The sequence below is a fragment of the Leucopleurus acutus genome, assembly GCF_964270905.1.
Source record: "Leucopleurus acutus genome assembly, chromosome: 16".
NCBI classification, from domain to species: Eukaryota; Metazoa; Chordata; class Mammalia; order Artiodactyla; family Delphinidae; genus Leucopleurus; species Leucopleurus acutus.
In genome coordinates, this window is record NC_139158.1 from 50,876,004 (window position 1) to 50,938,656 (window position 62,653).

Here is a 62,653-nt window from a genome sequence, read left to right on the forward strand (position 1 = left end):
TTTCTTACTATGTGTCACTGGTTGGATGGAGGTTGGATTATCTAGGATGGGTTCAGATGGGCTTGGTTCAGTGAGCTACTTTGGGTAGATAATAAGAGCAAAAGATGGTAAACTCAACTAAGCAAGTTCATTTTGAGTCTTTGTTGCATCACATTTGCTAACGTTTCATTGGGTGAAGCAAATCACATTGCCAAACCCATCATCAGTGAAGAAGGGAAATGGATTCTGTCTCCAGTGGGAGGAAGTGTAAAAGGTCATGGATACAGTGAGAGGTGAAGCACTAAGTATCAATAATGCATACATTAGAATCTAGTTTCTTTACACGGAATGTTCGCAGAATATGGGAATATTATTTTATTCCACCCCCTGATGTTCTAACTCATTAAAATCAGTTAATCCATGGATTAGGCTGTTCTAGCAGCAGTTGGAATTATTCCCCCGTGAAGGCCCTTTTGGCTGTTAATTCATCGGCAAGTGCCGAATCAGATGCAATGCTAGACATGGAATCAAAGAGTCTTGGGTTCAAGTCCCAGTGGTACCACTTATCATCTGTGCATCTCTGAGTGATCTATTTAACCTCTCTGAGCCTCCATTTCCTCATCTATAAAATGAGAGTAATAATTCGTTCTCTATCTCATAGGGTTGTTACAAAGATCAAAATCAAATGAGGGCTTCCCTGGTGGCGCAGTGGTTGAGAGTCCGCCTGCCGATGCAGGGGACACGGGTTTGTGCCCCGGTCCGGGAAGGTCCCACATGCCGCGGAGCAGCGGCTGGGCCCGTGAGCCATGGCCGCTGAGCCTGTGCGTCCGGAGCCTGTGCTCCGCAACGGGAGAGGCCACAACAGTGAGAGGCCCGCGTACCGGAAAAAAAAAAAAAAATCAAATGAGATCATGAGTATGAGAGTGTTCTGTAAACTGGAAATAACTTCATATGCAAGGTGGTACTAACAATGGGCAAAGCACTCGAAGCCTTCTGATGGGTCCTGTTTGTATTGGAGATTCTTACACGTCTATCTTCTTATCCAATTCCACTGATTCAGTGATTTGCATTGTTGTTATACTCCTTAGGCCTTGTTCCTGGTGCAGCCAAAATGAAGCATAAGTAGTTTGAGGTGGGGTGGGATAGTCAGTGTGGGATTATCAGGAAAGGAACATGGAACAGGTGGTGAAGACAGGGAAGAATTCAGCTTGCTTCTTGTTCTGCCAAATGACAATGTAGCCATCAGTATCATTTCTAGGGTCTCACAGCATGGAATTCTGAAGCCAAAGTCCTTTCTTGTTGTAACTTAATTTCTTCCTGGTTATTTTCCAGTGGTTTCTATGGAGGTTGGAGGATGCTATGGAAGGCAGTGCCAGCAAATACAGAATAGTGCACAGCTTTGAACGGTGTCTTGTGGTTTCCTTTGCTTGGCTTTCACTTTGGCTTTAAAATTCTTGATTTTCATGAATCCGTCTAAAAATATAAACTTATTTAACAACCTTAGCAGTCTACATTCTACATATTAATATCTGGGGTGCCATCTGTTCTATCTCTTGGAGTGAGTTGGTTCCTAGGTGTGCCGTCCAACTTCATCCGGGAGGTGGCCTGGGGAGGCCATATGGCTTCTGGCATTTTTCTGGCCACACCAGTACCTGGGCTCAGGCCCAGGAACTGGTTTGAGCTTAGGAATGAGCATCGTACCAAATGGACTAAGGTTGGATCAGTATAATCTGACTTTTCAGGCTGTATCTGAAGAGAGAAGGAAAGGCCATGGGGTATTTCTAGTGATTTCCCAGTGACAAAATTCATTACTGAGAGGGTTTCTCCCCAGTGCAATTATTTAGGCAAGACCCCTAAATGCAATGGTATAATCTCTTTTCTAAGAAGAAACATCCCACACCACATTCAAGATAAGTTATAGGGTTGAAGTGTGAGCTTAAGATAAAACAAACGTGCAAGTGAAACAAAAATTCAAAGTTAAACCAAAAATAATGAGCATGGTATGAGGAGGAGGGGCAGTGGATGGAATCAAGATTCCTCAGTTCCAGCCTCAACTTTGTCCCTAACCACCTGTGACGTCTTGAACAAAGTCTTTCACTGATCTGTACCTCAGTTTCCTCATCTGTGGCAGGGGTGAATTGGACCAGATGCCCTTCAAGTCCCATCCAGCTTTGTCATCTGAGACTTTCATGCCTTCCCTGTCCTTATTGGTAAAATGAGGAAGTTGAACTATTTTACCTTGAAGGTGCTAACTCTTTTATCCCATGATTGTACTTTCTCATAGGAGGGAAGTAGAATTGCACAGGGTTCAGTGCAAGCCCTGTTGGCCATATGTGTTCTTTGGCAAGGATCTAGGATTAGAAGACGGAAAGGAACACAGAAAGGGAAATGAACCTTTTCCCACTGGCATGAGATTGAATGTTTTCTTTTAGAGGCCCAAAATAAAAATAAAACAAAGGAGTCTGCATTTCAACATTTTTCATGTAAATAATAGACAACATCCCATTAGTGAGACTAGTCAGAGTGCATTATTTCAAAGTGCGGTTTTCATCTGACAGGTACCATTTGGAGTGCAAATGCATGTTTCTGGCAAAGCCCCCATGCCTGGTGATGTTTTCCTTAGCAAAGAGGGCTTAGAAACTGGGAGATATACTGTGCAGGGGAGGGAGTGTGTCCAGAGATTAAACATGTCTGTGTTGCTCATCTTTCAGGACCACCAAATTAGTAACCTCAGTGACTTGATTCTTCCCATGGGTGCATCTAGACAGCTCACTGCCATTGTAGGTGCCTGGGGATTAATGAGCATCCTCCACACCTTGGCTAGCTTTTGCTTTTACTTCTGTCTGTCTCCTAAAACCTTCCATCTAGTACATCACCCTCTGTTTGGCCAGCAATGACAAGAAAGAACACACTGGCTTACTGGGCTTTGAATTCATAGCTGCTTTCTAGGCTGAGTCAATGTCAAATGGTCTGCATATACACCAGTCTGTTTGGGGGTGGAAAGATGAAAATTGTGGTAAGTTAAACAATTTGTGGGGTGCATTTTAAAGTTCTAAGTAGATGTTACTTTTTATAAATTCCTGTGGGCCAGTGTAGCTCTAGTTTGCTGCTCTGTTAAGTGATGTCTCAGCTCACAGGGACCCAAGTCAAGTAGTTTAGTTAGAGGGTGATGCCAAGAAGCCCGTAAAGAAGTGAGGAGGTGGGATGGGGAAAGGAAGGCAGGCAATTAGGGGCGCATTATCAAATCAGGCTCACTCTCACTGGGGAACTCTGAGAGCCCATATAGAGAATATATCTCAGAGTTATCCTGAGGGAGCAAGGAGGCTGGGGTATTTATCCATGAACTTCTGCCAGTTATTGACTGAGGGCTGCCTCAAAGGGGTATTAATTACCCAGCACTTTGGTCTGTCTTGTTCTAAGGCAGAAACACTAGAGTATGCCCTTAGGAGTAGGAATTCAGGTAGGAGAGAATTATTATGGTAAGAGCTGAAGGGATATGGCAGGGCTCCACCTGCACTTGCTGCAAATAGGCACATCAGGGAGACCACATACAGCAAGTAGATATATGTGGATGAAAGTATTATAATTCCCCCACTCAAGCTTAAGTGCTAAAAGAGGCATAATGATGCAAAACTGAAATGTTCAAAAATTAGAATGACTTCAGGTAAAGCTTGATCCAGCTCTTCAATTCTTGACCAGGCATAGGGCTTTTCTCACCCTCTATTTCTTTGTGTCACTTTCTATGTGTTGGCTCCATTCTCAGTAGTTTCTACCCTCATGGTTACAAAACAGCTAACGGTAGCTATATTTTCTAGCTTCAATATCCAGCCAAGAAGAGAAAGTCTGTTTTCCAAATAGTTTAAATAAGTTCTGTAGTTCAGTCTTTCAGGCTATGATTGCCCTGATTAGGGTCATATTCCCACCTATAAAGCAATCATTGCAGCCAGGGGACTTAAGCCTATCAAAACTCACCCCCGAGTTTTTGGAGGGTGGGGAACTCTAACTCAAAACACATGGCTGAGAAATTTAGTCTGTTGGGTCAAGAATAGGAGGTAATTAATACTGAGGCCCTTAAATCTAATAGTACAGGTGTTTGATAACCTTAAACAAAGGAGCTAAATCAATGATATTATATTTCAGCCCCCTGATGTCAGAATCCAGCTGAATGTCCAGGGAGGAGTGAAAGAGATCAACGGTGGTGTGGTAAGAGAGGGAAGCCAGGAAGGAAAAGTGATGGTGTAAAGCTTGGGTACCAACAACCACTCCAGGGAGCTGAATTCAGACTGTATCTCTGACAACACTAATGCCGGGTAATATTTATTTAGCTGAGCCTAATAAGCAGTGTAAAGAGTCTCATCTCTCAAATTGGCACAGCAAGGGGCCACAGCAGCCAGGCTGCTGATAATTAACAGTGAAATGCCTGGCGTGCTCTCTCCTGCAACATCCAAAGGGATGCCTGGGACTGCTGAGCAAATTCATTTTCTTCTTGCTGGCTGGGATGAGGATGGAGCTTTCTGCAGAAAATTACTGAAGAGGCAGCCAGCCAAGGGCAGAACAAAATGGCTGCTGTGAAAAGGCAGGCTGGGCTGAGCAGGGCAACCCATCTCTTACCTGTGGAAGGTTACATACTCACATGCTTTGCATTTTCAGTACCCATAAGCATACCCATACAGGCAAAGGGGAGTTATATTATTTTTAGCTCACAAGTGCTGCAGCTGAAACAGTAGCTGCAGAATCAAAGAATGTTAGAATTCAAATGAACCTTGGAGACTGCAATAAATTTATACAGATGTGTGGCTTGTGAGTTCACGGTAGAGTTGACACAAGGACTCAACACCCCTGTCTGTGCCACTGCAGTGTTAATAATAACAATGTCTATGATCTAAATTCTTGAGATTTAACCTAGACACAGACCTTGTTCCCCTTTTACAGCTGAATCATTCAGCGAAATTCATACAGCAAATCAGTAGAAGATGGACGACTTCAATACATTTTTTAAAAAATTTATTTTATTGAAGTATTGTTGATTTCCAATGTTGTGTTAATTTCTACTATACAGTAAAGTGATTCAGTTATGCATATATATATATATACATTCTTTTTCGTATTCTTTTCTATTCGGGTTTATTACAGGATATTGAATATAGTTTCCTGTGCTATACAGTAGGACCTTGTTGTTTACCCATGCTATATATAATAGTTTGCATCTGCTAATTCCAAACTCCCAGTCCATCCCTCGGTCACGCCCTCCCCCTTGGCAACCACAAGTCTGTACTCTATGTCTGTGTGGACGATTCCAATACTAATTAGCACTGTCCATGAATAATTCTGGAAGCTCTCTCTAATTAACTAATAATAGTGATGATGGGGATGATAGATAATTATTTAGCTCTCAAAATATACCAGGCACTGTGCTAAATAATTTACATGCATTACTATTTTGAATTTTAATTCTCATAATAACTCTTTGATGTGGGTGCTATTCCCACTGTATGGTGAAGGAAATTGAGGTTTACAGAGTTTATGAACTTGCCCAAGAACCCATAATTGGTAAATGGTGGAGCCAGGATCTGATCTACCTGGTCTCATTTAAGAGCCTGTACCTGTAACCACTATTAACCTTAACTTTTCCTGCCAGTATTTCAGTGACTCCCACTGCATTATTATTATTATTTTTTTTTTTTTGCTTCTCCAGGAAGAAATTCTCTATCTGGAGAGAACTGGTATCTTTTCCTTTTACCCCTAACAAAAATGTATAACTTTATTGCACTTTGTAGAATTGCTGTTAATGATTTTGATGCATTTTTTAAAAAGATGATCACATATGAAACACTACATTTACATATTTAAAGACAGTTTTCCTAAATGTCAGTTCAAAATATAGATGTATCAGGATTTGGAAAGGAAATAATTGTTTATATTGCTGACTGTCCTAGTACTGTGGGTGCATCAGACCCCACCGAAGGCATCCCTGCCAAATAGTCTTTCTTTCTTCTTGAGTCCCCACCCCTGATCGGCATGACTTCCCATCCTCCTTCCTCCAGTTTCTCCAGATGGCAGACATCTTTCGGCCTCCTGGCTCCTGCAACTTCTTCCTACTGAATTGGAGCCAATTCCTGAAATCTAGCTTTCTCCTCTTCAAAAGGGTGTGCATAGCTTCTACAAGGACAAGGCCATCTGACTCCACTGCCTGTTGGCTTCTCTTGCCAATGTCCTTATCTGACCTCGGTTTTTCCCCGGTTGATCCCCGTGGAGAGATGACCATTGGTTTGACTTGCATCAAGTTTTCCCATTGGTCACCATCTCATTTTAATTCTTCTTTCCTCAACTTCACTGTTAAGATCACACTCTTCTCTACTTTGGAGCTGTTTCTACCCCCACTGTAATAGCATTATTATAACTTAGGGAAGACGGATTAACTCTGATACTTTAAACTTCAAGCAGTTTTGCCAATTACATCACCAGAGAGCTGGTTCACAGATGACCAAAGAATTGACCATTGATGTATAGGGTATGGGAGGAGCTGCTCTGCATGGAGGAGAAACTCACTTGCCACAAAAGAATGGATAACTGAGGCAGAGACAAGAATCACATAGGACATACATGAGTAAGGTTTGTACTTTTCTCTTTTTCTTTTTTTCGGTCTTAGTTTGTTAGACCTGCATTTGCCCCTATTTCTACCTTCAAGCAATTACTGTCTTATATGATGTAGTCTAAGCTTTTCCTACATTGTCGGTAAAAAAAATTGCCTTCCTCCTGTCTTCTAGAAATATGTAATCTGCCTGAATGTTTATGATATGTACAATTGAGCATTTCCCCAAAGTACGAAGACTCAGTTAATGGGGGGCTTATACTACTCATGGAGATAACCTTTAAAAAAAAGGGCAAATATTTCTTCTGCTGGATCTTTTCTTTATCTTCAATGTGAGTACTTCTTACTTTCCCTTTACATCAGTGTTTATATTTTAATTTATTATTTTTTTTTCTTTTATGTTGAGCCTGATGAAAGCTATGAGTTTTCTCTCTCCAGTAAAATGTCCAAATCTCTCTCTCACTCTCTCTCTCTCTCTCTCTCTCTCTCTCTCTCTCTCACACACACACACACACACACACACACACACACACACATTTTGGCCAGAATCTCAAAGTATTCATTGCTGCTCACACCCACAGAAATCCATTCTTCCCACTGCTGTCAGACTAAGATTTCCATAAGATGAGTGAGGTCATTTTACTTTCCTGACCCCTGTCACCAGCAGATAACAGAAAGAAGCCCAAAATCTTCCATGACAATGCTCAAATTACCCTTCCTTTCCATTTATCCTCTGTTCTAGCAACATTCTGTGCATTCTTATCTCTTCATGCCTTTCAGGCTGTTCACTTGACCTGGCATAATTTCCTCTTATTCTCTACCTTGAAGAATCATATGCATTTTTCCCAATCCCACTAATAGCACCTTCTGTGAATACCTCTGTCACACCAACCAACATAGAGGACACAAACAGAATCAGGATTCATCTTTCCTTTCTTTACCTTTCAACTCCATGAAGCTTTAAACTCTTCGATAGTATTTAAGAGCATATAAATCTTAAGATTAAACAGAACCTTAAAAACCATTTTGTAAAGCTTTTTTTTTGTTTGCCTCATATCATTTATCAATAATAATAAAATTTTAAAATATTTAATGTGCAACTTTTATGTATTGGGCACTGATCCAGCCACTGGGGCATAGCATGGAACTTTCTCTATATTGAGAGAAGGAAGGCTAGAAATAAGTTTTAAAAAACAAGTACTTACAAATGTTGAGTATTGAAAGTTCATTACTTTGAGAAATGAGGTAGAGAATGACTAGAACATTAATTTGTTCAATTTGGAGGTCTAGAGAAGCATCTCCGACATTTCAGTTGAAACCTGAATGGTAAGAAAGAGCTGGCGAGGTAAAGATGGGGGGAGTAGAATGTCTGGTAGAAGGTACAGCAAGTGCAAAGGCCCTGAGGAGGGAGTTTGATAAAACAAAGACAAAAGGCCAGTGGGGGGTGTTCTTAGTTGAGGTCAGAGAGGAATAAGAAGTTTGGAATTTATTCTAAGTGACATAGGGCCTTCTAAGTCTGCAGGCTCCTTGAGAGCAGACTTATGTGGCCCAGCACAATGCTTGGCAAAAGAAATAATGCTGTAATGAAAAACTTTTTATAACAAAGTCATTTTGAGAATGTTAAGATACTCCTTATTGTAAACTACTAGGAGAAAGTTGTTTCCTAGGCTATGCTATGTATATCCACAGTCACATTTGGCTAAGAGAAAATTTAGCTATTAAATAACAACCCTTGGACTCCAATTTTCTCCAAGGACCATTGTGGGAACTTTTATGAGCTCGCAACTGTCCAGCTTGCCCTGCAAGTTCCCATTCATTCCACTTTCTTAGATTCTATCTTATCACTGAAATGGTTTGAAGCCTCAGGAATTTTACAAGCTTCAATCTGCTCTTGGCTTTTTGCCTCTAGCATTCAATTTTCACACCTACTTTTATGCATTCAAGAATGGTACTAGACTGGCTTCCTTTCATAGGGTTTTTTTCCATTTCAACACATTTTCAAACATTACTTATTTAGAAGGTTGTATAAAACATATATGTTCAAAGAATAATTGTAAAGCAAATATTTGTGTAATCACCACCTAGGTTAAGAAATGGAATGTTACATTTTAGAAAGTGAGATTTTAGGATGGAAAGCAACCTTTAGAATTGAAATCACCTGGTTTGCACCCATGTTACAGATGAAAAGTCTAAGGCTTAGAATTGGTAAGTGGTTTTATGCAGGCCATACAGCAGTTACTGATGGTGCTAATGGAGAACCATCAACCCTAAACTAACAGGCACCACAGAGATCAGGGGCTCAGTTTCTCCGTCCAGGCTGTCTGGGCTCTAGAGGAACAGTTCAGTTAGAGCTGAGGGGGGAGGAGGTGACCGTATCATGAAGGAACAATTATTCCCCTTTCCGGAAGTTTTGATGAAGGTAACACTTATGGTCTATTCTCAGGGTGCTTTGCTAATTTCATATGTGGTTGGATTTTTAGCATGGAGTTCTTTCCCGTTTTTCTTTTTCATCACTAATTTGGTTCGTGTTTACAGTCAATATTTTCTAACTATCATAAGATTTTTAGTGAGTAGTGGAATCAGAATTGGATTGGAGTTTTACCTCAGTAGCTTTTTATTCCAAAGACAGTTTTGGTTGGAGGAGTGGGGTGTTGTAATCATATCTGATCATTTCTCTAGTAGGGTTGAGATCTGGGGCTGGGTGATTCTGTGTCATTAGCATTGTTTCTCTCTTTCATTCATGTCAAATAACCAATTAACACTAGTACCTTGGAAACACCAAAAGTTGGGAACAATAATCACAAAAACATCTGTATTCCTCTATGTAACTTTTTGCTCCCCACCAGAGACTTTCTTGTACATCATAGGCAAAAAGGGAGGAGCAACATTTTTGGATTCCTAAGAATTAATTCAAAGGTAGAAAAAAGACTTTATTCCAGGTAGAAAACATGACTGTAGTATGCAAAGAGTGGAGGTGGCCATGATTAATTGGAGATTGTTTGCCTATTTGTGATACTGTGATATCATAAGAAATATATATTTTGTCTTCATCCCAGGTTCCTGGCACAGAGCTCCTAAAACCCTTGACATTTCTGAGTAACAGGGTAAGAGGAGCCTTTGTTATTTGTAATAAGTCCCTTTAATCATACTTGAGTTTATGCTAATGAGCTGACACTTGGAGGATGGGGCTGGTTGCCAGAGGAACACACCATGTATTAGAGTGTTGGAACTTTCGGCCCCACCCCCCAAACTCCAGGGAGGGGAGAGGGGCTGGCCTTTAGGTTAATCACTAGTGGCCAGTGATTTAATCAATTGTGCCTACATAATGGAATTTCCATAAAAATTTTAACTGAAGGGGTTTGAAGAGATTGTTTGCTGAACATGTTGAGGTGTGGGGCGGGGGAGAGGAGGGGAGTAGCATGCCTAGAAAGGGCATGGATGCTTCAAGCCCCCTCATCAACCCCCATACCTTGCCCTATACATCTCTTCCATTATGCTGTTTCTTTGTTGTATTCTTTATAATAAATGGATAATAGTAAGTAAAGCACTTTCCTGAATTCTGTGAGACATTCTTGCAAATTGTCAAACCTGAAGAGGGGTCGTGGGAACCTCTGATTGGTGTCAGAAGTACACTGACAACCTGAGACTTTCAACTAGCCTCTGAAGTGGAGAGCAGTCTTGTGGGACTGAGCCCTTAACCTGTGGGGTCTATGCTAATTCCAGATAGTTAGTATCATAATTGAGTTAAATTGTAGGACACTTAGTTGATGTCCACTAAGAATTGGGAAATTGCTTGGTGTGGAAGAAAACACACACAACACATTTGGTGACAGAAGTGAAAAGTAGAAGAAACTGCCTTTTGTTTTTAATTTTTTTTCTTTATGAATCTAAAGACATTTACATTCAAACATTTAAAAAATACCCTGTGAAGACAAAAAGTTATCTGTAGGAGGAAAGAAGCCTATAACCACTTCCTTCCAAGTTTGTCATCTTTGAATCTTTTCACAATAGCTAAATTAAATTAAAATTTCCACAAAGTATAGTGTTAGTGAGGAAAAAAGTTACAGAGTGATAGCATATCAGTTCAGGGTTCTGGTTGTAATGATGGTGGAAAAGGAGGTGGTGGATAGAATGGGGCAATGTGGAAGACTTTGTTACAAAGCAGACTTTCTCTTGGTGAACTAGTATGATTTGCCATTTTATCTCTCCACTCTTCATTTGGGGTTTTTTCCCAAGCTGTCTTCCAGTTCACAAATTCTTCCTTCAGCTCTGTTTATTCTGCTGTTACGATCATCCTTTAATTTTTTTCTTTGGCTATTGTATCTTTAGGCTCTAGAATTTCATTTTGTTGTTTTAAAAATCTTCAAAGTTCTTTGTCAAATTTTTCAATCTTAATTTTTATCTGTTTCAATATAGCAAAAAGTTGTTGTAAACTCTGGTTCTTATATTCATATATTAGGAGACCCTGTGGTTTTCTTTATGTTATCTGAAGTTTTTGATGTTTCTTTTTAATGATCTTTTTTTTTACCTGATTTTATTTTATGTAAGACCTTATATTTGAAAAAAAAATATTTGTGCAGGTTTTTCAACCTATGATGATGTTATCTTCCTCTAGAAAGGAATTTCATTTCTTTCTGTCACATGCCTGGGACACTAGCAATTTGAGGCCACCTTAATCCAATTTAGGAACTTAGATTATCTGGGCAACCCAGATGACTCAAAGCTAAACTATATATGAGAGCTGGGTAACTTTGGTTCCAAGTTCTGTCTTCCTGATACAGTGAGACTGACAAAAAACCCTTTACACAGTCTCTCAGATGCATCTTCCATATTGACAAAAAGTGGCATCAAATAATGGTTCACTCTCTAGATTTGCACATTGCCCTGGATGTTCACTTGGTAATTCTTCACTATCTTATTTACTCTATCATACTTTCAAGCTGACTTTTATTATTAATTTCTAAAATATACATTTCCAGGTTTTTCTAGTTGTCCTCATGATAAGGCTAATCCAAATTACATAGTCTCCCATTACTAGAGGCAGAATTCTTGAGATAGTATGATTTATAAACTAGTCACCTACGTATAAACTTTAGGGGCTGGTTATACAATGGCTAGGAGAACAATATCTGAGTTGCCACCTTTCTCAGATATTGCCCTATTACCTCCTCTTTGGTGATGACCTCATTTCCCTCTGACAGCTACTTCCTGCACTCCTCCTCCCAACTCCCTACTGAGCCATACTCATTATACAGAAGTCCCTTAGCATTTTATAACCTGAGCTAGAAGATAAAAAGGATGTCTATCCATCATCATCCTTCCCCTTCAGTTACTGATTGATTGATTGATGAATGTACTTTGGTGAATGGCCAGGAGGGAATGAGTGAGCTTTTGGAAAATATATAACTTGGGATCCTGAAAACAAAGTCATTTTCTCTTGAAAAATTCAGGGATATGTGATATCTTCAGAATCAAATGTGTTCTTTTTTTTGGTGAAGTTCAGCTAAAGATTCAACGTCTTTTCAACACATGCTTCAGATGGTTTTAAAAGTTGGCATATCAATTTGTGAGTACTTGCAAAAGAGGCTTTCATAATTTTCTTGGCTTAAAAGTCCTTAAACACATGAAGAATGGTTTTTAAAGTAAACTTTTACTGAAATGTAAAATAAATACAGGAACATGCACATATAAGTGTACAGCTTAATGGATTTTGGTAAAGTTAGCACGTCCGTGCAACCAGGACCCAAAATCAGACCTAGGTCATTAGCAGCACGCCTGATGCCTCTTTCATGTCCCTTGCTGGTCACTAACTCCGCAAGGGTAACCACTATCTTGATCTCACATTATGGATTAGTTCTGCTTGTTTTTGAACTTTATGCATTTAGTACATACTGTTGTGACTGTTTGGTGTTTTTATTCTTTCAATATTATGTATGTAGGTTGCATTAATATTATTGCATGTGACTGTAAATCATTCATTCTTCTTTTTTGTTATAGTCATCCATTGCATTAATATACCATGATTTATTTTTCCATTCTGCTGTTGATGGACATGGGGATTCCGCCATTTTACAAACAGTGCTGTGACAAAAATTCTTGTACATTCTTATTATCTTTTAGTAAACACAGATATCAAGAAGATTCTTGATGTTTCATCTTCTAAGTTTTATCCTGTCCTTGACCTCCTAATTTTCACCAAATATAGATGAAGTTTCTGAGATGATTACCATGAACTGCTCTCTGGGTAAGTTGGGAGCACATTGTCCAGATGACTGTGATCATTTGGCTGAACCATATCACCATAATCCAGTGGTTAAATTGGATGAATTTGATAAAATGGTGGAAATACCTCATTGGTAGATCACCTCAGTTTGGTTTAAATCCTGGGTCTGTACCCTGACTTCTGAACATTGTTTCATGTTTCCATTTGGTGATCCAAATTATATCTACTACCCATTATAGATTGTCTTAGAAGTTAATTCTGCCATGTTCAATTGAATCTTTTAAGAATGTGAGAAAACCTGTCTTTTAAAAATAAAATACAGTCCCCTATGAGAATATTATTAAAATTCTATTAGCTGATGAGATTCTGTGAGAATTCATAAAAGAAATGATGTCTGCTCATGGAATCTCCAAATTGCTTAAAATCTGCTTGGATAGAAAAACTGTCCATACATTAGAGCAAAAGATGCTTTAAAGAGGATACTATAGCCAATGTGAGTTATTGTCATATATGCCTCGAAGCTAAACAGATGGCTAATATGGGAATTAGAGTAGAATTACTCATTCATTCTACAAAAACCAATTGAGCCTCTATTATTTGCTACTCTCTATGCTAATATAATTTACATTAAATTATATTAAATTAAATGTTAATTATATAACATAGTACTGTCATAACATGATCTACTATAATTCCAGAGAGTGATAAGAGCTTGAGAGAAAATAAATCAACATAAGTAGAAGAGTGGGGGCAGTATGTTATTTTAGATAGGGGAGGGAAGGGGGAGTCAGGAAATCACTTTGAATGAGTGACACATGCAAAGACCTGAGTGAAGTGAGGGAGTAAACATTTCCTTGATCTGGAGGAAAAATATTCTAGGAAGAGAGATTTGCAAGACCAAAGGCCATGATGGAACCAAGATTGGCATATTCAAGGAGGAGCCAAAAGGACACTGTGGTTGAAGTATAGTGAGTAAGGGAGAGAAGAAGAGGAGGTCAGGGGAGAGAGGAAAAGGAAGACAGGGGCCATGTAAGGAATCTGAGTTTTATTCCAAGGTGGATAGCATTCCACTGAATCATAAGTTGGGGTGGGGAGTATGTGGTTTGATCTGACATACTGTTTCGAAAGATTGATTTGGCTGTTGCATAGGGAATGGATTATAAGTATTAGGAATGGAAGCAAGGCAGTCTCCTCTGAGAAACTCATTTGATTCCATGGGTTTGGGAAGTGGGAGATATACATGCAGTGAAGGCTACTACAGGGCAGAGTAGGAAATTGTTCCCAAGGAAAAAGGGGGTCTATATAAGTGAGCTAATTGCCAGAATTTCAGTTTGAGAAGATATCAGATGAACCCCTTTTACCCCTTTATTTTATAGATGAGAAAAATTAAGGCTCAGAGAGCCTAAGTAACTTTCCTAAGGAGAAGATGTGATAGCCACATTGAAAACATGAAGAAATTTGGAGAAAGGTAATTTCTACCACTAAGTGAAATGATTCATGAAATAAAGTAAAATTTTTGGTAAAAGTCACAAATATTTTTAACTTGAGAGTTCAATCTCTCTCTCCTTCTCTCTCTCTCTCTCTCTCTCTCTCTCTCTCTTTATTTATTTATATTTTTTGTAAAACAAAATAACCAGCTTACCATCTTGAGATAACTTTAGCAAAGCAATATTGACTCTGAACTTTTTAACAGCAAAGTCCATATGCTGGCCATATGATGGGTTCTCAATAAATAATTGCTGAATGATTACTTGATGAACCTGGGAATCAGAAGAATTCTGAAATGTGGTAGAAAAAGAGAAAAAGAAACAGCACTGGCTCTGTACTTAGCACTGTGTTAACATTGATAAAGAACAATTAAAGTATTAGTCAGCATGTTTTAGATTATAAGTGACAGAAACTCAGTTCAAACTGATTTAAGCATTAAAGAACACTCATTAACCCATGTAATTAAATCTAGGGGTATAGACTGGGTTCAGGTATGGCTGGATCCAGGGCTCATATGGCATTGAAAGAATTCTGTCTTTGTTTCTCTCTCTTTCCATTTATTTGTTCATCTTTCCTTCATGTTGGCTTAATTTTCAGTCTGAGTTTCTTTACATAGAAGTCTTCCTACAGTTATAAGCTTATGTCTTCCAGTTTATTAACACCAACAGAAAGACTTTTCTTTTCCCAAATGGTTCTATCAAAAGTCTTCAGGTGCCAGGCCAGTCAGCCCAAAGGAAGAGTGAAGAATGACTAGCAGAAGTTGGTAGAATGGATAGTGGCAGGTAAAACAACAAAGGCCTACTACCAAAGCGAAAGAAGAAAAAGGGAATCTTGCAGCCAAAGAGGTAATTTCTGCTTATGAAATCCCTCTAAAGCCTGAGGCACCTTGGGAATTCCCTGGTGGTCCAGTGGTTAGGGCTCATGCTTTCACTGCCAAGGGCCCCAGTTCAATCCCTGGTTGGAGAACTAAGATCCCACAAGCCATGTGACATGACCAAAAAAATAAATAAATAAAAAATAATAAAACCTAAGGTACCTCAACTCTAGAGCAAGAGTTGCCAGCTCAGTATTCAAAAGTCTCCTCTGCTTACAGTACTAACAGTGCAGATATTTATAGATATTTTCAAAAGCTCTACATATTCTCTTTCAGGCTTCCTGAGGCAGCTAAATTTTCCCAAGGCCCCCTGAGAAATTGAACAGACTTCTTCTTGGGTGTATAAGTGTGTTCACAGGACCAACAGCCACTGTCATGTTTCTCTCCTCCTCACAGATGCCCCAGTCATTGGTATGAAGACCCAAATGCCCATGGTTTATCTGTATCTCTTTAAAGATATTCTTCATGTTTATAAAAGGGACAATGATCCCAATGTCTGCTTTCCTCAGAAGTTCAAGTGCTAAGGCAATGGAATAGCAGACCAAATGGGATGGTGACTTCAGGCAAGTGTGTAGCTTTTACTCTGTGATGAAGACAACCAAAGAAACAAACTGCTTTCCTATACTCCACTCAAAATGTCCACCAAACATCCTCCCAGCCAGCTGAAATATAAGTCAGCTAAGGGACTCTAAAACAATTAAATTAATTGAAAACACATTTTATAAAAGAAATTGAATAGATCGTTTGAGGTCCCAGGGCATCCACTAATGAATGTTTGCCTCAGCATTTGCAGCTTTATTTTTGCCTCCCCAATTACAACATTTCTGAAATCCACTTATTTTTCCTTTGTGTACAAATTCTGAGACTGTGTGTTTCTAGTCATGGCTCCATAAGAGCAGTATTAATCATCTTCACAACTTTTGTCATATGTGCCACATCATCAAAGTTCAGTGAAGGCAAGAAAAGACACTCTAGGTATGTCAAGCAGAAGGGGATTTAATTCAGGGAGATAAGTGCTTACAAAATGGTGGGAGGAGTGGAAGTCAGAGACACCAGTGGAATTTTGTTTTCACTCTCAAAGAAAAAAAACTGTGCTTATCACATTTCCATTCTTGATGCCTCCATAACCACCTGACTCCCAGGAGGCTGTTGACTAGAAAGTGGAACCCTGAATCTGACGCTTGCATGCACTCAAATCTCTCAAAGCTTACTAACCCACTGCCTCCACTGCAGCAAGACTACGTCTACTTTATTTCTGCCTTACAAAACTCAGGCAACTAATTGGCACAATGTAATTCATATACAGAACCCTGACAACAAGGGTGTCTTCAAAGTGTAATTTTAAGACTTCCAACCTCTTGGAAGGAAAAGACGAGGTTGAGAGAACTAATCCAAGAATATGCCACTTGCACTCACTTTACAAATTAAAGTTATTTTAAAAAGAGACCTTATATTTATACTGTAAATGAAAATCCTGGATCATTTGCCATTAAAAGAAGGTATTTGTCAAAGTAAATGCAAGAAATTATTTTGCCTTAAGTTTCCCAAAGATATTTTTTTTCTCTCTGAGGGAACAGAATAATTATAAAAAGCTCTTCTCCCAGGCTCTCCCCAAACTGCACTATTCACCCACGCTACCCCCATCTACCCATTTTGTGTGAGCCAAAAGCGAATATTTGCAATTAAATTACAGCTCATGTCTCAATAAAGCAGATGTCTGCATGAGTCATATTTAAGCTTTTTTTTTCCTGTGGGGGGTGGAGAGGACCACTCAGAACCTCTCAGCCCCAGCAGCACACAACAGTTCACTTTGGAAAATGCTTTATTGGGTTATAAGCACCTTGAAGTTGCTTTGATCTCCTTTGTCTTAAGTTCTAGGATAGACCCCCACATTAAAAAAAAAAAAATTCCAACCTGGAGTTACAAATCTAGGAAGGAAGAAAATCAGGAAAGAGAAATTCAGTGAATTTCAGGGAGTGAAACAAAGACCAACAGTGAATTTAAAGTAGTTGCCTTTGTCTGGTGGGGAGGAGGGAGGGAACCTGAGGTCACTCTTGCAAGTATAGCCACAAGCCCTGGACAAGAGTTGTCCATTTAACCCAACTCCTTTCCTGGTGCTTTGAGCCTGTCTTCCCTGTTAGCAGGTAACCAAACCCATCTCTGCTATGAGACCATCACTTTCTCCTTTCTTTCCCCCACTTCACCTTGATCAGCAACCCCTTAACCTCCCATCCCCAACTCTGCTTCATTTGTCTTCAGAGCAGTCACCACTACCAGCTTCATCTTACTGTCTGCCTTTCAAAGAGCTCCATGACTGTCTGTTTTGTTCACAGCAGAATCCACAGCATCTAAAACACTGTTACAAACACTCAATTCACATTAGTTGAACAAATAGCAAGCAGGTCAGTGAGTGGCCAGCCTGCGAGGCTCAAGCCAGCCCAGCCCAGAAAGAAGCCCCGACCCAGCTCAGCCTCACTTCGGACCTTCTATGTGTCATAGAATGTCATATTGATCAAAACATTTGACGATGAAACGCACTTCAAACTCCAGACCACCTGAATCACACATAGGTCTTCATGTTGTTGTAAATTCAATATTAAGATAATGTTGGTGGTTTCCTCTTTTGTCTTAGAGGACAACAAAGAACTGCCTCTTTTCATTCTCTGAGCCCCAGTTTCCTCACCTGGAAAACGGGGAGGATTTTTTTGGTGTGTGATTCATCACTTGTTGCAGAGGTCATACAAAATGATGCATTTATCTATGTATTTCATCATTTAAGAAGTAGTTTTATGAGTGCCTACCATGGGCAAGGCCTTTAAATGGCATCTTCTCAGCGTGGCCCTTTATAACCACCTTCTGTAATATTTCAGCCCTCCCCCCTCAGCATTCCTAATCCTCCTTCTCTGCTCTGTTTTTCTGGCAAGTGCTTTTTATTCTCTAACTTAATATATATATATTATTTATTTATATTATTTATTATAGGTATCTATTTAATTTTTATTTTATGTCTCCCCCTTCTAGGTTTCTAGGTTTTAAGCTCCATGAGAGGAATTTTTGTTTGTTTGTTTGTTTGTTTGTTTTGCTATTGTTTTTCCAGGCCTGCCCCATTGTGGGCATTTAATAAATAATGTCGACTGAATAAACAATGTTCCATGCTCAGAGTACAAGTGCTGATATAAACCAGGCTACCACATAAAACTCAAATTTATCCCTTATTAGAGAAAATTCACTGAAGAATGTGTGTTCCGTACAGATGGCTTGTACAGAAGGGCTGGAGTTGGGCTGAAGGAACAACTGGGGAGCCAGTACGTAACCCAGGCAAGAGATGACAAAGTGACTGAACTCAGGCAGCATCTGTGAATGAAGGGAAAGGGACAATTAGAAAATATTAAGGATAAAGAATTGCAAGGTTTGGTGGGTGCTTAGATGTGAGATGTGATGGGAAAAGTGAAATCAATGTTGAATCCCTCGTTTCTGGATTGGGCAACCTGGTGAGTGATGATGAGTTGCACTGAGATGGGGATATTGGAGAAGGAAGCGGTCGGGGTTTTTTTGTTTGTTTGTTTGTTTGTTTGTTTGTTTTGGCTACTCCACGTTGGAGAAAAAGTGGTTGGAGTTTTTCTGGCTTTTGTTTTGTTTTGGCCACTCTGTGTGGCATGCGAGATCTTAATTCCCCGATCAGGGATCAAACCTGTGACCCCTTCAGTGGAAGCACGGAGTCTTAACCACTGGACTGTCAGGGAAGTCCTAGAAAGTGGTTGTTTGAAGGAAAAGCATGGGGAGAGAATTTGTTGTCAGGTACCTATGGGCCAACAGATGTTCACCAGGAGGTGAACCAGGGCTCTGGGTTGAGAAGAGAAATTTAGGCTGGAGCTAAAGATTTGAGGGCTATAGTTCTAGGCCGTAAGGACAGCATGCAGAGTGAGGAGGAGGAAGGGCCAAGGGGAACACCATCATTTGGAATAAACAGAGAGAAAGAAGAGCTGCAAAGAGAACTGAGAGCAATCAGCAGAGTAGGAGGAAACAAGGGGAGATTTTTCAAAGAGGGAGAAGCCAACGGCATCAGATGTCAGAAAGTTATCAAGCAGCACAAAGAATGAAAAGTTTCCACTGGATTTGGCACACGGAGGGCTAGGTGACAAAATGGACATTCTGACAGGAAGCTGAAGATTCTTACTTCCCTTCTCATCCTATTTCTCCATAGACTGAGGAGCACCCCTTATGCTCAAAAATAAGCCTTTTGCCTGTTCCATTGGTGCTGACCCCAGAGTTCTGCACCATGGATGATGGAAAAGACTTCCATTTATTTAAAATCCAAAACTATTAAGATCTCCTTCAGGCTAAATAACCACAATTCCTTTACTTTACTAACAAACATGGTGTGCTGAAAAGTTCTGGAATTGGGAGCCAGGAAACCTGGGCTGATCTAGCTTAAGATCTGTTATGGCTAAAGGGTGACCTTGAACAACACATGGAGTTTTCTTTCAAGTCAGTTTTCCTCATCTGTAAAATTATGGGGCTGGCCTAAATCAGGTCCCTGGGAACATGTATCAGGAGTAGTTGAGTGATCTTTTAGCTTTAACATTTATGAATTAATGAAATCCACAGTAGATATTTATTAAAGATTCTATAAGTATCCAATTTCTATTGCATTCCAATAATAATTTTGTTTTTGGACTCATTTCAGTTCCTCTATGTATTAGGCACCTAGAAGCCTAAACATTACACAGAGGTTTCTAGCATGGTCATGACTCAAGCAGCAGAGTATATAAGAAGATGGAACAAAATACATACTCTATACCTCTGTCACAGGCTGCTGGCTGTTGTCAAGCCGCTAGTGATTCATTTAGTATTCTGGTTGCAAAGAAGCAGAGCTAAGTCATTCACATTATTCTTATGATTTCTTTTAAATGTAATTAATCCTAATTAAGACAATATTCACCAAGGGTCCTGAAAGCAAAACACAATGATAAAACCACCTGTCTATTAATTTAATAGATTTCTTAAAGGTAGCTGAGAAAATTTTGTTATTTATGTCGTGTGTTTTCCCAGTGTTTCGCCAACATGACTCAAATGCCAGTGAACTTCTCCCACTTTGTCTCTTAAAGAAATGGAGCCAGTGAGAACGGAAGAACCATGGTGGTGTTGAAAATGTGGTCTTTGAAGTTCATGTATGTAACTGTAGTAGATTATTGTTTAGCTTGTCTCCACTCCTTCCCCCCCATCTCCCCCAACCTCCAAGGAAAGTGTGGACTTTCTTGCATAACTGATATTGGCCTTGACCATGTGTCCTGCTTAGGCCAATGGCATATGGGTGGAAGTGACAGGGTCACTGCTGCTTGATGTCTTTCTGACATCAGGCGCTGTTGGCTTCTCCCTCTTTGAAATGACATCTTAGACAGAAGGAGACAGTGCATGTTTCCACTAGTGCTTCTGGAAACTTCTTCTCCATCACGAGAAGGGTTTCTCCCTGGTAGCTGCTCCATTTTCAGCCTAAGTCTCAAAATGAGATTCATGAAGCAAAATTGCCCCAGTGGACGTATAGATTCCGAGTGACCCCAGCTGACTTGTGGACCCTGACACACTATCTCCTTCAGATAATGCTTTTTTCTGTACCCAGCCACAGAAAGAGTAGAAGGCGGCTAGCAGCAAAATGATCTGACACTTAAGAAGAAAATCAGTGGCAGATGTCTGCCTTTATGCTTTCTCATCTAATCCTTACAAAAAACATGTGAGATGACTTAGTTCCTATTTTTCAGTTAGGAAAACTGAGGTTCGCAGAGGGTAACTAACTCAAATTCTAATTCCAGTTCATCTGACTTTCAAGATTGTATTATTTTTCAACTACAAAAACCAATGTCAACTCCCTTTTATGGCCTGTTAATATTTAAATAAAAATGATTTTATCATGGAAAAAACCTGGATGGAGGAAGCAGGGAACATATATTCAGCCCCTTTGATGGAAGAGTGACATAGCATATGGTTCCAAATCACTCGGAGAGGCAAGGAAACTTCCCTGAGTTTGCAAATTTGCCTTTGAGGACTCCAGGCATGGGAGGTGTGTCAGAGTCAATATATCTGCCCAGGGGTAGATTAGGACCAGGTGACTGCCGAGCTGTTCACTGTCTCCTTCTGAGCCACCTGCTGCACTCACCAAATCACTGTGCAGCCTGAAGATAGGTGAGGCAAAAGGTAACCTCGTGCCCTCTGACTTTTGCCTCTCTCTCTCGGGGCTTTTGAAACCATGTTGGTGGCAACCAGTGGCCACCAGCTTATAGGCACAAGTCATTTGAAGTAATAAAACAAGAGGTAACTCTGGCCAGAGCCAGCCATTGGATTTTCAAGGGTTTTAGTTTTCCTTCAAGGAAACATGGTTGTATAACTGAATCAATTTGCTGTACATCTGAAACTAACACAACATTTTTAATCATATATGCCCCAATATAAAATAAAAATTAAAAATGCTTAATAAGAATATAGATTCAAATTTATTTCTGATAATGATAATTGACCTAAAATTGAAAATAAAATCTTAAATTTTGCTCCCCTCACCACCAAAAAAGAAAACACGTTTTCTTCAAAGGGTCAAACGGTGTATGTCAGTTATGTGTGTGGACACTAGAGCCAAGTTGCTCGAATCCCAGCTCTTCTAATTACTCGTTGTGTAACAGTTGGGATGTTATTTCCTCTCTTCAATGCCTCAGTCTCTCATCTGTAAAACAGACTCATCTATTAATTGCACGCACATGTCCTGCCATGGGCCGCAACCTTGATTCCATGTGCTGCGGATGGAGCAGTGAGTAAAACCAACCAATGTCCTTCTGTTCTCCTAGAGGAGACAGATGATAAACAGGTCTATTTGTAACACAATTTTAGAGAGTGCTAAATGCTATAAAGACAACTAAATCAGGGTAAAGGATGGAGAGAGGAGGAAGAAATGGCCATATTACAAAGGGCAGAAGAGAGAAGGCTCTTGGAGGAGATAAAACACTGAGAAGGCCAGAATATTGTGAAGGGAGAGAGCCACACAGTATCTAAGGCAAGAGTATTCTAAGCAGAGGGAGCGGGAATAGTAAACAAAATACAGCAACTGTACCTACTTGACTGGAGTGCTGCAGGAGTGACAGGGGATAATACGTGTAAAATGAGGCCATAGAATCTACCCTGTGAAGGCAAGCCCTGCAGACATCACAGGATCTCAGAGATGAAAGAATCATAAAGTTCGGTTCCACCCTTTCCCTTATAATGCACGTGTCTCCTACAATAGTCACGAAGCTTCAGTTTAAGTGCCTGTCAAGATGGGGAGCTCCTACCTCAGCAGGCAGGGTCTGGCCTCCGTGGTTGGGGGCTTTTCTTTGTGAGGAAGCACCTTGTCCCCTGAGCTTACATCCTACATCTGATGCACAGGAATCACAGAAACCTACCTGCTGCCTCTTTCACATGCCGCCGCCTCCAACGTTTGAAATACTTTCATCTCAGCTCCATCAGTTCCTTCAACCATTCCTTATCTGTGTGGCTTCCGGATTCCTCACTGTTCCATTTGATCATTTCAAACGCACTGCACAGTACGCTCAGTCTCTGATAGATGGGGGAGGGGGTGTGTGTGTGCAGCAAATGGGGAGATCAGTGCTGGAGGCTGGAACCTTCCCACTCAAAAACTCCTTCCTATAAGCAGAGTCCCGAGATAAAGAGGAATATGTCTCCTCTTCTCCGTGGGTGCCTGCTCCTGCCTGGCATAACCCCAGCCTGCACCAATCTGAAATCACACCTAGGGTGATGCTTAAGAGAATTAGTTGACTGACTAGTGCTTCCAGTTTCCTGGGGAAGAGAGAAGAGAGGGCAGGAGGTGTTGGGGGACACGGTGAGTGGTGGTGGGTTCAGGACAGATGTGATTGCCATGTTATTAATTAAACATCAGATTAAGGGGATTAGAGTAGAGCTGATGAGTCAGAAATCCTAACTTCCATTTCCTGTGAGCCAGTCAGCTGGGTCCTTCTCCCCAGCCTCAGCTCAGCTCTCACCTCTGCCAGCTGCCTCCTAAAACAAGCCATGGCTGCAAGGGTGAGAGGGTGTAGATGACTCAGCACGAGCCCATCCCAGTTGCTAGAAGATAATTCCGAGGAGAGATCTGCCTGCTGATAGACGACTGGGGCCATGTTGTCTTTAGAGCTTACCTGCTTTGGAGCGGATTCTCCTTGGCATGACTTCTGAAAGGATGGGCAGGTTTCATCACTGTGGAGCACGGGCCTGAATTTTAAGCAAAGCATTCAATGGTGTTGTGAAGTTCTGTATCATCTTTTTCTGGTTAAATTATTGGACAAACATAGACATTTGGGACGGTAGGCAGAAACAGGAGATAACAGTAAACACAGTCATGTTTTGATCTGTTTTATTCCTTTGTTTCAGTTTTTACACTTAAAACAAAAATCTTAATTCTTAAATTGAATGTAGGAAGGGACAGTGCAAGTAAAATTGAGGCAGCCCCTCAGGCTGATCCAATATTAAGCGATAGTCACAGCACAAACAGCCTCTAATCGCGACTTCACAGTGATTTATCTGCTCTCCCGGGCCGGCTTGACAAAGCAGCCGCACCACGGACGTTCAGATGATGCCACTCCAGGACTCAGTCTGCTGGAAGCTGCCAATTGGCTGAGTAACTGCTGGAAAATAATGAACCAGTTTCTCATTGGTTGATCTGTTTGACTGCCAGGCAGGGTGGGCAGGGCCAGGAATTGGATGGGGGCCGGTCCATTCCAGGGCACCAGGCGATCGGAGCTTGAAGCTGTCCAAACTGGGCAATCTCCCACTTGGGGATCCTGACACCGTCAGCCACAAGAATTTGCAGACTCATCCTACCTGACTCAAAGCTTTTGCTGTTGTGGAAAATGTGATTGCAGAATTTTACTGCCTTCTGCTGTTTGCAGACATGTTTTCGGTTTTTGTTTTTTGTTTTTAACACCGTGGAAGTGGGAAATTACTGTCCCCCGAGCCCTCTGTATCCAGCCAAAGCCCAGTGATTCGTCAGAGGCAAACTCCTGCATGGATGTTTTCTTGACTATTATCATGAAGTGCGCGATAATCTGTCTCCCCTAAACTCCTAGAACTTCAACTGTCTAGATCAGTGGGTCTCAAAGATCGTTGTGCTTGGAATTTCCTGGGCATTCACTTAAAATGCAGGTTCTTATTAAGCAGGTCTGGGGTGGGGCCTTGCATCTCTCACAAGCTTTCGGAGGATCCACACTTCTGTAGCAAGGGTCCATTTTCTTGACAACAGAATTGGGCTGTGTGTGACCTTGCACATTTCTCCTGATATATCCAAAGCTTCCCCAGGGCTTGTATGCTCTCTGCCTTTTTACCCTCCCTAGCACCTCAACCAAAGCTGTGTGAACAGATAGTGCTAACAAATATTTGTGGAATAAAGAAACTCCTATATGGGAGAAACAACGTCTCTGCCTCATCAGCACAATGACTCATGCAGGAAAGGTGCTCAATAGTTATTCATTAAATGAATGAATGAATGAATGAATGAATGATCTGCCGGTATCTAGGAGGCTGGTGAGAGAATAACAAAAAAGAGAAGACTAAATCTAAGAGATTTTTAAGCTCTGCTTGCTTGAATCAAGCAGGTGGGAAAAGCATGGAAGCAAATTCAGGAAACGTGGCATCTGGAATTAACACCCTAGCCACGTGGCATCTAACACGTACGCTGCTAGACCATTTCTGTTGTGAAGATTTTTAAACGCATTTCCACTGTCACAGTAGGCTTTTGAGTGAATCTGCTGATCTGCCCTGTTTGGGGTATTGTGGAGAGGTACACAACAAGGTGTAGGAAACAGTACCATTTACTCTGGCAAAGCTCGGTAGGAAGTAAGTCTTGGGCTGCCTGAGAAACAGTGAACCCTCAAGCAGTGATTTTGAACTGATTCTTTTCAGTGACCTTCACCTCCTTCTTTCCTTACTTCTGACCACCCACCAACACTCACTCCAACACACAGACCACTTTTTGACCTTGGCCTGGAAACCTGACCCTCATCCTTGCCTAGTTTTATCAGCTGAGAGGTTGTATCAGTGTCCTGGCCATACACCTGGACCCTGACTGCGTAAAGAGGCCACAGCTGTTCATAGAGGGGGGTAGCCATCTCCCAACATTGGGGAAGGAGAACCATTGATGGCAGCAAGGTGAAAGCAAACTGGGCAGGAGAAACAGGGAGGCCACAGGTCAAGGCAGCAGCAGGAGTTCTACTCTTCAGACTTAGGGAGATGACTAAGTGTACACTGTGGTTTTATAGCCCACAAACTTTGTCACCTGCCCTAAGTAGCTCTCTGACCAGCCTGTGGTACCCCTTTCCCTTTGCCTGTTTCAGAACATCTGCCATTAGAGCCAACCTTTTGGGTTTGGAAATAAATCAGACAATAGCTTTGGAAGGCCACTGTTAACTGTACCTTTGACATCTGGCATCTGTAGGGGTGGTGAGGGGGGAGCTGCAGGCTTCCTTGGAGTCTTCCTATGTCAGCACCAGGCAGGCAGAGCCCTGGGTATTTTCCAGCCACCTCCAGCTGGATTTGGGGGGGCATAGAGACTAGATAAGTTTCACTGATTTGAACCCTGAGCTTTGCTGATCCGGAATCATCCTGGCTGTTGGACTGGCACAGGGCTCAGGGTCAAGGGAGAGTATCCAGATGTCTCCAAGCCACGTGAGCAGGTCTGCAGCCTGGAGCTGCTTTCTGGAGGGGCAGAAAGGGACGGTGAAGCCCTAGGATCCTCAGCCCCTGCAGGTGTAGCCAGGCATGCCCTGAGCTGTACCTGTCTCACATTACTGCACCCAGCTTTCCAGCCAGCTCTGCAGTCTGGCTGACTTTGTTTGCTGCAGTGCCGTGTCCCTTCTGGCACAGGTGGTGCGGATGCTCTGCAGGGCCCAGCAGAGGTGCACCAGGCAGCCTCCAGTGTCCCTGCATAGCTGAGAGCACCGCAGTGAGGGCTCCGGCCAGCTCTGGGCTGGCTGCCAACAGCCTCTTGCAGACTGCGTCACAGCACAGATCTCTTGCTTGCAGGCAAGGGAGGAGTACGGAAAGCTTGGGACTTGAAATGTCTCTGGCGCTGCTTCATCCCCCTTTCCACACCCCTCTGCTGTTTCACGTGGTTCCTCATTCCTTTTCCTTTCCTCCACCTTGCCCCCTCCCCCGCCCCCGCCCTTATCACGCTGACACATTTGTGTCCTTCTGACGGCTTTTCATGTCAACCTCCAAACAAAATGACTCACACCATAGTGCATCCCATCAGGACAGCGCTTTCTAGGGAGAAACAGGCTGGCTGACCTTATTACGCGTTAGGCATGTCAATGGGTTTCAGCGTGAAGTAATGAAAATTAGCAGTTTCCATCTAGAGGCCTTTCCTGCATGGAACCAGCAGGGTTCCCTTGCTACTCAAGTTCACCTTTCTGTATCTTGATTTCCCCATCTGTAAAATGAGAACAGTTACTCCTCCCTTCTCTGTTTTACCAGGCCTTTGAGTATCATGGGGAATATTAGAAGGTTTCATAAACTTTAGTGTACAGGAAGTTACCTGGGGAGCTTGTTAAAATGCAGATCCTGATTCCATAAGTCTAGGGTGAGGCCTGAGATTCTGCATTTCTAACAGACTCCTGGGCTAATGGATGCTGCCAATCTGTGTATCACTCTGGGTACTGAGGGGCTAGTAAATAAGAGGACAATTTGAACATCATGAAGCACCAGGAAACTGTAACATTTTAATTATTCTATGTGCTTGTCCTTCTAAAAAGCACATTTGCATCTTTAAAAGAGTCTTCCCATCTTTAATTCAGATGAATGTCATTATTTTTGGCATATTAGAGAGCTACTAGAGAGAAGATGTAAAGCTAAGAGGGACTGACTATCATTTCTGTTGTCACTGAAGCTGCCTCTTCCTTTTTTCTCCCCTTTTCTCCTCTCAGAGCTGGGATTGAATATGGATTCAAATGCAATTTCTTACCTAAGCAACCGATTGTCAGCAGGTGAGCAAGGGTGTTGGGTCATTCCCCAGGCCAGATGAGGGACAAAAGAGGGGTTGATTGAAAGCCATTGTTTTCTCAAGAGAAAGAGTATATATGGGCATCAAAAGGCATGCAGAGTTGGCCCTCCATATCCAAGGGTTCCACATGCTCAGACTCCACCAACTGTGGACTGGTAATACTCAGAAAAAAAAAAATACAGAAAGTTCCAAAAAGCAGAACTTGAATTTGCTGTGCATGGGAAATGTTATTTACATAGCATTTACATTGTATTAGATATTATAAGTAATCTAAGGATGATTTAAAGTATACGAGAGGGAGGATGTGTGTTGGTTATATGCAAACGCTGTGTGCCATTTTATATAAGGGACTTGAGCAACTGTGGATTTTGGTATCCAGAGTGGGTCCTGGAACCAATCCCCTGAAGATATTGAGGGAGGACTGTATAAGAATGTTTATAGCACCACTATTTATAAAGTCAAAGCCGGAAAGAACCCAAATGTCTAATAGTAATAGAATAGAATAACTAAATTGAGCTGTATTCATACAATGGAATACTACAGAACAATAAAAAATTAATCAACTACTATAACATGTACCCTCATATATAGATCCTATATGTGAAATTTGTTATCAAACTCAAATTTGGCTGTCCAAGAATCCAATACTGAGAGACGAGAGTTGGGCAAAGGGAAAGGTAGCTTTATTGAGGAAGCTGGCCATCCTGGGGAGAAGGTAGACTCATGTCCCAAAGAACCAACTCCCAACTCCCCAGGTTTTGCTTGGAGATTATATAGGGAAAGGGGGAAGGGGGCTACATGCTGGGGAGGGGGCAATATTCTATTTTCAGAGATAATTGTCTCAACCTTGCAATTCTTAATAGCCATCAGGTCTTGCTTGCAGTTGGAACATTAGCTGAGCCATAAGTTTCTGGTCAGCTGGGAGGGCCCCTGCACAGTCCTGCTCCGTTTCAAAATGATGAGCAGGGCTTCCCAGGTGGCTCAGTGGTTGAGAATCTGCCTGCCGATGCAGGGGACACGGGTTTGTGACCCGGTCTGGGAGGATCCCACATGCCGCGGAGCGGCTGGGCCCGTGAGCCATGGCTGCTGAGCCTGCGCGTCCAGAGCCTGTGCTCCACAACGGGAGAGGCCACAGCAGTGAGAGGCCCATGTAAGGCAAAAAAAAAAACAAACAAAAAAAAAACCGGTGAGCAGACATAAGATATGTTGTATGATTCCATTTATATGAAGTTCAAAAACAAGCAAAACTAACTAACAGGGTTACTTCTGTATGAGGTAGCAGTGTTGACAGGGAATGGACATAAGGGAGCTTCTAGGGGCTAGAAAATGCCTTCATATTGGTCTGAGTTGAACTCTTAAGATTTGTACAAATTACTGGATGCTTATTACATCATAAAAAAGAAAATTTAAAGCTACAAAAGAGAAAGGCTAGTTCTAATTTTACCCCCACATTTCACATTTTTGGGTCCTGCTCTCCTTCTCTCCTTTATGACACATATTTTATTAAATGGAAGCCCCTATAGGCCATACTAGTCAACTTCCCTGATTTGCTCTCTGCTGGCTTCCCAGGTACCTCTGCTGGACCATGGAACAGAAGTAGAACCTGCCTTCTCATCACTTCCCCTGTGACTGCACAGAAGGCTTTAGGCTGTGTTGTTTGCTGCTCACAGGTTCTCCTCTGAGCTTGAAGCCTGCCCCTGCCTGCGGTGCTGTGTCCTCTGGTCACCAGAGCCCTTGCTCTCTCTAGGGCTCTGAGCTGCAAACCTGCCTCCCCAAGTCCAAAATCAGGTATGCAGAGCTCTTTGTACTTGGAAGTTTAATGCTTCCCTCCCACATTTGGGTTTATCCAAGAAGGGTCTGAAAATTGTGGGGCATCTGTTGTGGAAGTATCTGTTGCCACAATAATGCTGCCTAACAAGCCACTCCAAAACCCAGCGTCTTCAAACAACAATCACTATTAGTTCTCAAGGTTATGGTTCAGGTGGGCGGTCCTTCTGCTTGGGGCTCTGCTGACCTCTGCTGTGCTTGCTTGTGAGTCGGTGGTCAGCTGGAGGATGACTGCTCAAGAATGGCCTCACCCACATGCTTGTTCGTCAGCTGGCTGCTGGCTGGGGGGATGGCACGGCTGTCCCTCATCCTCCAGCAGACTAGTCTGGATATTGTCACATGGTGATAGCTAAGGGTCTGAGAGAGAAGGGTGCTCAAGGGCACTGGAGGTGAGGCTTGGAGCTGGAAAAACATTCCTTCTGCTCTATTTTACCCATCAAAACAAATCACAGACCAGCCCAGGTTCCAGGGGTGGGAAACACAATCTGCATCTAGCTTAGAGAAACTGTAAAATCACATTGTAATCAGTGTGCAAGGGGTGGAAAATCAGGGCCATTTTTTGTTTTTTTTTTGTATTCAATCTACTACATGTGGCTAGGGTATGAAAACAGAGGCATTGGAAATCAGGTCTTTTCCCTTCTGCAAAGCATCTGTGGGGTAGCAGCTGCTCTCCAGGCCTCCTGCAGCCTTGACTCTGACCCCATAAAACCAGTCAAACCTGTTCTCCAGCCTTCTTTTATGCTTTATTCCTTTGGGGCTCAGCAGACTTTTAATCCTGCTGGTCAAATAAATGTGTGGAAACCTGAGTGAGCACATAAAAAGGAAATGTTTTAGGTCAAATTTCCCAGAAGAGCCCAGAATGGGGGTTTTCGTCAAGTGATTTGTTGTGGAAAGAATCTCAGGAAAGGGGAGGGGACTAAGGTGTGGGTGTGTTCTCCCACTCTGAGACAAGGAAGCTGGGCTTGTTTGCCCCATATCTGTCAGTCATTGGCTGTGGCTGCCCCTGGGTGAGGGGAGACCCACATCTCCATTGCTGTGGCTTCCATCAGCCTTGGGAAATTTTCTAGAAGATGTAGTCATGAGCTCTTAATAGCAACACTCAGAGCAGCTGGGGAATGGGAATGTGGTCCAGGAAAGGGGGTTCTGGGCTGGACCCCAAGAGCATTTGCTAACAAAGGCACTATTTAGAAACTGAATTCTGAACTCAAAGAAGATCTAGGGAAAATTTAGCAGAGACCTGATAACTGTGTCCCAATTTTGATGAGTTGTAATGACACATAGAGGAACCCATTCTGTACATTCTGTAGGCAGATCTAAGATCCATAATTGGACTCTCAATAGAGGCAGATTTGGGCTTAACAGAAGGGGAGAACATTGCATAATTTGAGAATTCTGAAAATGAAAAGGAAGGCCCTGGGAGTGGTGAATTTTTGAAAAAGAGATTGGGCAACATTCGGTGGGAAGATAGTATAGGATATTAGTTAGGTTCTCAAAGAAAGAAACCGAGGGATGATGACTAAAATCCCACATCCTTGAGTTCTTGATGTTCTGGCCAGAGATTCAAGAGGGAAGAGTATAAAGGGGACATTCATTCAGGGCAAATACACTTCTTCTATTAATACAGAGCTTTGGCCTCAATCCGTTGTTTATCACCCCCAGCTCTGCCTGGCTGGGCCACATGCCAGCTGAGAGGTAGATTGAAGGGAACTTCATGCAGTCAGAGTGAGCCCTGGTGAACATGCAACATCAGCTAAAAAGGAGAAGAGAAAGGTGGACGTTTAAAGAAATGTCAAAATAGACCCCAAGAAGAACGGTCACCCAAAACAACATTGCCCAGCCCTGCCTTTGAGTCTTATTGGAGGTAGACCCTCACATATTTGGGTGTTTGGCTTGGCACAGAGACCAGTGGAATTTTCTCATGCCTCTAGTCTGGCTGCACAATAAAATCACTTGGAGACCTTTTAAAAACCTTATTGTTCAGCTTCTCTCCAGAACAACAAAATCAGAACTTATGGGGGTGGGAGACATATCGGTAATATTTAGTTAGAGCAGTAATCCTCAGACTTTAGCATGCACCAGAGTTATCTAGTGGGCTTGTTGAAATATAGATTTCTGAGTTCCAACCTCAGAGATTCTGATTCAGTAAATCTGGGAAAGGCCTAAAAATTTGCCTTTTTAACAAGTACCCAGGTGATGCCAACGCTGCTGGTCTGGGAACCACATTTTAAGAACCCACCGATAGAGACAGACAGAAAGAAGGAGGAAATCCTGTCTGTGATGGCTTCAGTGTAAGGCTGCCTCAAGTGAGGGCTTGATGTGGGTGACTCTTCCATGTCCTTTCTTGAATTCCCTAGTTCTGTGGCTGTTCACACTGGCCCCAACACCTGGATATTATTCGTATTCAGCTGTGGGGTGCCATATAGTCAGACTCTCAAAATGGTTGGGTAAACATTTTCAAGATATCCTAGGTATTCAACAGTGGGTAGAAACAAACCCATGTTGGGCCAAATAGGTGTTTGAAATCTTATCTTCCCCTGAAGATACCAGGGTATTTCTTGGGAGTCAACTCACATTTGTATTGCGTTTCAGGCCCCAAGGACTTCCTTTGGCTGCATCTGCTTGCTAAGAGCTCCCCGCCCCATCCCCCTAAAGCTTACTTGAGGGAAAATCTTTTCTCCAATATCAATAAGTTTGGAAGATACTTAGGTGACGTTGTCACATATGCCTCTTTTGAAGACTCTCTCTCACTGTCTACTAATAATTGCTAACTTCCCAAAGAAGCCAGGAGAGATTAATTTTCTGTATAAGCTGATTTATGACTGGCCACCTCTGAGAAGATAGCCTGAGTCACTCTCCTTGACTCGTGCTCACTGCAGAATATTCAGGGATAAAAATCTTCCCTTTAAACACAGAAAATTTATGGGCAAACTTCAAGTTCCTCCATCTAAATTCGCAATTAATCTAGAGACTAGATAGGAAAAGCAAATAAAGACCATTTACAGGGCAGCAAAAAGGGATGCCCCAAATATGGGTTTTCTGGCCCTGTTCCCAGGTTGTGACCATGAAGCCTTTGCTTGTCACATTCCCTTGTTTCCCCAAATAGGGATGAGGCTGACTCTGCTCCAATTATAAGGCCTAAGTAGTGTAAAATTTAAGATGTTTTTGAGAATCCATACAACAGGAGGATAACTATAATATTACTACTACTACTATCATTTATTGAGCATAAGTCACTGTTTTAATGACTGAATCCTGAATTCTTAGAAGTCATTTAGTCCTCCTGATGCCCTTGGGTGATGAATTCAATTACTCCTCCACTTTTCAGGTGGGTGATCTGGGCAAAGAGAGGGAGCTGACTTGAACTCAGTCACAGCTGTTAAAGGGGTGAAGCCAGGATTAGAGGCTCAGCAGGCTGACTTTAGGGCTCTTGACCTCATGATGTACTGAACAAAACAAAACAAATCAAAAACAACCTGACACAGGGATGGACTAGTCTCAGGGAAAGTTTTTTTGTTTTGTTTTGTGTTTTGTTTGTTTGTTTGTTTTACTGTCAGGCCTGTGGAGAAAGTCGGGGTGGCATATTTATGAAAGGAGGAAGTTTTGTGGGGGTCAAAAGAATTTAGGTGTCTTCAGCTTTGAAACCAGAGCAGGGGAGGTAAAGGGCTCATTAACAATTACAAGTGACCCTTGAACAACGTGGATTTTAACTGTGTGGGTACACTTAAACTTGGATTTTTTTTTCACTGAATAATACTACAGTATTACAAGATCCAAAGTTGGGAATTCTCTGACGATCCAGTGGTTAGGACTCTGCACTTTCACTGCTGAGGGCTGGGATCAATCCCTGGTCACGGAATTAAGATCCTGCAAGCTGTGTGGCCAAAAAAAAAAAAAAAAAAGAGATCTGAGGTTGGTTGAATTCACAGATACAGAACTGCGAATACAGAAGAAATGTGCACATAGAGGGCTGACTATAAGTTATACTTGGATTTTCAACTGCACAGAGGGTCAGTGCCCCTAACCTTGCTTGTACAAGGGTCAACTTTATAACCTGCCCAATTATTTGTTATAATATTTTTTTTTACCATCTGAACAAAGGCAATGATTTATTGGTAATGACAATGAATGAAATGTTGAAAGTCTTATACACACTACTATATATAAAGTAAATAATGAATAAGGATCTACTGTATAGTACAGGGAACTCTACTCAATACTTTGTAACGGCCTATATGGGAAAATAATCTAAAAGAGTGTATATATATATATATATATATATATATATATATATGTATAACTGATTCACTGTGCTGTATACCTGAAATTAACACAACATTGTAAATCAATTACATATTTTTTAAATTAAATTAAAAAAAAAAAGAAGGTCTCTGGTGAGAATCAAGCAATTATCCAAGAGCTGTAGATTTGATTGCAATATGGTCTTCCAGTGTCTTTTGTACCTTAGTGGCTTTCTCCGTTTTTGCAAACTACTCATTTGAAGTCATTCATGTTTGCTGCCTGGACTGGAGTTCCAATAAAAGTAAAATATGAAATTCTAGTTGTTTCTTCTTCACTTGATTGGACTAAATAAATATAGTTATGCTGTTAACATTCTGAAACTTAACATATGAAGTGGGACAATACTATCTTCTTTAATATCATCCTCTGATAGTTCCAGAGCTGGAATTGGTTCACTTCTTTCTGCCTCTTCAAAATCCATAGATAGGGGTAAATTGATAGAAATTTTTACGTATTTCGGACCCTGACCATTATCTGGACCTTGAAATTTCATTGAATAAAGATTAACAGGCTGATTGAAGACTACAGTAATAAGCAGCTGTCCATCCCAATCAGATTCCAAGAAGGTCATGTCTTTTCATAAACAGTTGTCAAATCCATGCTCCTCACTTTCATTAAGACATTCACAGCCAGATTTGTTAATAAAAAAGCATAAAATCCATATAGCCTTTTGGAATATCTGTGTCCTCATTGCTTCCAGGGCTGTTTTCTAAGTGCTGCTTGGTTTTTTCTTCTAGTCCCACAGCATCTGCTCCTTGATACTGATCAACTCTCATTTTGTTTCAAAAAACAAAAATGTAGGTATTGCTGACATATTGTTGGTGGCAGCTGTTCCCTGACACTGATGTACACCTACTTCCAAGGAAACTGCTTGTGGATACTTATTACACATAGAGCTGAATGCTGGGGCAATCCTTAAACACGGTCCACCCCCTCGCATGGTGAATTTGACCATGGTGAGTCTGGAAATCCAGGTCACTCCTGACCCGTTTCACACCCACCACTCTCAGAGAGCCTGGCAGGGCGGCCACAACACCACTGGCTTCAAAACTGAAGGAGAAGAAGGCCCTGGAGAGGAAGGGGGGAGGCTCAGGAAGACCTAGGCCTGGACAAAGGAGGTGGCGACCCTGGTGTCTTCTCCAGGGTCCCCCAGTGCCGAGTCAGGCCAGAGAGCGGAGCAGCAGAGGGGGCGGGATGGGAGGGGGAGAGGAAAGATGAGGGAAGAGAAGGCCTATAATTTTATATGATGTAATCATAGATGCATTTATACAATATATAATGTAAGATACAACTAACAACACATTATACATATGAGATATATAATACACACTATATTGATTATAATGTGTTATACATTTAAAATTATATATAGTTTTTTATATATATTTATAACATTATTTATATATATACATATATAGTGTGTATATATAGGTATATATATAAATATACATATATATTAATTTTTGGAATAGGTTTTGGGATAGTTTTATTAAGCTATTATTCACCTACCACAAAATTCAGTAAAGTCCACAAATCCAAAAAGGGAGTAAATAAAATGGGGCTGATAGAAAACTCTCCTTCTTGGGGTGTCTGCAGATGGCCCATCTGATCAGGAATTTGATTACATGGGTTGATCAACATATGTAACAGAGGACAGGATATTGAAATGTTTTCTCTCCCAGTTTCTAGCCTATAGGCTAGGTGAGAACGATCATTTTTATTTTTCAAAAGATAAAATTTTAGGGCTTCCCTGGTGGCGCAGTGGTTGAGAGTCCACCTGCCGACGCAGGGGACACGGGTTCGTGTCCCGGTCTGGGAAGATCCCACATGCCGCGGAGCGGTTGGGCCCATGAGCCGTGGCCACTGAGCCTGCGCGTCCGGAGCCTGTGCTCCGCAACGGGAGAGGCCGCAGCAGTGAGAGGCCCGCGTACCGCAAAAAAAAAAAGAAAAGAAAAGAAAAAAAAAGATACTTCACTCTGTATGACAGACTCTAGGTCTATCCACCTCATTACAAATAGCTCAATTTCGTCTCTTTTTATGGCTGAGTAATATTCCATTGTATATATGTGCCACATCTTCTTTATCCATTCATCCGATGATGGACACTTAGGTTGTTTCCATCTCTGGGCTATTGTAAATAGAGCTGCGAAGCTGAAACTAACATACCATTGTAAAGCAATTATACTCCAATAAAGATGTTAAAAAAAAAAAGATAAAATTTTAGTTATCAATATTTCTCAATGCCAACTATAATAATTGCATCCAATCTGTTTATTAAATCATTTCAAATTTAGGGCAATATCTTTTAATTTTGTGGTTTTAACGTTTTTCTTAAAAGCAAAATAAGACAGGGTTTAAAAATTCCTGGGCTTGTTTTCTTTGACCACGTCTGACCACATCTGAGTCTGGTTTCTAAGTTCCTAATTGTTTCAATCACGTTCTCATTCTCCTTAAATTGTCGTTAAGCTGTTGAAGAGGGTTACAATTTCCTCCATATTTATTTGAAATTGAATGGTCAATTAAAATATACACTAACTAACCCCTAAACTGACTGGACTTCTAAGAGATTTTTCGAAATGTATTTAAGGGAAAAGTAAAATAAATGATGCTTGAAGGGTTAAAAGCTCTACAATTCTTTAAAAAGCCCATTTTAATTTAGGCTGAAACCCATGCAATGTGAAAAGTGCTACAAAGAACAGAGTGGGGGCAGTGAGGGTGCTTGTGTTCTTCATCCAAGGGAAGGTAGAAATAGTAAAAGCAGAGAGGTGAAGATTAGCAGAGACAAAGAAAGGGATGGTGGCTTCCGATCTGGCACCCCAGCATCTCCTTAGAATTAAATGGATGTGAGGCCCATGAGGGAAGCTTGGCCCCAGCCTCTGGGAAACCAGTCTCACAAAGTACCCTGCACCCAAGAGTAACAGACAATGAGGTGTCTGTCAGAACCGCCTTCCCTCCAAGGACTATGCACATCTGAACAAGGAGCATACAGGGTCCAAACACCATGGGGGGGAGCCCCCCAAATTCTATGCTGCACACAACTTCCTGGACCCTTCTGGGAACTGGGGGGGGGGGGTGGGAGAAAAGACTCTTCATACTCACTGAGACTGAATCTTCCTCAACCCAAGTGAAAAGAGGACTGAGAGTCAGCTACAATTTAATTTTTTTAATTGAAGAATAAAGTATTGTGCCATACTTTTAAACATGAGAATTTTTGGCAGCAGAAACAAGCTGACAACTTAGGTTAAAAGTTTTCTCTTTGATCTCTGCATCTTCTCACCTTTGGGAAATGTGTCAGACCCAAGCTGACATGGGTAAGGCAGGTACTTTGTTGCTGGAATAAGAAGAGATGATGGAGGCAAATCCACAGTGATGGAAACTCTCCCACTTATATTTAACATGGGCCTTCTGGGTTCCATGCTTTAAGAATGGAGGCACTGTGAAAAGACAAAGGGCCCAGAACCCAGTGGTTGTTCAAAAATCACTTTGCCTTGTCAGAGACAGCACCAGGGTACAGCTAAGAGAAGGAGCTGGGTTCAATCTGAGCTTCACCACTACTGCTGTGTGATCTGAGGAATGTTACTTATCTTCTCTGTGTTTCAATTCCATTATTTGTATATGGGCATAATCATGGAGTAGCCTATAATATTATTGAGATGATTAAATGAGCTAATATATCCATAGCATTTAGAACATTGTCTTGCCCAGGATTAGGGCTCAGTGAATGTTAGTATCATCATCATCATCTTTATCATCATTATTATTACATGGGATTATGTCAGGTGACCAGGGTACTAATTTGACTTTATTCCTTTCCTTTTGCAAAACAAAAAGGACTAAATCAAATGGACTAATATCAGCTATTTCTAAACACATTTTTAGCAGCAGAAATAACTTTTCCTAGACATAAACTTCTAAAGAAGCTAAGCATATATGTATTCATTGATATTCTTTTGATTCTAGTTGCTTAAGTCAACAAGCAAAATAAATTTATGGGCTCAAATTACAAAATAACCTAGGAAGGTCCAGCTTCAAGCATAGCTGGAAACAGAGGTACAAACAAAGATATCAAGATCAGTTTGTCTGTCTCCTCTCTCCTCTGCTTTCCCTCTTTCTACTCCATTCCCAGGATCCTTGCCTCCTCATCACAGGATGACCACTGGAAGCTCTCAGAGTAACATCCTTTTGATGTCCAAACTAGTGAAGAAGAGTAAACATCTTTCCCCCAGAATTCCCTGTGAAGGTCCTGACATTCACTTTGATTGGCTGGCCTAGACCTCATGTCCAAGCCTACAGCAATCATAATGGCCAGAGGAATGTGTTGCACTGATTGGTCACTGGAGTCATATGTCCCACCCCTGAGGCTGGAAAGAAGCCCTGACCCTGAGAACAAAGGAAAGGAAAAGGTTGTTCCCACTAGGCTTGCTCTGCACCCTACCTCCTTGACAGTCCCTTCTCGAAACCCCAAGTGCTCCTAGTTTGAAACTCCTTGTACGTGGGGATCTCTAGCATTCTGCACATTTGCTAGGATGCAAATCCTATCGAAGCAGTTACTACGGTCAGGGGCCAGAGTAGTGCCCTTGGGGAGGTTCCATTGATTATCAAATCATAGCCTGCAGACAGCTACCAGCTCCAACGTCCCGTGTGGCATTGCTTTGTCTCTGTGTGCCCACATCAGTGCCACCTACCACAGCCTTGTATCTAGTGGGGGCAGGAGAATCATCTGGGTTCAGTTCTACATCACATTATGAGTGATGCCTCCTCTTCTAGTTATTTACTGCAATGTAACCAACAACCTCAAAACATAGGGTCTTAAGACAATAATCATTTATTAGTGTCTCTCATGGTTCTGGGGTCAGCCAGGCTCCTCTGGGCACATCTGGCTCCCAGCTCTCGGTGGTTACAGTCAGAAAGCAACTAGAGCTAGAGTCATCTTGAAGTTTTCTATGTTCACATGCATGGCATTCCGTGACCTGGGAAGATGGAATAGCTGGGGCTGGAACAGCTGGGGCTCATTGGCCATCTCTCTTCTCTCTCAGTGGCCTCTCCACCTGGTACCTTCAGCACATGGCAGCCTCAGTGTTACTTCTGTTGCACTCCTTAGGTTGAGGCAATGACAAAGCCCACCCGATTTCAAGGGGTGTGAACACAGACCCTACCCCTTAGTGGGAGAGTGTCAAAGGATGCATAGCCCTCTTAAACCATCATATCTCCTGGGGATGGCAGGGAGTCAACATAAAATCATGTTTTAGAGTTTATCCTTGGTCATGCTATTCTAATTCAGTCCTGCCCTTGGCAGAAATGAGGTGGGATTATCAGGACATACCAAGAAAAATGGCTTCTTAAACAACTGTGAGCCAGAAAAGAGGCTTAGACACCACATTAAGTGCAGCGGTCTGGGCAATCCCTTCTAACCCTTGCAGAAATACTGCAATCTTCACCCTAGTGCAGTTTGAGCTTTTGCAATGGAATACAGCTAGAACCAAGAAAAACATTCTCTTTTTCACTTACTGATTAAAAGCAGTGAGCCACTCTTGAGAGACAGTGAATACAATTTGATGTTATTATGCAGAGTTTGACCATTGGGGGGAAAATATAATGTTATCTTTAAGGTAGGCTCTGGTTTTAATTGCAAATTTTAGAATGGGGCTTCACATCCAGGATAAGAAGGAAAATACACAAACTGCTGACTGAATCGATGCTCAACACTCTGCTCTCTGTGTCCTCCTCGTCCTTGGGGTGATTACTAAGCATGTAAGCAAAATCAGAAGTCAGGGAGAAAGTAAGAAAGGAATGCATATACATGAGCCTCCAGAGGAAACCATTTCAGGCTGGATTATGGAATCCTGATTCTCAGTGAATTGCAAGAGTGTTTAAGAAAAGATTGCACAGGTGAAAGTGTGAAGCTATTGTCAAAACATGCAAATGTTTTTTCTTCCTTTTAATTTCTGACACCAAGTCAGTCCTAACCCCTTTTATTGGACCTTAAATGTCTCAAAAATAGGGGGCTTCCCTGGTGGCACAGTGGTTGAGAGTCCGCCTGCCGATGCAGGGGATACGGGTTCGTGCCCCAGTCCGGGAAGATCCCACATGCCGTGAAGTGGCTGGGCCCCTGAGCCATGGCCGCTGAGCTTGCGCGTTCGGAGCCTGTGCTCCGCAACGGGACAGGCCACAGCAGTGAGAGGCCCGCGTACCGCAAAAAAACAAAACAAAACAAATGTCTCAAAAATAAAGGAAGAACATAACTTCTCATTATAGAATTGACCTCTTACTGGGAGCTAAGTTCTCCTGAATAAAGAGGTCTAGATAAAATTATTAAACCAAAGCAAAGATGATCTCCAGCCTTCCGCTCCTTAATGTGCTAACATTCGGGTCTGCAAAATCCATTCTCTTCCTAGTGACTCTGGCAGTGCTAACTCTGGGATGCTATGGCCAACTCCTTTCTTCTCAAGGGTCAAGACTCTGTCCAGTTAACAGGCAAATGTTTATAAACCTGGCCATTCAATAGATATTCAATTTGCATTTTCTGAGCACCAACCACATGCCAGGGGCTGTTCTACATACTTGTTTTACAGAAATGAATAAGTTTATAAACCTAGCCATTCAATAGATATTCAATTTGCATTTTCTGAGCACCAACCACATGCCAGGGGCTGTTCTACATACTTGTTTTACAGAAATGAATAAGCCAGTCATAATTTTGATGTATGAAACTTACAGTTTGGTACCATGTCTTTCTAGAAGAGCAGCCGTGGGAGGGAGGAATTCTATACATTAATCATAACTACTGTAGAGCCAAGAGGGAGATGAAAAGAGAGTTTTCTAAGCTTTGTAGTTGAATGATGCTCCTCTTCTTTCCCCAGTCCTATACATATTCTCTAAGAAAAGTATGGAGAACCCCAGATGTGGCTGATATAATAGAAGATGTTTTCTGTGAGGCTGAGCTATTAGTTAACTTTCTCCAAGATAGAAAATCACAAATATTGGTTCAAAGTGCATGCATATCATTCCCTATCAACACAAAATTTTGTTTTGGGGAACAGAGCTGGATTTATTAACTTGTGGCTAATGCTGAAGGGAAAAGACCATGATGCTGTTGCTGGTGAAAAAAAATCAATGGGCAGGTGGAGTATGGAACCCATTCAATCAACAAATATTTATTAAGTTCCCAGAGGTCCTAGGGTTATCATGGCAAACAAGACAGAGTGACTCCTTTTGTGAATTTTGTGTTCTGGCTGGGGATACAAATAGTAATGAGTGCAAAAAAAAAAAATCTATAATGATAGTGAAGATGATCCAGGACCTCGGAAAAAGAATGGAGGCAAAGATCGAGAAGATGAAAGAAATGTTTAATAAAGACATAGAAGAATGAAGAAAAAGGAAATAGAGATGAACAATACAATAACTGAAATGAAAAATACACTAAAAGGAATCAATAGTGGAATAACTGAGGCAGAAGAATGGATAAGTGACCTGGAAGACAGAATGGTGGAATTCACTGCTGCAGAACAGAATAAAGAAAAAAGCATGAAAAGAAATGAAGACAGCCTAAGAGACCTCTGGGACAACATTAAACACAACAACATTCACATTATAGGGGTCCCAGAAGGAGAAGAGAGAGAGAAAGGACCCAAGAAAATACTTGAAGAGATTATAGTCTAAAACTTTCCTAACATGGGAAAGGAAATAACCACCCAAGTCCAGGAAGTGCAGAGAGTCCATACAGGATAAACCAAAGGAGAAACATGCCAAGACACATAGTAATCAAATTGGCAAAAATTAAAGACAAAGAAAAATTATTGAAAGCAGCAAGGGGAAAACAACGAATAACATACAAGGGAACTCCCATAAGGTTAACAGCTGATTTCTCAGCAGAAACTCTACAAGCCAGAAGGGAGTGGCATGACATACTTAAAGTGATGAAAAGGAAGAAACTACACCAAGATTACTCTACACGGCAAGGATATCATTCAGATTTGATGGAGGAATCAAAAGCTTTACAGACTAGCAAAAGCTATGAGAATTCAGTACCACCAAACCAGCTCTACAACAAATGCTAAAGGAACTTCTCTAAGTGGGAAACACAAGAGAAGAAAAGGACCTACAAAAACAAACCCAAAACAATTAAGAAAATGTTCATGGGAGCATACATATCAATAATTACCTTAAACATAAATGGATTAAATGCTCCAACCAAAAGACACAGGCTTGCTGAATGGATACAAAAAGAAGACCCATATAAATGCTGTCTACAAGAGCCCCACTTCAGACCTGGGGACACATACAAACTGAAAGTAAGGGGATGGAAAAAGATATTCCATGCAAATGGAAATCAAAAGAAAGCTGGAGTAGCGATATTCATATCAGATAAAATAGACTTTAAAATATAGAATGTTACAAGAGACAAGGAAGAACACTACATAATTACGAAGGGATCAATCCAAAAAGAAGATTTAACAATTATAAATGTATATGCACCCAACATAGGAGCACCCCAATACATAAGGTAACTGCTAACAGTTATAAAAGAGAAAATTGACAGTAACACAATAATAGTGGGGAAATTTAACACCTCACCTACACCAATGGACACATACACCAAACAGAAAATTAATAAGGAAGCACAAGCTTTAAATGACACAATAGATCAGATAGATTTAATTGATATTTACAGGACATTCTATCCAAAAACAGCAGATTACACTTTCTTCTGAAGTGCACACAGAACATTCTTCAGGATAGATCACATACTGGATCACAAATCAAGCCTCAGTAAATGTAAGAAAATTGAAATCATATCAAACATCTTTTCTGACCACAATGCTATGAGATTAGAAATGAATACAGGGGAAAAAAACTTAAAAACCACAAACACATGGAAGCTAAACAATACGTTACTAAATAACCAAGAGATCACTGAAGACATCAAAGAGGAAATAAAAAAATACCTAGAGACAAATGACAATGAAAACACGATGATCCAAAACCTATGGGATGCAGCAAAAGCAGTTCTAAGAGGGAAGTTTATAGCTATAAAAGCCTACCTCAAGAAACAAGAAAAATCTCAAATAAACAATCTAACCTTGCACCTAAGGGAACTAGAGAAAGAAGAACAAACAAAACCCAAAGTTAGCAGAAGGAAAGAAATCATAAAATCAGAGCAGAAATAAATGAAATACAAACAAAGAGAACAATAGCAAAGATCAATAAAACTAAAAGTGGTTTCTTTGAGAAGATCAACAAAATTGATAAACCATTAGTCAGACTCATCAAGAACAAGAGGGAGAGGACTCAAATCAATAAAATTAGAAATGAAAAAGGAGAAGTTATGACAGACACCACAGAAATAGAAAGCATCCTAAGAGACTACTACAAGCAACTCTAGGCCAATAAAATGGACAACCTGGAAGAAATGGACAAATTCTTAGAAAAGTATAACCTTCCAAGACTGAACCAGGAAGAAATAGAAAATATGAACAGACCAATCACAAGTAATGAAATTGAAACTGTGATGAAAAATCTTCCAACAAACAAAAGTCCAGGACCAGATGGCTTCAAAGGTGAATTCTATCAAACGTTTAGAGAAGAGCTAACACCCATCCTTCTCAAACTCTTCCAAAAAATTGCAGAGGAAGGAACACTCCCAAACTCATTCTATGAAGCCACCATCACCCTGATAGCCAAACCAGACAAAGATACTACAAAAAAAGAAAATTACAGACCAATATCACTGATGAATACAGATGCAAAAATCCTCAACAAAATAGTAGCAAACAGAATCCAACAACACATTAAAAGGATCATACACCATGATCATGATCAAGTGGGATTTATCCCAGGGATGCAAGGAATCTTCAGTATATGCAACTCAATCAATGTGATGCACCATATTAACAAATTGAAACATAAAAACCATATGGTCATCTCAATAGGTGCAGAAAAAGCTTTTGACAAAATTCAACACCATTTATGCTAAAAACTATCCAGAAAGTGGGCATAGAGGGAACCTACCTCAAGATAATAAAGGCCATATACAACAAACCCACAGCAAACATCATTCTCAATGGTGAAAAACTGAAAGCATTTTCTCTAAGATCAGGAACAAGACAAGGATATCCACTCTCACCACTATTATTCAGCATAGTTATGGAAGTCCTAGCCATGACAATCAGAGAAGCAAAAGAAATAAAAGGAATACAAATTGGAAAAGAAGAAGTAAAATTGTCACTGTTTGCAGATGACATGATACTATACATAGAGAATCCTGAAGATGCCACCAGAAAACTACTAGAGCAAATCAATGATTTTGGTAAAGTTGCAGGATACAAAATTAACGCACAGAAATCTCTTGCATTCCTATATACTAATGATGAAAAATCTGAAAGAGAAATTAAGGAAACACTCCCATTTACCACTGTAACAAAAAGAATAAAATACCTCGGAATAAACCTACCTAGGGAGACAGAAGACCTGTATGCAGAAAACTATAAGATACTGATGAAAGAAATTAAAAATAATACCAACAGATGGAGAGATATACCATGTTTTTGGATTGGAAGAATCAATATTGTGAAAATGGCTATACTACCCAAAGCAATCTACAGATTCAATGCGATCCCTATCAAATTACCAATGGCATCTTAAATCTTGTATGGAGACAAAAAAGACCCCCAATAACCAAAGCAGTCTTGAGGGAAAAAAGTGGAGCTGGAGGAAACAGACTCCCTGACTTCAGACTATACTACAAAGCTACAGTATTCAAGATGATATGGTACTGGCACAAAAACAGAAATATAGGTCAATGGAACAAATAGAAAGCCCAGAGATAAAACCACATACCTATGGTCAACTAATCTATGACAAAGGAGGCAAGGATATACAATGGAGAAAAGACAGTCTCTTCAATAAGCAGTGTTGGGAAAACTGGACAGCTACATGTAAAAGAATGAAATTAGAATACTCTCTAACACCATACACAAAAATAAACTCAAAATGGATTAGAGACCTAAATGTAAGACAGGACACTATAAAACTCTTAGAGGAAAACATAGGAAGAGCAGTCTTTGACATAAATCACAACAAGATCTTTTTTGACCCACCTCCTAGAGTAATGGAAATAAAAACAAAAATAAACAAATGGGACCTAATGAAACTTAAAGGCTTTTGTACAGCAAAGGAAACCATAAACAAGATGAAAAGACAACCCTCAGAATGGGAGAAAATATTTGCCAATGAATCAACGGACAACGGATTAATGTCAAAAATATATAAACAGCTCATGCAGCGCAATTACAAAAACAAACAACCCAATCCAAAAATGGGCAGAAGACCTAAATAGACATTTCTCCAAAGAAGACATACAAATGGTCAAGAAGCACATGAAAAGCTCCTCAACATCTCTAATTATTAGAGAAATGCAAATCAAAACTACAATGAGGTGTCACCTCACACCAGTTAGAATGGGCATCATCAGAAAATCTACAAACAACAAATGCTGGAGTGGGTGTGAAGAAAAGGAACTCTCTTGCACTGTTGGTGGGAATGTAAATTGATACAGCCACTATGGAGGTTCCTTAAAAAACTAAAAATAGAATTACCATATGATCCAGCAATCCCACTACTGGGCATATACCCAGAGAAAACCATAATTCAAAAAGACACATGCATCCCAATGTGCATTGCAGCACTATTTACAATAGGTCATGGAAGCAACCTAAATGCCCATCAACAGATGAATGGATAAAGAAGATGTGGTACATATATACAATGGAATATTACTCAGACATAAAAAGGAATGAAATTGGGTCATTTGTAGAGATGTGGATGGATCTAGAGACTGTCATACAGAGTGAAGTAAGTCAGAAAGAGAAAAACAAATATTGTATATTAACGCATATATGTGGAACGTAGAAAAATGGTATAGATGAACCGGTTTGCAGGGCAGAAATTGAGACACAGAGGTAGAGAATAAACGTTCTCTAATGGACACAAAGGGGGGAAAGCGGCAGGGGGGTGGGGATGGTGGTGTGATGAATTGGGAGATTGGGATTGACGTGTATACACTGATGTGTATAAAATGGATGACTAATAAAAAATATAATTAAAATAAATTAAAAATTAAAATAAATTATACAATTTCAGAATAAGGTGGAAGAGAATGACAGAGATAGGTCATGTTTTAGATAAATTAATCACAGGAGGGTTTTTAAGGAGTTGATATTTAAGCTGGCCCTGACCAATGAGCAGTAATGAGGCATGCAAGGCTCTATGGGAAGATGGTTCCAGGCAGAGAAGACAGCATGGGACTAAGCAAGAGATCCAGTGGGACAGGCCAAAACAGAGCGGTACAAGGAGCAGGGTGACTGGTCATAGTACTTACCTAGTTTGTGTTGAGCCACCTGATAGGGGAAAGAAATTTGGAAAGAATTTCTATTTGGAAGGAAATGATCTAGATATTTAAACAGGATTATGTACAGCTCAGAGGCAGAGCATTGAGGAAAAATTGATACCATGAAAGCTGGGTAAATTCTTCCTATATAGGTAAAAATCAACCCTTGAGATGTAGGTAAAACTGAGCTGACTGATGAGGTCCAGCAGTTGCTGAGAAGAAATGTGAAGACCTTGAAGCAGGAAGGCTCTGACAAGTTTAACTTTGGAGTCCACCGGCTTTCAGAATTGAGGGTCAGGTGTCCTTATTCTATGGGGTGAAGGTAGAAAGTGATTGCTTCCTTCTTTGCTTAAGCTGCCATCCTGGAAATGTACTAGAAGACTGGATTCTTTATAAGCTTTAGCCACAGCACATCAGAATAGAGTTAAATTTTTATAAAGAAGAAAAGGAAAATTACCAATCCAATGCTTTCTGTTCTGCTGTAGCCAGATGAGAATAACCCAAAGTCCTCAAGTGTCCATGGTCCCTCAGGGTCCCATGATAAGGAGAAATCCCAACATCATTTAAGTAATACCCCTACCTGCACCGTGATGCTGACTGTTCTCACTCTTGGCTCGTGAGGTCACTGCAGGGCTTTGTGATTCTGCAGGAGGAAACTGTTGAGTAGACTCGGATGATGGAGACTATGAATCCATAGTAAGTCTTGCTTGCTGCTCTCCGTGTTATGTGGAATGCTTTCAGATTTCTCTTCTCTTTTGGACGCTATGGCCAAAGGGTAGAGTTGACTCTTTTTCCAATGTGTTTTTTGCCATCTTCTCTTTCAGAAATATAATGTCTTATGCTTCCTCTCTGATATTCTAGTCTATTCTCCAAAACTGTGAACTTTTCTTTGAGCACGAATTGCTTTCTGCCTCTCAGGAATGGGGACTACTTCCCACTCTTTGCTCCTATCTCTGGCTGGTACATGGTCTGGCCCAGGGTCTTCTTCCTGTACTTCCACAGACCCCTGTTCTTCTTGGACATCCTGGAAGTGGAGAGGTTCCCTCTTGACCTTCCCATGGAGTAAGGCTTCCAGTAGCATCAGTACAAGGTCAACAAAAGACATACTAACCTTTGAAGCCATAGGCCTGCCTCTTATGATTGATTCCCTTTTATCTCTTGTGTTTCTCATAGTTCTTATCTACTCAGTCTAGAGACAAAAGTCTGCCTGTTATTGGACTCAAGTAAAATTTACTTCAGCCCCGCCTTGTGGTCCTTAGTCAAACTTAAAGGAAAGTTGGTTTGGCAGATATTAAACTGGCTCACCAAATCTGTTTCCCTTTCTTCCTGGTTACACAGCTAGACCACATTTCCCAGATTCCTCTACAGTTACTTGTGGCCATGTGTCTGAATTCTATCTAGTAGAATGTGGCCCATGAAGATTTCCCATGAGCTATCTTCCACTTTATTTTTTTCCCTATCTATCAGCTAGATGGAGAGGCTTCTAAGAACTAAGATGGGGACTCATGAGATGAAGGAGTCTGGGTCTCACCAACCAGGAGAATCCAGTGGACTTTATATGAATTAGAAATATATTTTTGTATTTTGGGGCTACTGAAATTATAGGGGCTATTTTTTTATAGCAGCTAACATTACTTATCCTAAGTAATACAGTTGGTCACATCCCTTTCACAAGGTACTGTCCCACCCAGACACAATACATTCTCCTAAACTCCCCCCAGATCACCAGACCGTATTTTTGGGTCTTTGGCTCACTCCCAAGAGGCATGGAGTCTAATTAAGAACACATGTATAAGAAGCTGAGGCCCCTCTTTCCCACACCAGATCCCTGATAGCTAATATTTAGTGAGCACAGACTGTTAAGAAAAGCAGATTCAATATGAAGCTAATAAAGTTTAAGCTTGGGGCCTCTCACATACATGGAGCTTTCCCAAGGCCTTGAAAAGGGCCTTAGCATGTTCACATATTTAAGTGTTTTCATAAAATCTGCAAATGCAAAATGTTTTAATTTTTTTTTTATTTGTGGGAGGGTATATTTAAATAAACTTCAGGCCCCACCAAATCTAGACACAGCCTCGAGGCTGAGTGTCTAACATATATTTTCAAATGTCATCCTCACAGCCCTGAAATAATAGGTACTATTATTTTATGGAGAAGAAATCTGATGCATGAAGATTTTAAGTCACTTGTCCCAAGTCACGCAGCTCTGATTTTCTGGAACCAGAATTCAGGCACAGGCTCTAAAGCCCAAGCCTGTTGCCACCCTCATGGTGTCTCTAGCCCACCCATGGGTCACATGCATGTGGTCCAGGGAATCAAACCAGGAGGCATGAAGCAATAGCAGCAGTGTTTAGTATATTTCTCTTGGCCCCTCTGAATGACTTCCTTTGGACTCATCCTAATTTCTTCAGTCTCGGATAAGAAGAGCTGGAGAGTTTTCTTCAGGGCTCCCTTAAAGTGTTCATTTCATACAACAAGAAACACATAGGATTTAGCATCAGAAGATGTGAGTTTTAGACTAAGGAAACAATGGGACGTAATGGCACAGATTTTGCCAAGAGATTGATGTACATAGCAGCAAGCAACTGGATCAACGAACAACTATGGACTGTCAAAGGCAGCGGAACAGCTTCAAAGCTCATTACTACCTCAGCTTCCACATGGTGCAAAATAACTGGAAGACGCGGAGGATAAAGAGGCAGGCTCAGAAAGGGGGTTAAAACGCGTAACTCCAGATGAGCCTTCAGGGCCAGCAATGCCCTGAGGATTGTGGGCGCACACCCAGCTGTTACCTGTGTGGTGGTTTGATCCCCAGCTAATACGCCAGCTGGTGGAGTATTATTTCCTTGTTGACTTTTTTGCTGCCACCTGGGGAGTCTTGGTAACTGTAAACAAAGATTTAGAACACTAATAAAGTGTCGGGCGCCAATGCAGTTTACTCTGTACTAAAATCAAGTAAGCTGTGGATGAGCAGCTGGCATGGGGGATCCCAGCCACAAGGGCTGGTGGGAAGCAGGAGTCCAGGAGCAGGGAGGTGGGGTGAGAGAAAGGGATCTGACTGCTGCAGCCTGTCAGTTCAGAGCCCGACTTGGACTCAGGCACATGGAGTAGATGCTGTTGCATGGGCAGGGCCCCCAGCCCCCGGCTGCTTTCAGTGTTGGCTGCTAAGGGCTCACAGAGGCCTCCTTCCCCAAGAATTGCCCTTAACTGATGCCTAGGAGGTTATACCCCTATACCCCCCACCAGGAGAAGCCTATAGCAATGACTGACTGATGCAGGGGTACAAAAGGCCAGCCCCCTTGCCTTAAGGAGGGGACGATTGTGTCTCCAGAGTCTTTCATGGATCAGGCCAAGTTCAGATTTTGCCAGAACACACATCATTGCTTGCCTTCTTCCCCTGTCCTGTCTTCTGTCCTCCCTTAGAGGCTTCTCCTAAGCATCCTTCCTCAATATACCCTGGGCACCTGATTTTTCCTGTCCTGGGCTCTGCTTCTGGGGAATCCGACCTAAGACACAATGAGGGTTTTAGGCCCCCAGTTGCCACAGCTAAGCCTGGCAGGAAGTGGGCAGGGCTTTGAAACAGGAAGTCCCCAGAGATGTTCATTTAGGGCACATCCTCCTGCTATGTATATACGTAGGGAATGGCAGGTAGAAATTGAAGACACATTTTGAGAAACAAGTGTCAGCTCCCGGGAGAAACGAGTCAGCAGAGGATGGATGTCAGGGCCCTAACCTGGAAAGTACAACTGGTGCACATAGCAAGAAAATCAAAGACTATCCCAGTGCTAGAGCCTGGGTCAGCAAAGCCAGGGTAGAAAATGCTATGACTTGTAGGATCCATGGAGGTTCAGGACTCATATGTGGCTCACCAAATCCTTCATCTGTTGGTAGCAAGACCTAGCTACTTAGTAGCCTTGTGAATCTGAGCAAGTTAATTTTCTTTTCTAAACCTCAATTTCTTCATTTGTAAAATGGCATACAGCATGCACTAAAATGGTAAATATTTTATTATATACATATCATTCTAAGCCACAGTGAGTAATGGAATTTTTGCCTGCTACGGGGCAGACCTGGATTTCTACATAGGGCCTACCTGTAGATCCAGACTTGGAAAGCAAAGGAAAACAAAGCTATGGGATAAAATGTAGGGGCTGAAATAATGGCCACATCAACTCGAAAGGCCATGATGTTGCTTGTATGGCTACCCGTGGTCCTGCATCTTAAGGCCCAGAGCTCTGTGGTGCCATTTTTGCATCTTCAGAGCCAGTCTTAAAAACAAGAGGGAGAGGGAGAGAAAGAGGGAGAGACAGCTGTAAGCCAAGAATCCTCCAGATTTGAATATCACTTATCTAGAACTGGACCCAGGAGGGACTGTTGGGGACAGAAAGTTGGCCAATCAATGGTTATTGACCTCAAGTCTGAAACTGCAAGAGAATTTTTCTCAAGCTTGGCAGACACTACATTCACAATGCCAGATTCCCAGTGCGTAAATCCAACTGGAAATTCCCAAAGACCAGAGCACCAGGAACTCTGAGCCACTCAAATGTTCTTTCCCTAGGATGACTCTCTACTCTCGCTATACTTCTGTACAGAGTTGTATGGTCTTTATTTTAGCAAAGGGTTCCAAGAAGCAGACCTTGAGATGAGAATTCCCATGCAACTTGATTTATTGAGGAAGTTCTCTTGGGAAAAATTGGGTGTGGAAAGCAGGACAGGGAAGGAAAGAAGCCAAGCCAAGTTCTAGCCTCAGCCTTAACCTTCAGGAGAGGTTGGTAATGTAAATTACACCTCAAATTTCGGCCTAACTCCAAGGCAAAAGAGCTGGGCTTTCCTTTTTCCACTCCAGTCAATCATTGGATAGGGACTACTTTTGAGGAACTTCTGTCTCTCAAGCCAACACAATAGCCCCAGGGAGGTTCTCCATAGAGCATCATAGAGATGGACAATTAGAAGTAAAACACTTAGAAGGCAAGGAAAAGCATACTGAAAAGGTCAAAGGGATCGAAGGGAATCTGAGTGGAACACCATTGGAGATGCTACACACTTACACTTATTCTTTTATTTTCTTTTATTTTTTTGCGGTATGCAGGCCTCTCACTGTTGTGGCCTCTCCCGTTGCAGAGCACAGGCTCCGAATGCGCAGGCTCAGCGGCCACGGCTCACGGGCCCAGCCGCTCCGCGGTATGTGGGATCCTCTCGGACCAGGGCTCGAACCCGTGTCCCCTGCATCGGCAGGCGGACTGTCAACCACTGCGCCACCAGGGAAGCCCCACACTTACACTTATTTTAAGGGAATGGAAAAATCTAGTTTCTGCAAATATGCAGTTTATTCTATTGGCTTTAGTGTTATAAAATTGGAAGGGCATAGGATTTAGCCTTAAAAGATGTGAGTTATAGTTGTTGTTCTAACTCATATAAACTTTTTGACCTTGGGTGGGTCACTTAACTTCCCAGAGACTTAGTTTCTACATCTATAAATGGGTTTATTACTTTTGAGCTTTTCAATATACATTGATATTTTCTGTTGGCTCCACGGGTTTTTGATATATGTATTTTAAAACCTTAAATAGGATGGTAGGTTTTTCATTTTGGCTTGTGATTTTGATAGTATTCTTTCTTTATAGTTCAAGGCATAGTGTTAACCATTCAAACTAACACTGTTATGTGTACTGTTCCTTTTATTACTATGTTATGTCTTTCTTTATGCTTTTTAACTTGAATTAAATTATATCTGACATTAATATTATTATATCAGCTTTCTTTTAGTTAGTAATTGTCTTTTGTGTTTTTTTCTATTTTCAACATTTCTGGACAGTTATGTTTTAGATGTGTCTATTGTAAACGACAGATGGTTGGATTTTTAAAAATCTGGCCTGATAATCTTGTTCCTATAGGCCACTTGAATTCCTTTATATTTATTTTGATTACTGCTGTATTCATACTTAGTTATATGATCTTATTTTATGTTTTAGATTTATCATGCTCTTTATTTGTCTCTTTTTCCACTTTTTCTTCTTTCTGTTTCAAAATTTTCATATATTTACTTAAGTATAAAATTTTATAACAAAGTTTAAGTTATTCAGTATCTCTACCCTCCTCCCAAATAACCCAAGAACTTAATATGCTCTAATTACACAATGAACACCTCCCTCTTCTATATTTTCCTTGACATTACTTGAATTGTATCTAGTTATGTGGAAAAATACCATTCTTTTTTAAAGAGTCAATAGTAAATTAAACTTATCAACATATTTCACCAAATTCTACACTAAGTATTGTTTCTATATTTCACTCCAACCTATCTCTCAAGATGTTTTCTCCTTCTGCCTAAAATTCTTTAGTAGTTATTTCAGTGAGGATCTGTGCGTAATAATCTCTCCAATTATTTCCATTTCATCTAGAGTGAATTTATTTCCAGTTGTTGCTGTCTTTCTTAGCATTATTTTCTCATATGTTTTGGAATTTTATTACTGAATGGAGACAGAGAGGTTGCATGCTTTTTCTCTCTCTCTTCCACCCCTTGTTTCACAGTCCTGCATATTTATATTTGATTTCTTCCACCACCTCCCAAGAACAGTAATTCCAAAACCAGGTCTTATATTGGTAGTTCAGGGCTAGCAACCTACACTGATATTGGAGTCATTACATATTCAGCAACCAAGTCAGCAGATTGTTAAGCCTAAGTCCAGGATGAAAGATTTCATTTCTTACAGCTTCCCTGCTTTATATAAATGGTAGCTCAGATAGTGGTTTTAAGAGCTTATTTCAGCATCCTTTAATGTATGAGGAAACCTCAAACTTGCTTCTGATTTCAAACAGTGAGTTTGAAGAGTGAGCCTCTTACTTCCTTTGTGAAATTTTTAGTCTTGTTACCCACAGGAACTCAGATTTCTCCAGTGGCTTCTGGATCTGGAGTTCAGTGAGTCTGTAAACTCAATCCCAATTATTCCTCTGTTCAATTCCATTTCTGGCTTTCACAGATGTTTATCTCAGTTTTGAGAATGGCCATATTGTCTAAAAGTCTTCTTTTTAGATGTCATATTCTGTATTAGTCAGCTATTGCTGCATAATACAGTTACCCCTGAAAAGTGAGTGGTTTACTACAATAGTTGTTTACTCTCATTCACGTGTCTGGGCTTTGCCTGGGGTTTGGCTAATCTGGGATGGGCTTGGCTGGGCAACTCTGCTTTACTCTGCAGGAAGTGAGATGGGAGAATACAAATTTTGGCTTCTTTATCATCTTGCTATCCAGTCTCCTGTTTGTGTCCCTTCCCCCCACCCCCTGCCATATAGCCAAGTTCAGTGGTAGCCAAAGAACTAGGGTACCATTGATGAGTCCATAAATGTCAGTCCGCTAGGGCACAGAGCTTGTTAGAGAAGGTGAGGGGGGCAACAAAGAATACCTAGTACATATCAGAGGGAAGTCATAGGCAGTTGGTAACTCACTGGGAGACACAGGGCATGTGCAAACAGAAAACCAAGACTCATGAGTCTCAAAAAGGTGTGATTCCCCCAAGACAGATTTTTGGAAAATCACTTTTTTGGCGCTTTTGGAAATTGGCAACTCTTGGCTTAGACTGGGGGATACAGAGGCAGAGGAGTCCCAGTATCTCCAAGTGGGAAAATCCTGTTGCCTTTGAAAACTGTCTTGCACTCAAAGAAGTATGATACCCTTTGGACTTTTTATCACTTAGGTCTCATTAATCTAGTCTTTTGTACTGAAAAGAATGAAAGGAGGGCAATTTTTTCCATTCAATGGACATTGAAGTGGCAGTCAGGAAAGCTATTGTGTTCCAGCTCTGCCACTGTCAAGTTCTGTGACCTTGGACAATACATGTGGCTTCCTAAGCCTCTGGTTTCCTCCTGCGGAAAATGAGGCGGAAAATGAGGCGGTTGAATCAAATGCCTTCACATCTCTGAAAACTCAGTATCTATAGTTTATAGATGGGATGAGTGGCACTTGCAGTTTTGTTTTCTTTTTATTAAAAAGTATTCAACTCTGCCCATGTTCTGGTCTCTTTACTGAATTACTCGAACTAATGGAATCTTGTGAAAGAACTTTTTATTTTCTATCTTCCTTTCCCTAGCTCTTAAATCCATTATTTTCATCTATGCCTCTCAGGCAAAGGAGAGCCAGCCCTGACAGCCACCCAAGGCAAAACATGGTTTGATAATGATAAAATGAAAAAACTAGATGCCTGTACATTTAGATCTCCAGCACGGGTACTGATTTCCTGGCCTCATGGACATCCTAGTAATTACCTAGAATTATGCATAATTTACCTACTTCCATTTTCTAAGAAATTGTCAGCTTTCAGGTCAGGGTTTGACAATTTATTGGTTTCTCCTGTGGAAATAAATTGGGGGCATCTGGGACTGGAGTCTTTAATGTGTGCATTTGGGGTGGTAGATGTGAAGCTGCCTCCTATTTATAGCTGAGCAAGCTTACTTGTTGCTTTTCAATCTAAATAAAAAGGCTCTGTTTACTGCTGCTTTTAATTGTAGCAAGTTGGTGAAAACCCATGCAAGGCCTCTTCAGTAAAGGCAATTCAATAAAAGCATTTTGTCAATAAATTATTATTGCCATCATGAAAACCATGCACAGCCTTCAAATACAAAGCAAGCAACAGCTCGGCTTCTCCCTTTGATGGACTCAGCATAGTGCTTTTAAATTTTCTTAATTCATTCTATTTTTCTCCTGTTTCCATAGAATATTAGAGCTGATAAGGGCATTGTGGATCTTCTTATCTCTAGTCTTCATTTTACAAAGGAAAGTCTGAATTCCCTGTGCAGGGTTGGGACATGATTGTGTCTAGAATCATTAAAAAAAAAATCATCTGGGAAATCAGAAAATCAACCTGCATTCTATGTGTGCCTAGTTGGAAGAGGATTGTGCTCTACGCCAAACCTGTATTTGAGGAGTTCTCTTTTACAAAGCTCTTAAAAGTTTCCTACCAAGTGTGTCATTTTATCTTCAATTTCCTGGGAATTGAGCAACATTGTATAAGGATCCAACCCAGAAGGAGGTTCTCTGTGTGGGAATGTAGGGATGAGTGGAGGATTATATTTTTCAAAAATGACCATAACAATATTTCCAGGACCACATACTTTTCCAGAACTTTCCATCCTCCATCAGTTCATGTTCCCTTCTCTTGAACGTGGACAGTCTATGAAAGCCTTGATGAGTAGAATGCAACCAAAGCCATTTTGAGTGACTTTTGAGGCTAGGTCTTAAAACGCACTATGTTTCCACTTCCTTTCAGGGTGCTTGGAACACAGCCACCATGCTGTGAGGAAGCTCAGGCTACGTGAAGGGACCCTATATAGGTGTTCAACTGAGATCCCAGCTGACAGCTGGCATTGACAAGAAAGTGACTTTGAGCTGCTCCAGCTAATGACAAATACAAATGAATGAGCTGTTTCTCTTGGGCACTGTTGAAACTGCAGATTCTTGAAGAAAATAAATATTGTTGGTTTAAGCCACCACATTTTGACACAATATGTTACACAGCCACGGAAACTGGAATTCTTTTTCTTTTCTTTTCTTTTTTTTTCTTTTTACATCTTTATTGGAGTATAATTGCTTTACAATGGTGTGTTAGTTTCTGCTTTATAACAAAGTGAATCAGTTATACATATACATATGTCCCCATATCTCTTCCCTCTTGCGTCTCCCTCACTCCCACCCTCCCTATCCCACCCCTTTAGGTGGTCACAAAGCACCAAGCTGATCTCCCTGTGCTATGCGGCTTCTTCCCACTAGCTATCTATTTTACGTTTTGTCCTGTATTTATGTCCATGCCACTCTCTCACTTTGTCACAGCTTACCCTTCCCCCTCCCCATATCCTCAAGTCCATTATCTAGTAGGTCTGTGTCTTTATTCCCGACTTACCCCTAGGTTCTTCATGACATTTTTTTCCTTAGATACCATATATATGTGTTAGCATATGTTATTTGTCTTTCTCTTTCTGAGTTACTACACTCTGTATGACAGACTCTAGGTCCATCCACCTCACTACAAATGACTCAATTTCGTTTCTTTTTATGATGAGTAATATTCCATTGTATATATGTGCCACATCTTCTTTATTCATTCATCCGATGATGGACACTTAGGTTGCTACCATCTCCTGGCTATTGTAAATACAGCTGCAATGAATATTTTGGTACATGATTCTTTTTGAATTATGGTTTTCTCAGGGTATATGCCCAGTAGTGGGATTGCTGGGTCATATGGTAGTTCTATTTGTACTTTTTTAAGGAACCTCCATACTGTTCTCCATAGTGGCTGAACCAATTCACATTCCCACCAGCAGTGCAAGAGTGTTCCCTTTTCTCCACACCCTGTCCAGCATTTATTGTTTCTAGATTTTTTATGATGGCCATTCTGACTGGTATGAGATGATATCTCATTGTAGTTTTTTATTTTTTTTTATTTTTTTTATTTTTTTAACATCTTTATTGGGGTATAATTGCTTTACAATGGTGTGTTAGTTTCTGCTCTATAACAAAGTGAATCAGCTATACATATACATACGTTCCCATATCCCCTCCCTCCTGCGTCTCCCTCCCTCCCACCCTCCCTATCCCACCCCTCCAGGCTGTCACAAAGCACCGAGCCAATATCCCTGTGCCATGCGGCTGCTTCCCACTAGCTATCTACCTTACTACGTTTGTTAGTGTGTATATGTCCATGACTCTCTCTCGCCCCGTCACAGCTCACCCTTCCCCCTCCCCATAACCTCAAGTCCGTTCTCTAGGAGGTCTGCGTCTTTATTCCTGCCTTACCCTAGGTTCTTCATGACATTTTTTTCCCTTAAATTCCATATATATGTGTTAGCATACTGTATTTGTCTTTTTCTTTCTGACTTACTTCACTGTGTATGACAGACTCTAGGTCTATCCACCTCATTACAAATAGCTCAATTTCGTTTCTTTTTATGGCTGAGTAATATTCCATTGTATATATGTGCCACATCTTCTTTATCCATTCATTCGATGATGGGCACTTAGGTTGTTTCCATCTCTGGGCTATTGTAAATAGAGCTGCAATGAACATTTTGGTACATGACTCTTTTTGAATTTCGGTTTTCTCAGGGTATATGCCCAGTAGTGGGATTGCTGGGTCATATGGTAGTTCTATTTGTAGTTTTTTAAGGAACCTCCATACTGTTCTCCATAGTGGCTGAACCAATTCACATTCCCACCAGCAGTGCAAGAGGGTTCCCTTTTCTCCACACCCTCTCCAGCATTTATTGTTTCTAGATTTTTTGATGATGGCCATTCTGACTGGTGTGAGATGATATCTCATTGTAGTTTTGATTTGCATTTCTCTAATGATTAATGATGTTGAGCATTCTTTCATGTGTTTGTTGGCAGTCTGTATATATTCTTTGGAGAAATGTCTATTTAGGTCTTCTGCCCATTTTTGGGTTGGGTTGTTTGTTTTATTGTTATTGAGCTGCATGAGCTACTTGTACATTTTGGAGATTAATCTTTTGTCAGTTGTTTCATTTGCAAATATTTTCTCCCATTCTGAGGGTTGTCTTTTGGTCTTGTTTATGGTTTCCTTTGCTGTGCAAAAGCTTTTAAGTTTCATTAGATCTCATTTGTTTATTTTTGTTTTTATTTCCATTTCTCTAGGAGGTGGGTCAAAAAGGATCTTGCTGTGATTTATGTCATAGAGTGTTCTGCCTATGTTTTCCTCTAAGAGTTTGATAGTTTCTGGCCTTATATTTAGGTCTTTAATCCTTTTTTTTTTTTTTTTTGTGGTACGCAGGCCTCTCACTGTTGTGGCCTCTCCCATTACAGAGCACAGGCTCTGGACACGCAGGCTCAGTGACCATGGCTCACAGGCCTAGCCACTCTGTGGCATGTGAGATCTTCCCGGACCAGGGCACGAACCCGCATCCCCTGCATCGGCAGGTGGACTCTCAACCACTGCCCCACTAGGGAAGCCCAGGTCTTTAATTCATTTTGAGCTTATTTTTGTGTATGGTGTTAGGGAGTGTTATATTCTCATACTTTTATATGTACCTGTCTAGTTTTCCCAGAACCGCTTATTGAAAAGGCTGTCCTTTCTCTACTGTACATTCCTGCCTCCTTTATCAAAGATAAGGTGACCATATATGTGTGGGTTTATCTCTGGGCTTTATATCCTGTTCCATTGATCTATATTTCTGTTTTTGTGCCAGTACCACACTGTCTTGATTACAGTAGCTTTGTAGTATAGTCTGAAGTCAGGGAGCCTGATTCCTCCAGCTCCGTTTTTCGTTCTCAAGATTACTTTGGCGATTTGGGGTCTTTTGTGTTTCTGTACAAATTCTGAAATATTTTGGGAAACTGCAATTTTGTGATACAAATACTATCCTCATGCATCTCACTTCTATTTAAAGTGTATTTTTTGGAGAGCTTCAAGGTGGCAGAAGAGTAAGATGCGGAGATCACCTCCCTACCCACAAATATATCAGAAACACATCTACACGTGGAACAACTCCTACAGAACATCTACTGAATGCTGGCAGAAGAACTCAGACCTCTCAAAAGGCAAGAAACTCCCCACATACCTTGGTAGGGCAAAAGAAAAAAGAAAAAACAGAGACAAAAGAATAGGGATGGGACCTCCACATGTGGGAGGGAGCTGTGAAGGAGGAAAGGTTTCCACACACTAGGAAGCACCTACACGGGCGGAGACTGTGGGTGGCAGAGTGGGGAAGCTTTGGAGCCACAGAAGAGAGCACAGCAACAGAGGTGCGGAGGGCAAAGTGGAGAGATTCCCATACAGAGGATCGGTACCGACCAGCACTCACTAGCCCGAGAGGCTGGTCTGCTCACCTGCTGGAACGGGCGGGGGCTGGGAGCTGAGTCTCGGGCTTCAGTCGGATCCCAGGGAGAGGACTGGGGTTGGTGGCATGAACACAGTGCAAAGGGGGATAGTGTGCCACAGCTAGCCAGGAGGGAGTCCGGGAAAAGTCTGGAGCTGCCAAAGAGACAAGAGACTTTTTCTTGCCTCTTTGTTTCCTGGTGTGTGAGGAGAGGGGATTAAGAGCACTGCTTAAAGGAGCTCCAGAGACGGGCATGAGACACTAAGGCTGCTGCCACCACCAAGAAGGCTGTGAGCGAGCACAGGTCACTCTCCACACCTCCCTTCCCAGGAGCCTGTGCAGCCCACTACTGCCAGAGTCCCGTGATCCAGGGACAACTTCCCCGGGAGAATGTATGGCACGCCTCAGGTGGGTGCAATGTCCCACTGGCCTCTGCTGCCGCAGGCTCATGCCACACACCGTGCCCCTCCCTCTCCCCGGCCTGAGTGAGCCAGAGCCCCTGAATCGGCTGCTCCTTTAACCCCGTCCTTTCTGAGCAAAGAAGAGATGCCCTCAGGTGACCTACACGCAGAGTAGGGGCCAAATCCAAAGCTAAACCCCAGGAGCTGTGCAAAAAAGAAAAGAAAGGGAACTCTCTCCCAGCAGCCTCAGGAGTAGCAGATTAAATCTCCACCATCAACTTGATGTACCCTGCATCGGCGGAATACCTGATTAGACAAAGAATCATCACAAATTGAGGAGGTGGACTTTCAGAGCAATGATATATATATATATATATATTTTTTTCCCCTTTTTTCTCTTTTTGTGAGTGTGTATGTGTATGCTTCTGTGTGTGATTTGGTCTGTATAGCTTTGCTTTTACCATTTGTCCTAGGGTTCTGTCTGATTTTTGTGTTTTTTTTAACTTAAAAAATTTTTTTCTTAATAATTATTCTTAGTTTTTATTTTAATAACTTTATTTTATCTTATTCTTTCTTTCTTTCTTTTTTCCCTTCCTTTTATTCTGAGCCGCGTGGATGAAAGGCTGCTCCAGCCAGGTGTCAGGGCTGTGCCACTGAGGTGGGAGAGCCAAGTTCAGGACGTCGGTCCAAAAGAGACCTTCTAGCTCCACATAATATCAATCAGTGAAAATCTCCCAGAGATCTCCATCTTAACACCAAGATCCAGCTCCTCTCAATGACCAGAAAGCTATAGTGCTGGACACCCTATGCCAAACAACTAGCAAGACAGGAACAAAACCCCATCCATTAGCACAGAGGCTGCCTAAAATCATAAGGCCACAGACACACCAAAACACACCACCAGACATGGACCTGCCCACCAGAAAGACAAGATCCAGCCTCATCCACCACAACACAGGCACTAGTCCCCTCCAACAGGAAGCCTACACAACCCACCGAAACAACCTTAGCCACTGGGTACAGACACCAAAAACAATGGAACTATGAACCTGCAGCCTGTGAAAAGGAGACCCCAAACACAGTAAGTGAAGCAAAATGAGAAGACAGAGAAACACACAGCAGATGAAGGAGCAAGGCAAAAACCCACCAGACCAAACAAATGAAGAGGAAATAGGCAGTCTACCTGAAAAAGAATTCAGAATAATGATAGTAAAGATGATCCAAAATCTTGGAAGTAGAATGGAGAAAATACAAGAAACTTTTAACAAGGGCCTAGAAGAACTAAAGAGCAAACAAACAGTGATGAACAACACAATAAATGAAATTAAAAATTCTCTAGAAGGGATCAATAGCAGAATAACTGAGGCAGAAGAATGGATAAGTGACCTGGAAGATAAAATAGTGGAAATAACTACTGCAGAGCAGAATAAAGAAAAAGGAATGAAAAGAATTGAGGACAGTCTCAGAGACTTCTGGGACAACATTAAATGCACCAACGAATTATAGGGGTCCCAGAAGAAGAAGAGGAAAAGAAAGGGACTGAGAAAATATTTGAAGAGATTATAGTTGAAAACTTCCCTAATATGGGAAAGGAAATAGCTAATCAAGTCCAGGAAGCATAGAGAGTCCCATACAGGATAAATCCAAGGAGAAACACGCCAAGACACATATTAATCAAACTATCAAAAATTAAACACAAAGAACAAATATTAAAAGCAGCAAGGGAAAAACAACAAATAACACATAAAGGAATCCCCATGAGGTTAACAGCTGATCTTTCAGCAGAAACTCTGCAAGCAAGAAGGGAGTGGCATGACATATTTAAAGTGATGAACGAGAAAAACCTACAACCAAGATTACTCTACCCAGCAAGGATCTCATTCATATTTGACAGAGAAATTAAAATCTTTACAAACAAGCAAAAGCTAAGAGAATTCAGCACCACCAAACCAGCTTTACAACAAATGCTAAAGGAATTTCTCTAGGCAGGAACCACAAGAGAAGGAAAAGACCTACAATAATAAACCCAAAACAATTAAGAAAATGGTAATAGGGACATACATATTGATAATTACCTTAAATGTAAATGGATTAAATGCTCCAAACAAAAGACATAGATTGGCTGAAGGGATACAAAAACAAGAAGCATATATAGGCTGTCTATAAGAGACCCATTTCAGAGCAAGGTGCACATACAGACTGAAAGTGAGGGGATGGAAAAAGATATTCCATGAAAATGAAAATCAAAAGAAAGCTGGAGTAGCAATTCTCATATCAGACAAAATAGACTCTAAAACAAAGACTATTACAAGAGACAAAGAAGGACACTACACAATGATCAAGGGATCAATCCAAGAAGAAGATATAACAATTGTAAATATTTATGCACCCAACATAGGAGCACCTCAGTACATAAGGCAAATACTAACAGCCATAAAAGGGGAAATCGACAGTAACACATTCATAGTAGGGGACTTTAACACCCCACTTTCACCCATGGACAGATCATCCAAAATGAAAATAAATAAGGAAACACAAACTTTAAATGATACATTAAACAAGATGGATTTAATTGATATTTATAGGACATTCCATCCAAAAACAACAGAATACACATTCTTCTCAAGTGCTCATGGAACATTCTCCAGGATAGATCATATCTTGGGTCACAAGTCAAGCCTTGGTAAATTTAAGAAACTTGAAATTGTATCAAGTATCTTTTCAGACAACAACGCTATGAGACTAGATATCAATTGCAGTAAAAAATCTGTAAGAAATACAAACACATGGAGGCTAAACAACACACTACTTAATAATGAAGAAATCACTGAAGAAATCAAAGAGGAAATCAAAAAATACCTGGAAACAAATGACAACGAGAACAGGATGACCCAAAACCTATAGGATGCAGCAAACACAGTTCTAAGAGAGAACTTTATAGCAACACAATCCTACCTTAAGAAACAAGAAACATCTCAAATAAGCAACCTAACCTTACAACTAAAGCAATTAGAGAAAGAAGAACAAAAAACCCCCAAAGTTAGCAGAAGGAAAGATATCATAAAGATCAGATCAGAAATAAATGAAAAAGAAATGAAGGAAATGATAGGAAAGATCAATAAAACTAAAAGCTGGTTCTTTGAGAAGATAAACAAAATTGATAAACCATTAGCCAGACTCATCAAGAAAAAAAGGGAGAGACTCAAATCAATAGAATTAGAAATGAAAAAGGAGAAGTAACAACTGACACTGCAGAAATACAAAGGATCATGAGAGATTATTACAAGCAACTGTATGCCAATAAAATGGACAACGTGGAAGAAATGGACAAATTCTTAGAAATGCACAACCTTCTGAGACAGAACCAGGAAGAAATAGAAAATATGAACAGACCAATCACAAGCACTGAAATTGAAACTGTGATTAAAAATCTTCCAACAAACAAAAGCCCAGGACCAGGTGGCTTCACAGGTGAATTCTATCAAACATTTAGAGAAGAGCTAACACCTGTCCTTCTCAAACTCTTCCAAAATATAGCAGAGGGAAGAACACTCCCAAACTCATTCTATGAGGCCACCATCACTCTGATACCAAAACCAGACAAAGATGTCACAAAGACAGAAAACTACAGGCCAATATCACTGATGAACATAGATGTAAAACACCTCAACAAAATACTAGCAAACAGAATCCAACAGCACATGAAAGGGATAATACACCATGATCAAGTGG

The 62,653-nt window shown here is 41.1% G+C and overlaps 1 pseudogene across 1 annotated transcript; it reads right to left on the bottom strand.

The window, feature by feature from the left end:
- Nucleotides 1–33,417: 33,417 nt before the first annotated feature.
- Nucleotides 33,418–37,819, bottom strand: LOC309973509 (thioredoxin-like protein 1; annotated as a pseudogene). Its single transcript has 2 exons — nt 37,746–37,819; nt 33,418–34,272 (listed from the first exon to the last, which is right to left on the bottom strand). The product of its transcript is annotated as a thioredoxin-like protein 1 (transcript).
- Between the last annotated feature and the right edge of the window lie 24,834 nt (nt 37,820–62,653).